Here is a 72,089-nt window from a genome sequence, read left to right as displayed (position 1 = left end):
CAACAGACAAGAGAAAGGGGGGGGGAGAGGGAGAGGAAGAAGGAAAGGGAGAGGAGAGACAGAGAGAGAGGGGAGAGACAGACAAAGAAAAGAGAGAAAGGGAGAATCAAAGAAGCAAAGATACTTTTTAACTCCTACCGAAGAGGAAAAACTATCTAAGTCTTAACAAATTTAAACTAACATGGGCTTCTTTTCTTCCTGGATTAGGAAGAATCATGACTTCTCACATCTTATAAGAAGACAAGAAAACATTTCACTATTATAAGTAAAATGAATTTCTGCTAACAACCCTATTGAGATTTCCCAGTTTGTATAGTTTATAAAATGATTCATCCATCCATCCATTCAAACTGAGTAAGAACTGCATAATGAAAAGCATGCTGGACTTGGTGTCAGGGGATCGGAGTTAGGATTTCAAGTCTGATACCTGTGACCATGGGCAAGACCCTAAAGTTCTCTGAACCTTTATTTCCTGAAATGGGGAGAAAAATTACACAGGTTTGCTGTAGAGAAGATAGACATTTTGTAAGCCCTTAAGTGTCGCATGAATGTGACCTAATTGTTTAGTACCCTCTACTTGCTGTTGTTTGTCCTTGATTTTGAAGTGGACCAAAATAACTAACATCACAGGGTAATATCTTGATTTGTGACTCAATTGCCTTTAAATAAGGCCAGGGTTACACAAAGTTATCAGCTACATTTCTAGTCCAGCAGCAAGACAAAAGTCCAGATCACTGGCTGTGGTGCAGGATGCAGTGGATGACCTTAGTATCTTCAAGGTCTGATCAGACGCTAAACACTCTACATCATCTCCTTCATGACCATTGAAACAAAGCGTTTTCTTCTGTCCATTTTGCCAAGGGAATTCTTCGTGTACTTGGGGCAGACATTCTCCTAATCAGTAATGGGCTTAAAGCCCATTGGAGACCTTCAATCTGATTTGGCAAAAGAGTGACCAACACACATGCTACAGCTTCTTGGACCCTGTTACATGCTATATGCTGAGAGAAATACAAAAATAATTAAGAAAAGGACCTACCCTCAAGAGACTTACATATATACATATATATATATGTAGTTCAACATAAATATAAGAAGATTGGTGATGTTTATTATGCAAGTTATTGCCATATAAATTAGAAATCAAAAAGCCTTTCCATTACAAAGTTGAACATAAGAGACTTTAGTTATGGCAAAATGCTAAAGAATAAAAGGTTATTTTTCCAATTAAAAATATTTCTTATATTTGTATGTATTTCACAGCTTCATAGAATGTTAAAGTTGAAGAGAACCTTAAAGATCATTTAATTCAGACCTTTAATTTGAAGAAATAAAGAGTGAGAGAGGCTAAGTCACTTAACTAGAGTCATAATGCAAATTAGAGACAGTGGTCCCTGGTCTCCCATCCTGTTTCAATGGCCATTGAATCACACTGTCTCTCTTTATGAAACAAAGTTATTAAAGTTAGACTTCAGAGCTGCCAGTTAGAAACATGCAAAATTGCTGGAGGTAGTGAAAAATCACTTCTGATTACAGACTATTTGGTGATAGTGTCAGTCAATTCCTCTTCTATGTACATGCATTTCTATTTCATTTTGAATTTTTTTTCCTTTCTATAATCAAATCTTCCCTTCTATAATTATTCTTATGTTTCTAATAGGACTACCTTCTAAAAGAAAATAGCTTCTTAAAAAATGGCTGTAAAGCTCAGTGCATTCAATGTATATTTTGTGTATTAGTTAAAATGATCATAACCACTGAACTCAAAAGAACTGAACTTCAATAAATATAGAAACCAAGTCCATAGAAAATTTAATTGGATGGGAAATGAATGCCACAAGAAGAAATCACAGGCTTAAAAAGTGTCAGAACTGGAAGGGATGTTACAAATCTTCCTGATCAACTCTCATTTTACAGAAAATGAAAGTAGCACATTTTGCAAATGGAATTTGAATCCAGGCCTTATGATTCCAAGAATTATAGGATACTGGTTTAAATATATAGCTTTAAGAGTAGGTAATAGTGTCATACTAAATCCATGAAGATGGGATTTTAAAAATTGAGATGAATAGGATAAGCCAAGCAGAAAGAGAATTTAGTGCTTCTACTAATTAAGGGCAGCCTGATTAATTATTTGATTATTTCCATGCTCATTTAATCACTTTATGATAAACATCTAGCTCTTAGAGAAAATGCTTATACTCACTCAAATGGCATTTATTATTTGTAGCTCTGATGGGCAGTACAAGTGGCCTATAAGTCACCTCAGGCCTGGGTCTGCATTTTAACGATATTTCCACTATGATTTATTTTCAAGTGGGTTTGTCTGCAATCTTATTGTGGTTTAGCAATGTGCCAGTCTCCATTGAGAGCTGATTGGGGCAGGGGACCTCAGTTACCTGCTGTCAGAAAAGAGTACATAGAATTTCTAGGCATGATTAAGGTACAGATTCAAATTTCTTTCTTTAGAAATAGCTTGTGAGCTATTTCCATAGGGGTTTAAGGTTTATGAGGTGTCCTTTTTCCCTTCTACAACAACACTGAAAGGCATATAATGTCAGTATTATGATCCCCATTTTACAGATGAGGAAAGTGACTTGGTTAAATAACTTGCCCAGAATCATACAGTTAGGAAATGTCCGTGCTAAAAATTGAATAAAAGCATTCTGATACCAACTCCAGTGATTTTTCCATTGTATATCAAAAACCAAGCAACAAACAAAATCAGAACAATCCTTATTCTCCAAGAACTTATATTCTCTAAAAAACAAAACAAAATATAATGTGCATTTATATAAATAGATGTAGGGTAAATTTATAGAGAATAAATTAAAAAGTAAATTCAAAGGATAATTAGGAAAGAATAAAGCAGAAGTTTGAGGAATTAAGAAGGTTTTATGTCCAAGGAGATATTTCAGCTGAATATTAAAGGAAGTGAGATATTCTAGAAGGCATATGAGTGCAGGGGGCAACTAAAACAAAGACACAGCTGTGGAAAATAGAGCTAATTGTGTGAGATACAGATAAAAGGTCACCAAGACTCACAAAATATCTTTTGGATTTACTTTTTCTTTTCTCTAGTCAAGGAGTCTTTGTAATTCAAAAACCAATTATGAGTGCATTCCCAAATTTAGAAAGTTTGAGCTGGGACCAGAGGTGAGTCTTTTAGGTGTACACCCTCATAATTCTCATTCTCAAATAGACTAACCCATGCTTTCCACTAATATGCTCCTTGTTTCTCTCTACTTGGTCTACTTTTTCACCATATTTTCAGTTTTCCCATGATCACCTGTGAGGGTCACACATTCTCCACTGTGTTACCCTACCCCTGGGATGTAGCAGTTGATGCACTGGGTAGAACATTAGGCTTGGAATCAGGAAAACTCATCTCCCTGAGTTTAAGAGTCCCAGACACTTGCCAGCTGTGTTTTTTTCTTCTGTAAAATGAATGGGAGAAGGAAACAGCAAAGCACTCCAGTAACTTTGTTAAATAAAACCCTAAGTAAGGTTATAAAGAGTTGGAAATGACTGAAACAACTCAACAATAAATGTCTAAAGGACTGACTAACTAAAGTAGTGAAGGATTATCAGTGAGAATTGTAGAGAAGGTAAGTAGTCTACAAGAAGCTACCAAGAATTATGCAGAAGTACTGTAAAAGTATTTTCATGGAAACACTTGACTTTTTTTGTTAAAGAGATCTTATCTTATGTGATAAAAAAAGAAGGACAAGGTGACTATACAGAGAGAGCTGAATTTGGAGTCAGGAAGTTCTAAATTCAAATTTGGCTTCATTATTAATTTAGCTATGGAAAACTAGGAACTCATTTAAATTTTCTTTGCCTCTGCTTTCCCTTTGGTTAAATGGAGATGATAATAGTAATAATGATTACTAAGAGGATCAAATGAGATCATATATGTAATGTACCTTGCAAACCTTAAAGCACTAAGATGCTTTACAAATGTAAAATGATAGCTATTGCTCCACTCTAACCTACTAGATCAATGACAAGAGAAAAAAAAAAAAAAAAAAAGAAGGGCACTAGCACAACAAGTAGATCCCCTCTGATGAACTTTTAGGATGGGATAGACCAGAGGGATGTAATATGATTCCTTGTGTAATTAGAGGGACTTCCAGGATTATAAAATCAGGGGTGCATTAGAAGATCTTTACAAACTCTCTCTAAAGGATGCTACATTTAGCTTTGAAATGTAAAAAAAAAAAAAAAAAGTATTTCCCTTTGCTTTAAATGTTGAAGAATAGTAGTAAATCATTACATCAGTTAAGGTAATGCATGTTAAGTAGTTTGCTAACCTTAAAGTGCTGTATAAATGTTAGCTATGTAAATGTCAGCTGTTAAAGCTCCAATGGGTCTCTGACAATAGGCAGGGCAGTACCCTGAAAATAGTGTTTGATTTGGATGCAGACAAATCAGGCTCAAAACTTACACCTAAGATTCCTTGAGCAGGCAAATTCACCACTCTAAACCTCTAAACCTTGGTTTCCTACGCTCTTAAACGTGTGATTTTTGTCTAGATAACCTCTGAGTTTCCTCTCAGTTCCAAATCTGTGATTCTATTATCTCATCCATATTTTTATTCTCTCCAATGATAATTCACAAAATAATTAGTATTATTGTCAGTTTCAGTATCATTCACAAGCATGGATTAAAATCTCCAAATGCTATTATGGAGCCAACTCTGACTCCCTTCTCTAGCAATAACTAACCGAGAGGACTATGCCAGTGGATGATGAGTTATGCTAGCAGAGAGCAGGGTTCAAGGCATAAATAAGACAGATGTCTCACTCCTTGGTATAGTTAGCCTGAGGTGGGGAATTAATTTCTCTCTTTGCAGAATGCCACAGGTCTCCTCTAGTCCAAAAAGATTACCTGGTTCTGAGCCACTCATCTAATGGGTGGGTGTTCAATAAATATACATCAAAGAAGATGACAAGCAAATCCATCACAATCCCTCAGGACAAGTAAAAGAAGTAGTTGCACTTCAACTCAGTGACTCTCTTGGGATCTTCCCTTTAGTTCTAGGGAAGCAGTGACTTTATCCTCAATTACAGTGAACTTTGGCTCGCAGTTTTCCCATGACTTGGCAGTTTACCTCAAGAATTCTTTCAATAAAAGGGAACTCCCTCAGGAAATCTTTAATAACTGAATGGAGAGACCCATCTGTCCAAAATGATTAGGTGCTGCCTTTCCTGCAAATCAGAGAGCCAAACTAGATGTCCTTTTGTAGTCCCTCGAGTCGGGGAAGTCTCTGACTTAAAAGCAAGGGATAAAGATATTATTCTGGAAGCCATTATTCCGGATGGTCCCTGATGTCTGCATCCAGAGTCATTTTGTGCAGCCCATTTAAACACCCAAATTGGGTATTAGAATGTACATGAACTACTAAGTAGACATGTAATGAATCCCTTCCCCCTACTTAACTCTCTCAATGTAACACAAATTAGGTAATTTAAAGCTTTATGATCCTTTAAAAAAGCGATACAAGAGACTTTCCACTCCCCAATTTACACTAAGGTCAGAAGTGATCCTTTTACACTCTTCTCTAGAATTCATACCTGAGAAGTCTCCCTTTCCACCTTTCACATTTCTCACTTTCTCAATATCTGTCCCCAGAGCCCACTATTCTCCTCTCTTTATGAATTCACATATTGTATGTGTGTAATGAAAGTACTCTTAAGAAAAGAACTATGTTTGTCAGTCAATCAATGAATAAAAATTTATTAAGCCCACCTACTATGTTTCAGAAACTGTGCTAGGAGTACAGAAAAAGGAAAATAGTCCCATGAGCTCATAGTCTAATGAAAGCATTTATGTAGAAACAAGATATATGTAGATGGTGTTTAATATATAATACTTATTTTAATAAATAATTGCAATAAAATATTTTTGAAAGACGTTTGGAAATGTGGATTGGAAGATAGCAATTGGAAGTCAGCAAAGAGATTAGAGCAGGATGGATAAATGAAAATCATCAGCATAAGGATGGCAATTAAATCTAGGGCAGCTGGTGTTAGGGATACTTACTCTATGCTCCTTATTTAAGATGTGTGTATATGTATACATCTATATATGTACATAACATATATCTGTGGTTAGCTATAGTTATACACAAACAAGTTAAAGAAAAAGAAAACAAAATACAACATTGTCTAGTTATGTTATATAGCCTTCTTGAGGGAGATGAGAAAGGGAAAAATAAAGTAAAAAAAGTATACAGCAGAATACAAAAAAAAAAAAATCTACAAGGAAGTAAAAAAAAAAGGACACTCATGAATGTAGTTTCTTCTACTATTATACATCCTTTCTTAAACTGGTAATTTATTATCTATTTTGAATCTTCCCTGATCTGTTGGACACTTGATAATGTTATGTTTTGTTTTGGTTTTCTTTTCTGTTTTTTTTTTTCTATTCTGTTTTTCTTAATAAAATAAATTTTTAAAAAATAATCAAAAAAAGAAAAAATTATTTAGGTGCTTCTTGAGAGGTGAGTTTTCCCTTTCTGCTTTTTTTCTAGATTTTTTTTAATGTGTATGCTACAAAAGTCTCTATATGATGCCTACATTTTTCCTTATGCATGAAATCATGGAATCTGCGACCCTCGGAGTTCACCTTGTTATAAAAGATACCTTCCCAACAATGTAATTCTTCAAAAGAGGAACAGGCACCCTCCATACTGAGTAGGTTTCAACATTATTTAGAGGTCTTTAAATGGTGACTTGATTAATAGAAAGAAAAAAATGTCAAGTATGGGAGTCTGATTGGGTAGTAAGAAAGATGAGTTCAGTGAGATACATGTTGAGTTTGAAATGACTATAGACTATCCATCCCAAAGGAAATGTGCAGTAAGCAGTTGAAGATATGGAACTCACTCCCAGGAGAGAGTCCAAGGATGGAGAATTAGATTTGGGAGCTATCTACAAAGAGCTGAAGGCTGAAACCATGAGAATAGATGGGCTCTCTCACCATTAATCACACTCATTCTTGGCTCCAAATGGCATCAGCAGTTGCCTCCAGTTTGTTACTTATAATTCTCTGACAAATCCAGAATGTTTTGTGATAGATAGTATATACTTATAAAATTCTATATCCTTTCCAATTAAATACCCATGTGTTTTTGCTTTTTCATTTTCTTCTTAATGTATCAAGAGACCAAAAGCAAGTTATAGAACATATGAAGTTTGTTCTTGGAATTTCTTTGCAGCACTATAAGCTTTGTGTTCTTTTCTATATCGTAAAGATTCTAAACACTGCCCTGTGCCAGTTGGAACTGCATTTGGTTATATTGTGTTTTGTTTCTGTTTTCCCAAAACATAGCTAATACGATTAATGAAAAAGACAAGAAAATTGGAAGCTTCTTTTTTTTTTTTTTTTTGGTTTTTTTTTCCTCTTTGTAAATGCAAAAAACACTTTAAAAATATTCTCTATTTCCATCCATCTACCCTAGGGAGGAAGTGCACATTTTTGTTTCTAAGTTACACATTCTCCTTGGCATCCAATTTATTCCCAAAGGGTTTACAACTCAATAAACAGAGTGTTGGCTGCGTAAATCACATTCCCAGTCCAAAGTCTAATAGCTCCAATGTAGTATCTTTACAGATTCTTCCACGACAGTAGAATTCAGTGAAGATCTTTAAGAATTCTGAAGTTTCTCTAGAGTTTCTTGTTGCTGATCTAAACTAACTGTAATCTTTAATTACTTTCATTTAAAATAATTTCCTTGCATATCTTTCCATATTTACCCCTTTGTGAGGCACAGCTGATTTCATTGAATATAGAGTGTGTGAAGGATATATATATATATATATATATATATATATATATGATAATATGACTTTTCCAATATCACACCGCTAATGAGCATGTGAGGTTGGCCTGAGATAAAGAAGGATAAACAGAACACAATAAGATAAAGAGAAATAGTGATCACTATAATGAAGTCACCCAGTCTAACAATATATTGTTCTTTTAAAAGAAATAAGCTTGAATCAGCAAAGACAGAGTTTTTGTTGTTGTTGTTGTTTTTGTTTTTAAGATGAGGATGGGGGAGACTAGGGCAAAATTATGCTTCAAATAAAAAAGGCAGGAGTAGTCAACATCATGATGAAGTTAAGACAAAAATAGACTTAATTGAAAAAGAAAAGTAGGGGAAAGATATTTTTTCTGAAAGGTAACATAGACAGTGAAGTGGTATCAAAGTTTTCATGGCAACTTTCTATGATAAAGACCCCATTTCTCAAATATATAGGGAACTGAATTGAATTTATGAAAATAAGAATTATTTCTCAATTGGTAAGTTATTGAAAGATATCAATTTTTGATTCAGAAGAATCAAAATTTTCAGAAAAAGAAAGTATCTATAGTTATATTAAAAATACTTTAACTATTGATTAAAGTAATACAATTTCAAACAACTCTGAGGTACCATTTCTCATATATAATAAATTACCAATGCTAGAAGATCCTCTTGTCCAATTAATCTGGAAAACATTATGGAACTTGCCCAAAAAACTATAAACCTGTGTATACTTTTTGACCCAGCAAGACCATTATTAAGTGTGTACACCAAAGAAATCAAATAAGAAGGAAAAGAACCTTTATGTACAAAAATATTTATAAGAACATTTTTTTGTGGTGACAAAGAATTGAAAATTGAGCTTCTCAGTTAAGGAATGGCTGAACAAGTTGTGACATATGATTGTGATGGAGTATCATTATGCTATAAGAAAAGACAAAGGGAGTGGTTTTAAAAAAAAAACATGGAAAGATGTATATGAAGTAATACAAAGTGAATGAGCAGAAGCAGAATGTTATGTACAGTGACAGCAATATTATAATGATGATCAACCATGAAAACGTTAGCTATTCTTATCAATACAACAATCCAAGATAATTCCAAAGGACTCATAATGAAAAATGCTATCTATCTCCAGAGAGAAATGATGAATTCTGAGAGCAAATTAAAATATAATTTTCTCACTTTCTCTTCTTTATTGCTTTTGGAGAGTATAGTTAATATGGAAATATTCTGTGCATGATTTCACTTGTATAATTGATATCATATTGTTTGCCTCCTTAGTGGATGAAGGAAGGACTAGAAGGAGGGAGAGAATTTGGAACCTGAATTTTTTTTAATGTTAAAAACAAATAAAAAATAAATCTGGAAAGATTAGAATAAGATTGTGAAGAGCTTTGAATGTCAAATAAAGAAGTTTGTATTTGATCCTAGAGGTAAGAGACACAAGGGTTTTTTTGATCAGTGAAGACATGTTAAGATCTGAGCTTTAGAAATAACACTTTGGTACTTCTGTTGAAGATTTATTCAAAAACGGAGGCTTAAGTCATGAAGACAAATTAAGTGACAATTGAAATTGCCACTGATGATGCAGTCTGAGATGATAGCTGTGGGGAGATAAAAAGAGTGTCTTGAACAGTAAGTAAGTACTTAATAAAATTTTAGGGAATTGAATTTTTGGTTGTAGGAAAATCATGACCTCTATGAGATTGAGTTTATTATCTGTACAAAGGGACGAATAATATATTAGTATTCATATTATACTTAACTCACCAGTTTACAGTGAGAATCATTTTATATATGTATGTGTGTGTGTGTATTGTTTTGCAAACCTTAAAATTATAATTTCCTCTGATAAACTATAGAAGAAAAAGATAAAAAAGTACCTTTAAGAACTGCTTATAGATTTGGAGAAGCTTACACTCTTTAAAGGTATACTTTTCTCTTCCTATACTTCTTCTTTTCCTATGATGAATACTCTATAATATATAATATAGTCTATATTTTTGACAATTGGCTTCTTTGTACATCTTGTGGATGAGGCTAGACTTCCCTCAAACTTATTAACCAATAGAAGAACATGGTTTTATTTTAGCCTTTATTTTACCCCACAGAAAATAAATAAAATTTAGAGGACTCACACAAATACAGAAACAAGTACTGGAAAACATAAAACTCTCAAATAGCCTATCACTTCTCTCTTTAAGAGAACAGAATAACAATAATTCATTGGGATTCCAGTGAGTCCTTCTTTCCTACAAAAATCATACATAGTTCATTTATCTCCCTACGACTTGTAGTATCACCCCTTGATTTAGACACTCACAGAAAGATAAACATACTGTAAAGACTGCTAAACAAGCAATTACCTTTTCATCAGACTTGAACTGTCAAAGTAATGTACTGGCTTTGCTCTCCAGCTAGGAAACCAAGTAGGAATTATGCAGACCATCCGCTCTTCTCTTCAAGAAGCATAGTACTTCATGAAATCTTTCTCTAAAAGTCCTTATTCCCAGATTCTTGAACTTTGAAACAACTCAAATTCAGATTATCCAAAAAGGAAACATTTGAACTTCCCAGAAAATATTTTTGGTTAGAAAATTAGATTCCAGAATCAAATTGACTTTGAAATTCAAAATCTCCAAGCCTTTTTCACATAGAATTAATATGTCTTTGTCATTATCCATGAACTATCCTCTTGAGCTGACCAAGTGTACACATATATGTCTGGCATGTGTCTCTGCAAGAAAACTTTAAGATCCTGAACGCCATGATCCATGGAGCTAGAAATGTCCATTATTAGGGTTTTTATTATCCATGTGTGTGCTTGTGCTTCTGCTGTAAGTTTTTATTAACTTCTCCTGGAGGGAAGAAAACTATTCATGGACCCTGGTTTCTGTTACCCTTACAGAAGCCCAGGTCTGCTCTGCATTGTGCAAGTAGCTTCTCAGAAGCTGAGGGACACAGGATGGGGAAAAATGGCTATAAATGTCACAGCTCACATCTATCTCACAAGGAGGAACAGCTTTTAAAAAAATAAGTCTGTCCTCCTGGGTTTTAGACCCAGAACCCAATCTTATCAACTAGGTGTCCACATTTAAAGGAAAGGTGCCTGTTAGATGCCAGCAAACAAAGGGCTCATCTTATAAATTCATCACATTGATGGGAACCTCACAACATAAATTGATTTTTCTAATTATTCCTGTTATTACACACAGAAGAGGCAAAAGTAGCACCCCACAGGTTTACTAAGTTTGCCTCAAGTTGCTGACATTTTGTTAGTAGGATATATTTCTGAAGTGTTCCCAGACCACTGCCACTGACCTGTATCAATGAAGTACAAATGTACCTAGCACATCACTCCAGCACACAATTTTACCCCCATCATACCTACACACACACACACACACACACACACACCACACACACACACACACACACACACACACACACACACACACACAACTGCTCTTTGAAGATAAAGACTAAATTCAAGGAAGTTTGAGATATTCTCTAACAGAATGAATTACTCTAGGAAACATGATTCCTAGTTCAAACTCTGTTTTTAGAAATGACAATTTTACCTGGAAATTCAAAATTTAAAACTTCTAGGTTGGACCCTATTTTGCTTTCTGCCAACTAATCCATCTGTTCATATTTGAAACACTCCAATACTTTCTGAATATAAACACTTCCTTGAGCCATGAACATATCCACGGCTTCAACAGAAACTAGAAACACATAGTAAATGTCCACATTTGAGTAAGAGGTTGAAATTAGTCTCACCCACGGGGTACAAATTTGCATGTGAAGAAAACTTCAAATGTGGTTGATTCCATGAGCCAGAAGTTTACAAGTGTTCTGCAGTTCACTAACGAAGCACTAAATTGGACAATCAGTATTAATGGGAATTGCACAGTAAAAGCACTCCACATCAAGTTGAGACTATGGACTAAATGTATAATAATGCACTTCAGCAATTCAATTTCAAATACTATTTATGTCACTGCAGATAGAGAAATAGATTCTGTAAGACAGATTTCAACTAGATGACCCATAGATATTTCAAAATCAACATGTCCAAAACAGGCCTTTTATCTTGCCTTTCTTTCCCTGGAAAACACACCTCTTCCTAATTTCTGTTTCTTTCAGGAACATTACTACCTTTCTAATTATCAAGTCTATGAGGTTATCTTGCAGTTTTTTCTTCCTTTTTCCCACTTCCCTACTCCCCGAGACAGCAAGTAATCCAATATAGGTTACACTGTGCAAGTCTTCTAAACATATTTCTATATGTATCATGCTGCACAAGAAAAATAAGATAAAAAGGGGAAAAACACAAGAAAGAAAAGAAAAAAAAACTAACAAAAACAGGAACAAAAAAAAAGGGGGGAGGAAAAACACAAGAAAGAAAAAAAAAAACCTAACAAACAACAGGAACCAAAAAAAGGTGAAAATATTATGCTTTGATCCATATTGTGTCCATATTTCTCTTTCTGAATGTGGAAAGCACTTTCTCTCACAAGTCTATTGGAATTGCCTTGAATCACCTCATTGTTGAAAAGAGCCAAATCTATCACAGTTTGTCATTATATAACTTTGATGTTACTGTGTATAAGATTCTCTTGATTCTGCTCATTTCACTTAGCATCAGTTCATGTAAATCTTTCCAGGATTTTCTGAAACCAGCCTGCTCATCATTTCTTATAAAACATAATATTCCATTATATTCATAAACCTATTCCGCCATTCTCCAACTGATGGGCATTCACTCAATTTCCAGTTCTTTGCCACTCCACAAAAAGGCTGCTACAAACATTTTTGCACATGTGGGTTTTTTTTTTCTCTTTTATGATCTCCTTAGGACACAGATCCAATAGAAACACTGTTGAATCTTATACCTGTAATTTTGTGATCCAATATTAAACTTGGATCAGTAAGAAGAAAAGCTTTTGTTTTTTGTTTTTTAATTTTTTATTTTTTTAGACAGTATTATAGAATCCCTATGAAAGTTACCTTCAAGTGCTTACTTGGAGTTAATAAAGATGAATGGACTTATGGAACATCCATCCTTTGAAGCAATCAGAGTCAAGAAGAGAGATCAACACATTTCTTAATTCTTGTTGCCAATTGCAGACTTTATTGTACAATAACACTTCCTTAGATAATAATATTCTTTTGAGAATCTGAGGTACTAGTAGAAGCTATTCTAACTTCAACGGAGAAGATAGGGTACAATAAAAAGCCTGAACTAGTAAGAGGGGTATGTGATGGTAAAGTATATCCTTAGAGAGGATGCCAGCCTACAAAATAGTGGGGAAAGGGTTCACTTAAAATAGTTATAAAAAATTTAAAACAAACCTTACCTAACTCATACCTTTGCCTAATATGAACCCAATATTAAGTTAGTTTTTAAAAATCATGAATTTTAAAGCTAAAACCAACCTTAGAATGTATTTTGTTTAATCCATTGACCCATAATAGGCAATGTATTATTATTTCTATTTTACAAATGAAAAAATTTTAAAATATGTCAGGTAAGTACTCAGTACATATAAGCTGTAGCTTTATGATGTTCCTACAATTTATCCTGAATTCAATCACATAAGACTAAAATCTACTCACTTGTTCTCTTTTGGAAGGAGATAGAAAACATTTATTTTCATCTTCTGCATGTTGTTCTTTTATAAATTTGAGCATCATTAATCATTTTCAAAGATTCTTTTTGTCAGGCTTGAGAATAACTTCACTTATTTGGATGAGTTCTCTTCAATTCAATTCATTGACATTTATTAAGTGCCTACCTAGAAAGCAGGATGTAGTAGAAAGAACATTGAACCTAGAGTCCAAAAATAAGGGCTTGAATTTTTACTCAAGTGCTTTCCAGCTATGTGATCATGGACACAGAATCTCGTAGGTTGTGCTGTGTTTTTTTTAAATCTGTAAAATGAGGTAAAAGTGCTTACAGCATATTAAAGGATTGCATGAGAAATTTTTTTTTGCATACTATGAAGTACTATATATGTATATATTCATATAATATATAATATGATTTATTATAACAATATAATATTAAATAACATATACTTTGGAATATGCAATATGTGTATATATGTGCATGTATAAGTATGAATATATATTTATATACACTTTTTTACACAGTTTGTACACACACATATATATGACATACATATATATTTTGTGAACATACACAAGTATATCTCTATATAGGACATGAACATATATACATATACATATATTTAATATACCTTTGAGAGACACATTTTGGACATGCATGTGTGGTTTTTTAGGTAAAATATACATATATGTGTGAGTATGTATAGATACTGGGTATTCTAAAAGTCTTACTGAAGGTTTAAGTTATTAAAGGTTAAATAACTTTAAAAACTTTAATAGCTTAAAACTCACAAGGGCTTAAAAAGACTTAAAAAGCTTATTTAAGCATTAATAGCTTAAAGCTACACTAAGACTTTTGAGATACCTTGCATTATTATTTCTAGGTGTAAAGGTATTATGCAAGCCCCCCCCCCCCAGGTATTCATGAACAAATGAATAAATGATTCAACCTCTGGTTCTCTAAGTGTTTACATTCTAGAATAAGGGACAAAATGTATATGAATATACTATATAGATTTTATAGAGATACAGATAGAGACAGATGTATATTAATATAGTTTACAAAATAAGTGTCTAGAAAGCAAAAAACATCAAGAGAGGTCCAAAGTGTTAATAAAAAGTTTTTCCACCTTTGTCCACATAATCTTTCTAATTTGTTGCTTATATTAAATGCATGGATGGCCCTTAGATTCACCAAGACTTGACTTTGAATCCTCCCTTATATAGTTATTCTGTGACCTTGAGCTAAGCACTTCTGTTAGCTTCAGTTTCCTCCTCTACAAATTGAGGGTGATTATAACACCTATCTTCCAGGATTATTGTGAGAGCCAAATAAAATAAGGAGCCAGCTATTGTTCATCTTCAATGTTCTCTTTTGTTTCCCCATAGATGGCAAACTATTAAGTTTAGAAATGGATGCAATGTGGTCATACTCCAAATGATTATGGGAGGAGCAAAACATACTTCTGACATGCTGTCAGAGCAAATTTGGAAATTCTGGGATACGCAGTTTTGATATTTTTGCCTATGTGATCAATCATCTCAAAAATATTCTCGTGTAATTTTTATACATCATACTTCCATGACCAGTGATTGACATGACAGTTCACAGTTTAGTGATTCAGGAGCAGTTAAATCCTACTCTATACCTATTGAATTTGGTTCCCTAATCTCAAGTACAATATGCACACTGAGTTAGACCTGACCCACTTTTATTTAATACTTATATCATGGTGTTTTATGTGGAGTCAAGGGGTATTAAATGGTGTGGCTTGAAGCAAATGAGAAGATTAATTTTGCAGTGTGACACCAAAAGGAATAGTTCAGAGCAAGGATTAGGACCAGAGTGTTTTGGGGGAAATACAATACAAAATATAGCACAATTCCCCTATCTTCTGCCATAAGAAAACCTGCCTTTAACAGGCATAAATTATATTTCCTAAGGGAAAAGAATATTTTTGAAGGTATAAAGAGATAGACTTCCTTGATAGAATTGCAAGGGCTTGGCACAGTGACCAAAAATTTATAGAATAAAGAAGTTTGGGAGAGGTCAGCTAGAAAGGCCTGGGGGCCAGACAATCCCCCGTTTGAACATAGTGCTTGCAGTTGCCAAGGTGATTTGGATGCTAGACATGTTTGCTCGTTCAGACAGAAGTTCTAACCAGTGTTTCTTCCATCCAGATCCCCTAACTACCTTCCCTGATCCTATGCCTGATGGAGTCAGCCATAGACTTACTACCACCAAGCCCCTGCAGGGGAGGGTACAAGCCAGAAAAAGGAGACTGTAAATACCAGAAGAGAAAGTAAGATGCAAAACAGGAGTCTGAGAGACTAGAAGAAGCCCCAAAGTGCAACTTTCTTTGAATCAGGAATGGCACTTGAGTAATGAGGTCCCAACAGTGCTGGACTCCTGGAGGCACAAGACATGTCTGAGCAGGTCATATTTTGATGAACTCATCAAGGAGGAAAGATCCAAACCATGTCATTTCTCTTTCTTCCTTCCTTTCCTTCAGCTTTTCCTTTCTCATAAAAGCTTCTTTCATTTTTATTTACCTTTCTGTTTATCTTATCTTTAAAACTCAATTTAAGACAAATGTGGTCTTTGCAATACTCATATGTGTTCCATACTCAAATGATTCAGAAAATAAACAATGCATGGAAGAGAAGCCTAGGAAAAGAAAAACAAATAGATTTTGCAATTGTGATATATAATTGGTAGGGAAATATAGCTGGCTGAGGGCTCATAACTGTAAAAAAATTATTCACTTTTACAACTTCCCAGAGCAAAGGGAGAAAAGTACTCAGACCTTTCTAAGCAATAATTTAGCAGTCTTGATCGGTAGACATGATGAGATGAAGCCCCAATGAATGCAAGGGCTTTGGCCACTTCCATTTCCTATTCACTTTTTTAAATCTCAAATTTGAAAGGAAAAATCAAACCTTCCAGAAAAGTAAGTCAGGAAGTAGCTGGAAGGAAGTAAAATCCAATTAGCACAAGAGCAGAGGCCAGTGAGAGGGAAGAACAGTGCCCATTGCCAGCCCAACAGAGCATTGGGCCATCTCCCTGAAATTACTAATAGATTTGAACTAGGTATACTCAAAGAGACTTTCTGCAGTGGGTTTGAACAAAAGGAAAGGGAGATTGGCAGAAATGGAAAGGGAAGAAGTTCTGGGAAAAAATTACAGGTGAGAATCAGAGGAATTAACTAGTGTCCTCAAGGGACAATATGGCACAGGGGAAAGGGTGCTAGATTTGGAGTCAAAGGATTTAAGTATTAATAGTGACTGATGCAAATATCTAAGTAACTTTGGAGAAATAATTTAGTGTCTCTCTGTACTTCAGTTTCCTCATCTGTGAAATTAGGGGAGTTGAACCATGATCTCTAAAGTATCTTCCAAATCTAACTCCATGATGTTATTATGTATATTATATGTCTATAAATTCAGGATACTTTTTAAAATCTCTAAATGAAGATGTACTGATTGTTTGTAGAGTAAGGGAAATTGCCTGAAGTTAAGCACTTTCTACATTGATTCACTATAAGATTCCTGGAAGGAAGTATTATGTTGAATTCAGGGTATTTGTTTCTTTAGTCTCAGAGGGCAGTTATTTTTTTTAACCAGTTAAGGTGACAAGTCCTTTATAATTTTTGTGGCATTAAGCAGAGCCTGATAAACTCAAAATAAGGTATCTCCTCATTCACTCTGGGTTTAATAGGAGTCACCCTTGTCTAAGCACAGGGAACCTAATGACTCAAGGCGCTCTCAGGCAAGCTAGTCATCCAAGTAAAGCCCCACTAGTGGTAAAGATTAATTTCTACTTGATATTTTATAGGACCATGGCCTGCGCTGTTCTGAGGCATATTCTTCAGCTTGGCAGATTTCAATCTATCATCAGTGTGGGTGGTGAATGATTTTATTAGAACCATTCCTCAGCCTTATACTTTTAAGCTGATATAATTACTAATTTACTATTGTGAGTTCTATCTTCACTAAGAAGCAAAAAGTTCATTAGTTCATTCAAAACAGTCCTTAATGATTGTGCTAATTGGGAGCATATTAGCATATTTAATTTGCTTTTCTGTTTATTTCTAAAGAAGGTTGGCAAATATGCTCTCCTTTTGTGTGTTTAATGTTATCCAAATTTCTGATTTAAAAGAAAGTATTCCCATATAATTCTACTCAGTAATAGAAAGACTTAAGAGTTGTAAAAAGTTCACTAAAGAGAAGATGGAATACAGTGGAAAATTATTTTGACTTATAATGAAAATTCCTAAAGATGTTACTGATGTCCGCCTTCTTGTTCAAGAGTTGTCATTCACAATTGTAGCAGGATGGCTATTTAAATAATATCAGAAGGCTTAAGACAAAATTCAAATAATAAAAAGGACATGGGCTCAGAGGCATCATCTCCTATACCCTAGAATTAGAGGTGATTATAATAACAAGCTGCTATGAGTTTAAAAAATATATACAGGCAAAGAAGAAAGGACTTAACCATATACAGCTACCATAAGAATTGAGAAGACTGGAGTCTGTTTTCAAAACAGGATACTGAAGCCAAAAAAAGCCTCTCTTACACCAAAGATAACATCAAATAATTACTTGCATTAAAAAAAAAAACTCATAAAAGAACTTTAAAAAGACTTTAAAAATCAAATAAAAGAGATTGAGGACATTTTTTAAAAATTAAAAAAAAACACAAGATTATGAAAAGAAAGTCAATTCACTGAAAAAGGAGATTCAGAATCTTAAAATACCTTCTTGAAAATTAGAATTGGTCAAAGGAAAGCAAGTGAAGTTATGAGATCAAGAAATAATAAGACAAAATAGGAAAAATGCAAAAAATAAAAGAGTGTGAAACATCTCATAAGAAAAACAATTATCTAGAGAACAGATCAAGAAGAGAATACATATGAATATAATCAGATTACCTGAAAGGTAGGGTCAAAAAAAGAATCTTGATATAATAATACAAGAAATAATTCAATAAAATTGTACTAGAAAGTATAGTGAAGGAGGAAAAAGAATTTAAAAAACACCAATCACCACCTGAAAAAGAAATGACAAAATAGGAACAATGCAAAAAATAGAAGAGTGTGAAACATCTCATAAGAAAAACAACTCTCTAGAGAACAGATCAAGAAGAGAATACATATGAATATAATCAGATTATCTGAAAGGTAGAGTCAAAAAAAGAATCTTGATATAATAATACAAGAAATAATTCAATAAAATTGTGCTAGAAATTATGGTGAAAGAGGAAAAAGAATTTAAAAAACACTAAGAAAATCTCAAATGGGGTCACAAAGAGTCAGACATAACTGAAAAATAACTGAGCAACAACCATAACTAAAATCTTCTCAAGCTCTTAGTCCAAAGCTTTCCTATTACCAGCGAGGCAACAGTGTTTTTGGTTTTGTTTTTTTCTAGGACAAAATATGAGCATCTGTTTGCTTTTTAAAGCTATTACAATCTGGCCCCAATCTATCATTTCTGTTTTATTATAAATATTCCTCTTCATAATTCATATAAATTGCTCTTATCTCTGCTTCTCACATAGGACTTCTTTCTCCATGCCTTTATACTGGCCAATCTCTATGCCTGAAATGTACTCTCACCTTACAGAATCTTACTTTCTTCTAGATGAAGCTAGAGTACAACCTTCTATATAAACCCTTTCTTGTAGTACACAAATACACACACACAAACATACACAAATGTGTCTTTAGCATACACAGCACAGTATGAGGCACCTAATAGACACTTAATAAATGCTTAATAAGTGATTCACTTATAGTCAACCAAGGATCAGAGATGAAATTGGGAACTCTGGATGCAAATACCAAATGTGATATGTAACACCTTTGTAACCTTGAAAAAGTCATTTAACTTCTTTCCTTGTCCACAAAATGGTGTTCATTGTACCAGTTATTTTTTAAGAACATTGAAAGAAAAATCTTGCCAGAAAGTAAGTGATTAGTCATTATATTATTTTATATAAATATTAAGCACTAATATCACTGTAATTATGCAGATGAACCCCCTTCTATTTTACTGATATGATTCCTCTTCTATTATCCTCTCAGTATGTTCTAAGTCCATATCAGTATCTATACTTTTCTTTCTTGCCTGTAGGATGTATTCCTTCTCTCCAAGGTTTATCTCTTTCACCTCCTCTCCTGTCACCTTTTCAAGATCTTATTTTACAAATTACCATCCTTGTGGATAGCTTCTTTCATCCTTCTCTTCACTTACATTCTATCTTCATGATCCCCTTACTTTGAACAGATCTTTCATTGAAACTGATGTCTTCCTTAGTTACCAAAATTTTCCCTTTTTTTACTATAAGGTCATTCCTTCTAAATTTTCTCTCTGACTACCAATAATCTGGCTTCTACTTCCATCATATTATCAAAATTGTCTCATAATTGACAAATCTGGTGGCTATTTCTCATTCCTTACCCACCTTTTCATTGAAAACTATGTCTTCCCTAGTTACCATTTTTTCCTTTTTTTTCTTTAACTATAAAAGATCATTGCTTCCAAATTTTCTCCCTGACTACCTATAATCTGGTTCTACTTCCATCATATTATTGAAATTGCCCCATAATTTACAAATCTGGCAGCTATTTCTCATTCCTTAGCTACCTTAACATTCTTAAAACATTTTATGAGGTCAATAACTTCTTTTCAATTGTTTTCTACCTTTACATCTCATAACACCATCTACCATACTTCTCTTCCCAACTCTCTGTCTGATCTTTTTTGTGCTTAACTATTGATCTATTTATATAGATAGATATCTGTAGACATATAGATATCTATATCTATATCTATATCTATCTATCCATATAACTCTTTCTGCTCTTCACAATTCATACAAATTGCTCTTATCTCTGGTTCTCACACAGGACTTCCTTCTCCATGCCTTCATAATAGATATAGATATAGATATAGATATATCAGAGAACTCACACACTCTCTTGCTTCACTTGTAACTTCAATCAGAGTAGCCACCAAGACTTCATTTCTTACCCTAACCTCTCATTCCAGCTCTTATCTGATATATTAACTCAAGAAATCCACAACCAAATGTATCGCTTCAATTCCTTGGCTCTGTCCCCAGTCACTTCTCCTTCCTTTTTTTCCTCTTTCATTTCTTCGTACCAGCTATCACTTCTGCATGAATTATTTCTAGATATATGTTTCAGCCCTTGACCTGTTTTCTAAAATATAGTCTCCTGTCTCCAGTTATCTTTTGCATCTTTATATATAGATGCCTTGACATTATAATGCTTCAATATTTCTATTAAAAAGGAATTAATCATTTTTCCTTTAAAATCAACTTCCTTGCTAAATTCCTTATTTCTGTCAGCATGACAAACTTTGTCGTAGGCTTGAAAGGTTGGTATCATCTTTGACTCAACTGCATCTTTAACATATAGCAAATAAATCACCTGTTGCTTGCTCTTATTATCATCGACCTCTTCCATTCTATTCCAATTTTCATTATTTCCCTGGAGTTCTAAAATAGACTTCTGCCTATTCTTCCACCTCCATCCTAATCTTTTTTCCAGCCCATCTTATGTACCACTTCCAGATCAATCTTCCTTACACACGTCAATCCTTTGCTACAAATAATTTTAGTTATTTTCCACTATTTGAAACTCAGATTCTTCAACTTGACATTTATAATCTCTTTTCCCCACTAATGTGACTGAAATCTACATTTCCAGTTTTATATTTCACTATTTCCCATCTTGGACTGTTTGCTCCAGATAATTTGATCTTCTAACTTTCAGCCAAACATTTTTCAACTCATTTCTGCCATCATGTGCTCGATCATCATATTGTTAGTTTCCTCCAATTCCTGTGATAGCATATCATCCTGTCCACTCATCCACACTCTACTTAATCCTTCTAAGCTCACCTCAAGTGCCAGTTCTTTTCTGAAACCCCTCATCACTGATCACTTCACACCAAGGACCTTTGCATTTTTACATCACTTAATTTCTTTTTAAAATTCATCTGTCACTTAATTACATACTGTCATTTGTTGTTATTTATTTTTTATGATTTCATCAGTTATAATGCTACAGCCTTGAAGTCACAATCCTGAGTTATACTTTACATACCCAAAAGTGCCTATCTACATTGTAGATACTCAGTAAAAATATCTTACTAATTGTTTAATAACAATAGTCATATAAAACTGAATTATATTAATGCCATAATTTTGGTGGCTATAAACCATTGATTTTAGATAACATTTAAACTGAATAGTATAAATAAATATCCAGCATCCACTTTATGTTGTCAATGCTGAATAAAACTACTTTATCTGTTAAGTAGAAAGATCAAAGGTTGCTATTGAATCCTATATTATTAAATGAAAAATTAAATACCCTCCCCCCCCAAAAAAAAAAAAAAACAGTAGTCATAATAGTCAAACCTCCAAAACCTGACCTCCAGTTTTCATTTCTGACTGCCAGTTAGACAACTTAAATTGGTTGTTTCACTCATGGTCTAAATTCTGTATATCCAAAACTGGATTCATTGTCTTTTCCCAATAGCCTTTCATAACCTGGCCTCTTGCTGCCTTCCCTGACTTTTCTATCCTTCTTCCCTCCATATTATTCTTGTAATCCAAGATGCTGAACTCTTTGTTCTTTGTACATGATACTCTATCACCAGATTCCAAACCACAAATACCTAGAGTTCTTTCCACCTTTTCGATATACTAGTTTCCTTCAAGCATCAGCTAACAATCCTTTTTTTTTTTTTTTTTTTTTTTTTTTTGCAAGAAGCCTTTCTTAGTCCTCTTTAAACTTCATGGCTTCCCTTTGAGGCTATTCTACATTGGACTCCTTTTTTCTGGTTTGCTAATGATTGTTTTCAAGTCATTATTTCCTTTTTTGTGTAGTTGTTATTTCCTTTTTTGGTATCCTTAGCACTTAGCCCAGTAGGTATTTAATCAATGCTTGTTTACTAACTGAATAACCTATCTTTCACAATGATATTATTTATAATTTGTTTTCATCACACCAGATCCCTAGTTCTCTATGTCTAAAAACACATTCTGGAACTTAAACATTCCCATTTCAAATTTCCTCTACCTCTACTTTTGAGTATCGAGAAAGAAAAGTTCAAAATTTAGAAAGTAGGTATTTGGCTTTATAAGTAACGCTCATGATATTTAAGCTAAAAAAAAAAATCACTGACTTTAGAAACATTGTTATAAATAAGATGCATCTTTTTCATCTTGAAAAATTGAAACCTAAACAATCTCTTGCTATTTCAATCATCATAATTCCACAACGGAAAGAGAAATAAGCTAGGATATGTGGTCAGATTGTATTGGGTCACAATGTAGATCAAGAAATAGATGATTTCTTTTGGTGTCATTCCAGGATAGGCAGAATTATGATATAGCTGTAGGTTTGTTATCCACAATAGAAAATTGTGTGGGCAGCTTTCATTACAGCTGGGAAAATTTAGATAAATGAAGTGTGTCAACTAAGTAATTACTAAATGTTATATGTGCTGCAATTAAAGTGTGAATCCTTTTAGACAGTTGTTTTAGCTGCTGTTTTTGTGAGTTGTGATTCAAAAGAGCAACTGTACAAGGCTTAAAAGCAAATGAAAGGAGGGGAGAAAGGTGTAGTCACTGTAGCAAGAGTTCTATTCTTAGGAAGAGCATATATTTCAATGGTTTTATTCTTTATTAGTCAAGAGTATTGCTTCCAGAATAGCCTTCCTCATCACCCACTCAGATCATGTTACTCTCTTGCTCAAATACTTTCCATGTCTTTCCACTGTCAAATCTCCATTGTCAAAATTTCCTGATCCTGGAAACTAAGGATGTCCACAGTCTAATGCTGATCTCCTTTATAGCCTTCTCTCTCATTTCTTCCCCAAGTATAATCTATGCTAACCAAAGTGGAAGATTCACTATTGATTAATTTAATAATGTCTTCTTTTGCTTCAATGCCTTCAATTGGACTGGAATTGACACTTCCTCCAGAGTCACCTGTTGGAATATAGCCTTTCCTTTAAAATCAAACTTTTTATTTAACTATTTAAAGGGTCAACTCTCCCATGAATTCTTTCCTCTGGATATTATTGATTTCACCTCCCTCAAATTTACCATAGTTCTCCATTTGAATTTTTCTGGCATATAATTATGCTGTTTTTTAAAATTGTATGCATGTTTTAACCCCCTGAGAATTTGTAAGCTTCCTGGAAGTTATAACATAATTTATTTTCTAACATATAGTACAATGCACTACATGTGGTTGGACCTTACTAAATATTGAATTGAATTGAAGGAGGTATATCATTCAAGATCACATTTAGGATTCAGAAGCTAAGATAATCCCAGGTTTCTAAAGTTCATATTAATGGATAGCATATGGGAATAAATTCTTCTACAAGCCCCCAAACCAGGCAATTTCTCAAATTCACTGACTTTCCTTATAGTGAGGGGAGATACAGTTTCTATAGAATTTTTTAGCAATAAGGTTATTTCAAACAACAGTAATTTACAGATGCTCTTATAAAATGAACTAATCAATATTTTCTTTTTTCCCTAGATATGTTGCTGCAAGAGCAAGCTATGAGTTCATTTTATTAAGCTCTGCGAATTCTCATCAGTTCTGGGAACTACCAATTTTACCCATATTGATATTTGACTCCAACTTGAAATGAAAAATCCATTTTTTTTTAAAAAAGGAAGAAAAGTGTTTTGTTCTTTAAATATGCAATTAATAAGAGATGCACAAAGCTCTTCATTCCATTTTGTTTCAGCAGCAAAATTTCAAAGCCCAAGGTAATTTATTTTAAAATGGAAGAGAGATGGAGTCTTGTCCAGAATCCAATGACAGCAAACAGCTGTTTGGGTACTATTTTAAAAACTAACTCCTGGAATCTGTTCAATTCCTAGAAGATCCATCAATTTCATTTAGCAGTACAATTCTTCCTCTGCAATCTTATCATTACTATCATCTCTAGTACTGGACTCAAGATAAGATTAGAATGTCAAAAAGATCACAATACCTTATCTTAAAAACAACCAGCTTGTTGGTATCTTGAAAAATTAACATTCACTCTGCATTTTTGTCTTGTGATCATTTAGTAAATCTTTATTTAGATTCTAAAATTTACAAAGTATTGTATGTAGGGCAAAAAGAAAAAAACTTTGAATAAAAGATAGCGCATACAGTCTAGGAATGGAATGAAAGTTAAGTTCAGATAAATAGAATACACAATATTAAATTATGAATTCATTATTGTTGCAGAACAGCAGAATCCAAGGGGAAATTATATTATTTATCCAAGGCAAAGGAGAGTAGGTGATATTTGAATTTAGTCATGAAGAATGGGTATGAATTCAATAGAATCTGAAAGAGGAAATACTGTCCAGGGACAGAGAAAATCATAAACAATTGCCTACAAGTAGCAGGACACAAGTTACATTTAGAGAACAGAGAGATATCCAGTTTGGTTGGAGTATATAGTGTATGGATGAGTAATTTCAAGTCAAAGCTAAATTCAAACTGCCTTCTCCTTGGAGGCTTTTTTGGCTTTATTTCTTAGATGCCTTCCTCCCACTCTGCCTTCTCCCTCCTAAAAGAAAGAATTATTATATTTATTTTGTACACACACACACATCACAAATATATCTATATATACATATATATATACATACATATATATATATGCATATATATATATATGTTTCTATCAAATACAGTGTAGGCTACTTGTGATCAGGAGCCTTTTCTTTTCTATCTTCATATCTAGCATCAAGCAAATGTTTGTTAATAAGTGATTAATAAATGTTTGTTTGTTGATTGATCAATTGATTGACAAAGTAGGTTAATACCAGATGGTACCTTGAATGTGAGACAAATGACATGAAATTTTATGTAGGAATCAAAGGGGAGTCATTAAATGTTTTTGAGTAGACAGTATGATTTACTGATAATCTTTCCAACCATTCCTTCTAAATCTAACATTTAGATTCCTACTAAATCTAACACATTTCAAAAAGGTAAAATAATAATATTTTTTGAAAAATAAATTTTTATCATCATGTTATTAATATTTTTTATATCTGCCAACTCTTTTAAGTATTATTCCAAATTCATCTTCATTATACTCTGTGCCTTTTACTACTAGCTCATGTTATTATTTTATATCTTTGATGCAGAAAGACATATATTCAATCATAATTCCACTCTAAGGAGAAAGTTCCACACAAAGAAAATACAGAATCCACAACCACCGGATCATAAGTAGTTATTGTAGATGCTATATCATATTTATTTCCAGATTTTATTCATTGGTATCCTTTTCAAACCAATCTTTAGCTCAAATGAAAAATAGTCAAAGACATAAATTGCAATGATGTTTTTGAATAAGGCACCTCTTCAATATTTGTATTTCAAGTCTGACTGTCCTTCTGTATCAGGGTGCTGACAAAATGGAAAAAGAATTAGTTATGTATAAACACCACCTTACAACACCCATGTATAGACAGGCAATGAGCTATTACAAACAACTGTCACCCTTCCAAGTAAAGCTCTAGTCAATAAGCAATAAGAGGGAGTCTGTCTCAGTATATTTGAGAAGTGCTTTCTGTGTTGGTATTGAACTGCTCTCTTAACTTTTTACTAATGGAGTTTCCTTCCTATTTCTCTCATGCCTAAAGATAGATCCTTTTGGGACTGGATGTTTCCAAACCCATTGGGGATTTCACTAAGGGGAAGTAGTTAAATTACAGGATATTAAAGATACTGAGTAAGTCATTTTTTGGAAGTTGAATGAGAGAAAGTGTCAAGAAACAGGAGCTGAGTAAGAGAAAATCGCCTAGCTAGAGGAGCTCTAACTTATATAAAATTTCCTTCTTAGGTAAATTAACCTATTAAACTAAAACTGCATGGCCTTTTTCATGGTTGGGGTAATTAAAAGGTAATAAACCTGTTTTTCTCTTTCATTAGAGTTTTATTGTTCTAAAAATGACTTCATTATATCAGGACAGCTCTTCCAACAATGTTTTTAATCTATAGTAGATGCAAATCACTAGGTTTATTGGTCTATGGTTGAATATGCATATGTCATGAGAATTGGTATCAGAAAGCTATTTCAAATTCAAAGATAGGTATTCGACATTTCCCATATAATATCAGTCAAATAGTATTTGTTGGATGAATAAGGGAAAGGATCAGAAATAATATGTATATGAGCAGTATAGTATTGCAGGCTTGGAGTCTGAATACCTAAGCCTAAGTCCTGGCTCAGGGTAATAGGTAGCATAATAGATAAGAGCACCAGACATGGAGTCAGGAAGATTTCTCTTTCTAAGACCTAATTTGGCCTCAGACACATATGAAATGTGTAACCCTGGGAAAGTCATTTAACCCTCTTTGCCTCAGTTTTCTTAGCTGAAAAATGAGCGGAGAAGGAAATACGAAAGCACTCACTATCTTTGTTAAGAAAACCCAAATGAGTTCACAAAGAGTCAGACACAACTAAAAATTGACTAAATTACAATAAAAATCTTGGTTAATTCCAGTTGTTTGTAAATTTAGTCATGCTATTTAATTAACCTCACAGATTAATTTCCTCCTTTGTAAAATGTAAATGTAGGGAAACCTGCAATTTTGATGCTTCCAAGAATGTAGAAAAAAAGCTATCAGCTTCACTTGACCACCTTGTCTTGCTAAGTAAAACTTTAAGACAATTTCTAAGGACCCAGGGTTAGTAGCTAAGGGCATACTAGAAAAGGAATTTTCTCAAACCCAGCTGAAATAATGGGAAGACCTGAAGAAGTTGTAACTGGGAGAAAAGCAAAACAGTTTAAAAGTGAATTTGATCTAGGATATTTTGTTGACTGATGGAACTTTTCTGTAAGTCTGAACCCCAGCCATACCTATCCAAATCATTAATTCTTCTACTTAAAAATAATGATACATGTATTACATAATGTAAAAAGAGGACAAATGAAATAATGGGAAAAAAAAAGATGTGTATATTTTTAAAAACTAAATGAATAAACTATTATCAAAAATAGTTCTTCATCAAAATATTATTCTAGTATTCCAATAGAGCATGGATATGACTTTGGATTTTCAATGGTCATGATAGCAAAGAGCATTTTTTACTAAGTTCTACAAAATTCAAAGGCTTCAGGCAGGAGAACAGTAGCATTCTGCCACCCAAGAATCATCCTAGCTAAGTTTAGCCAAATAAGGTCATCACCATATAGCTAACCATCTTTAAAATCGAAATTTTTGATCACACATTTAATGAAATCTTTTATTAAGACATTGAGTACTTATGATTTATATTAGTTAAGAGAATATGTAGACTGATTAAATCACAGATTTCAAAGTTCCATTTTGGTCCCTCTTCTCTTTTCTCTCTATACTCTACATGATCTTGTCATGTTTCATGAGTTCAATTACCATTTCTCAACAGATGATACTAAGATTTATTTATCTAGTCCTGGTCTCTTCCTGGTGTTTCGTCTCATGGTATATACAGTTGCCTATAAGATGTTTCAGATTGAATGTCTCAGGTATATCTCAAACTCAACATGTCCAAAACTAAACTTTCTATGTTTTCCTCCAAGTCTCCCTTTTTTGGGGAGAAAGGAACCTCCCTATTTCTATTAGATATGTAACATCACCTTTCTAGTCAACAAGGTTCGTGGCCATAGAATTATCATAGATTGCTTATTCTCCTTCACAATACAATTTGTCAAATATTGTTTCTCCATTAGCAATATTTCTTACATATGTATCCTTCTCTCTACTCATCTGGTCAATTAATAAGTCTTTATTAGGTACCTACTAGATATTACGCAATATACTAAGCCTTGGGCATATTAAAGGGGACAGAGGAGAGTCCCTATAGTTCCTATAGAAAGGAACATTAGTTCCTTTCACCTTTATATGACAATAATCTCCTAATTGGTCTCCTTTATTTAAGCCTCTTCACTCTATTTGATCTACTGCAAAATTGCCAAAGAGATTTTCCAGAAATGGGAGTTCCAACCATGCTACTCCCCCATTCAAGAAACCCCTGTCTCCCTAAAGCTTCTAAAATAAAATATAAACTATTCTGTGTGGCTTTAAAAACTCTTCACAACCTGCTCCATTCCTAGCTTTTTAATTTCTTTAAATGTTACTCCCCTTCATGATTTCTCTGGTACAGCCATCCTGACCTATTTTTGTTCCTCACACATAATAGATGCTCTATTTCACATCTCTGTATCTTTGAACTGGCTCTCCATCATACTTAGAAAACTCACTTCCACTCCCCTGGGTCTTGTCAAGAATCAGTGCAAATGCCACCCCCTCTAAGACTCTTTCTTGGTTTTCCCAGCTGCTAGTGATTATTTCACTAATGTTATCTACCTGCTGCTCTGTATTTGATTTTTATTTTCTAGCTTAGTATCACTGCTAAACAATAGTGCTTTGCACATAATAGGATTAATAAATGTTTATTATATTGTATATATTTTTATGTATGTTCTCTCCTTCTCCCATCTTCCTTAGAATGTAAATTTTTTTATATTAGAGATTATTTTTGTTTTTTATTTGCATTTTCCCCACCCTTAGTACAATACCTGAAATATAAGGAAGAATCTGGACAAGTGCTGATTGTTTATTTGTTTTTAGTATTAAAGACATTGATATAGAAATAGACTGTGAAATTGAAGATCCATTTCCATTAGAGCGAAGATAAGTATTGGGGATAGAGGAAAATGTAGGTTTAAGTGTGCATTAAGATAGTTTAGAGGCTAAAAGGCAACCAGGAGTAAAGGGAAACAATTTCATGTTCTTCTGTAAAAGGAAGTGGAACCCCAATTCTCTAAGAGTGGGTGATAGTGACATTGATGTGGGAATAATAGCCAATGAAATAGTTTACAAATGGAAACTATTCTTGCTTGCTTGAACTACGCTGTTTTCATTCACATTCTCCCATAAGTTTGCCTCAGTAGGTCCATTTAATGAGTTAAAGGTTTTTTTTGTATTTTTTGTTAACACTCTGTGGACATTAAGAAAGCAAGTAGTCCTCTCCTGTGGAGAGGTACATAACATATATGAGTGGACTATAATGCATTGCAGGTGATGGATTACACAGGAAAAGTGGTCTAAAAGGTGAAAAAAATATATAATGGGGGAAAAACAGGGTCAGGGAGATAGTAAAAACAAAAAACCAAGTAAACAGCCTACTTTATGCAAGAACATGAAAGATACATAAAGACATATATGTGTGTGCATGTGTGTATACATATATAGTTCATATATATGCATATAAAAGATAGGTGTATAAATTTTATATATATGTGTGTGTATATAGTTTACAAAAAAGAATATATATATATATATATATATATATATATATATATATATATCCACACACATACACACATATATATTAGTTGTATGGTATATATGCTATATATGTGTGTATAAAGATTAAAAAACTCTACAGTTTGACTTTGACAGAAAGAATGAGAGGAAGGAAGGAAGATGAAAAGATATGCTATAGATTGTATGCACAACTGTATATCAGAGTCTAAATTATAGTCATTCTTTAATTGTTTAATTATTCCATGTGAGGACTCAAACCAGATTCTTTTTTGAATGAAGATAGACTTCATCTAAAAGGATCTACAATGTTTTAGGGCTTAGTGAAAATTGTTCAATATTTTTCAAAAAACAACTCACTATCCAATGATAATTCAGTGGCATAAGAAAAAAAGTCTCAAAACTCCCTGCCCCCTCATACAAAAAACAAAAACTGATGGAATATCAGTAATTCTCAAATATTATACATACATACATATATACATATACACATATATTTAAATCATTGTTGATGAACATAGGAAAAAGAAAAATACAGGTTTTTAAAAGTAATATTTTATAATGATCTCCATTTTTCCATCATACAATTGACTAAGTGATATAGAGCCTGCAACATTCTACTGGCCTTATCATTAATTGATATTTGAGTATTTGAGTATTTGATTCAGGAAAAAAAGAATGATGCTGTAGATACTATCTTCCAAAAGAGGGATTCTAGCACTCATGTCAACATCATAAATGATTTCTTGAAATGTATAGTAACAATAATAGCTCTATTTGTCTGTCTCTGATTATTCATACCATTTTAGATATAAAAAAGGAAGACTCACCAAAAGTATTCACTATTGTCAGGGAGAAGATTTAGCACAGAACTCAAGTTGGGGAGAAAAAAAGATGGGAGAGAATCCTAATAATGTAGTAAAGACCAATTAATGAAAGACTTGGAATCTGATAAGCTGAACTAAAATCCCAAGTCGGTCATTCACTACTTGTGTGTCATTGTGCAATCACGTAACCCTTCTTTATTATTGCATAATGGAGAGGGAAATAATTATGTAATCAAGAAAATCTGGGTTCAAATACTGCTTCTGAAACATATTTATTTGTAACAAATGAGTCATTTGATCTCTCACTTCCAACAAATTCTTAAGATCTTAAGGTACATGGTAACTGTAGATGTACCTTTATAGAGAATTTATTGATGGAACACACCAACAAAAATCAACAAAAATGAGGGTTATATCTATCAATCAACAAGCATATTTGAAACCTATACTGACTCTTCTGTGCAAGGTACACTTTGCACAATAATAAATTGGGGATAGAAGAAAAAACAAAAATAGTCTCTTCCCCAAAAAACTCCATTCTAATATAGAGACAATATATGTGAAAAACAAGTTCATACAATATATAAATACAAGATATTTCAAGAATGAAAGTGACTTTGTAGGGGAAAACATTAAAGGCTGGCAGGGAGAGAGAAAAGAAAAGGAACCCAGAAAGGTCGCCTGCATTAAATGGAATTGAAATTCAAGGATGCCAAGAATTCTAAGAGTAAAATAAGGAAGGAGAGGATTCTAGGAAATGGGGACCATTGAGAAAAATAATATATCATAAGTTAGGAAAGGACTATGTGGTAAAGACTTCCAAAAAGTCAAGGAAAGGCAAGTTTATTTAACCCTTGAATAATAGGGAGCTATATAAATTTAATGAGTAGAATGATAATGATAAATTCGGGTACTTAGTGACTATCACTACAATAATTGGAATGAGGCTTCTCTGAATTAGAGAAATTTGGAGATGAGGAGTTTTGATAAGTTCTTCCTCCCTATTTCAGTTTTTTCATTTGGCAATAAATATCTTTGCAGATGAATGATTTAGTGGTAACACAAGTGTCCTCACTGGGGACACGAGAAGGAACACAAGTTTTATGTGTGTGAAGGAGATTTGTTGAAGGATATTCTATATGGGTGACTAGAGACAGATAGAAGTTGGATGATTCTACAGGTATCTAAATTTGGGCACAGATTGAGGTGATGGTGTGTTTGTGTAGTAGCTCCAGAGACTTCTCTTGGCTTCCCAGATTTCCCTGTTGAATAGTAGAAGTCTTATTTCAAAACTGTATTAGAAATGTTCCCTTCTTTTCAGAGATTCCAGGATGATTACTGGTGGGAAACAAGATGTTATATGGTACCTCTGCTTCCAGGTTTATGTCTCAGAATCTTTGGCAATATTAATTGGTTAAGGCAAGAGAGGAAAAGTAAGGGATGTGAGTAAAATGTTCCTTAATAACCCACAGATATTTAATAAGATTGATAGCAATGTATCATCTAATCATGGATATCACCTATGGGGCAGTCTGGGACCAGATACATGTTACTGATTATGTATTAAATTGTCTATTTTTGAGTAAATTATATCTTTTTGAGTAAAGTTCTTCGTCTCATTTTAGGGATGAAAACAAACAATAAAAATAAGAGAAAATTAAAATTTACCAGATATATGGCAGCTATCCATTGAATACAGGGAGACTGTATTTGGGTTATTCTTTTAAGCAAAAGGATCCAAGATCTAGTAGAATTGCTCATCTTTGTTTAGTTATTTTTTTCTCATTTGGTATTTTAGATGTAAAATGTTATCTCATATTCAAGAAGAGAAAGATAATAAGCTTCCCATTTAAAACACCTTAACAGAGAGATAAGAAGCAGCTAGGTAGTATACACACACACACACACACACACACACACACAAGATATATGCACACATATAAACATATAAATGCATATATGTATATTTATATATATATGTATACATACATATGTATGTATGTTATGATCCCTAATAAATGGAAAATGTTGATGCCCACATAGCAAGAATAAAATTCAGAAGAGGAATGGGTTTTCTACAAAAGATAATTATTTTTGTTTTGAATATATTTAATTGTAGATGTTTACAAGATGTCTAGTATGAACTGTGTAGGCAGTTGGTAATAATTAGGACTAAAGCTCCAGATACTAGGTCTGGATATATAGATTAAAAATAATAAACATAGGGATGATGCTTGAACCTACTTGAGCTAATGAAGTGAGTGAATGAGCAAGAGGAAAGGTTTTGGACAATACCTTAGTGGACACCTCCAGTTAGTGGATGTGATAGGACTGTTATTTGTGCAAAGAATACTAAGAAGTGAGACAAGAGGAGAATCACAAAAGAGGAGGAAATAGCCTTCAGTTTTAAATGATATAAAGAAGACAAGAAGGATGAGAATTGGGGGAAATTAGCATTTTCAATAAAGACTTCATTAGTAACTGTGGAGAGACTGGTTTCATTTGCTTGATGATGTCAGAAGTTATACTGCAAAGGATTTAGAAGAATGAGACTAGAAAATGTGAAAACATGGCTTATGAGTCTTCTAAGAAGTTTGATTCAAAGTGGAAGGAGAAAAATAGGACATTTCCAGATAGCAAATACAGTAAGATATTGTGAGGTTGTTTTTTATTTGTTTGTTTGGTTTGGTTTAATTTGGTTTTTTGGTTTTGGTTTGGTTGTTTTTTCATTTGTTTTAAGAATGAAGGCGGTATAAGTATATTCAGAGGCAACAAGACCCCATTATATAGTATGTTCATAGGTATCAAAGACCTATTTAGAAAGTAAGAGATTGAAGATGATAGAGAAAGAGAAAATGATGGTAAAAAGGTATCTGCTGGAGAAAAGGGAAAAAAAGAGAAGATCAAGGGTACAGGTAGCTGGGTTGGCTTTGGCGAGCAAAAAGGCCATTTTATTAGAAACTAGAATCAAATTGCAGATGAGAGATGTTAGATGTTTTTTCGTCTCCTTGGATTCTCAATTAATTTTTTAAATCAACTTCTCACCTCTGGTTTATTAGTTTAATTTCCCTAACTGATTTTCTCATCATACCCATTCTTTTTGAAGAAAACATATAAACATTTCCTGAAATATCTTAATGGTATAAGTGGGGAGAATTTTTCCTTCCCAGATTAATATCTAAAATGTATCATATTACCCTTTGAACATTCATGTATATACATTCAAACTCCTCATTTTTTTTACTATAATTTCCTGAAAATTACATTAAAAATCAGAATTACCAATTCTTCTTATATTTTATATGCTACTCTCTCTGGCAACTGGCTTGACAAGTAAATGTGGCTAATTTCTCCCCACAACTTCCATTTTCATTTTAAAGTTCTCTTAATCTAATTCATCAATTTCAGGACAAAAAGATTGGTTTTTAGCTCTCATTAACTAAACTCGCTCTCTGATTATAAATCCCCAAGACAGTGGATGGTGCAGAGGAGAGAAGACTGGACCGGGTCAGGAAGAATCTGGCCTCAGACACTTACTGCCTAAGCGACCCCAGGCAAGTTATTTTTTGTTCAATTTCCTCATTTGGATAATTGGTGTAATAAAAAGCACCTACTTCCCAGAATTGTTAGGAGTATCAAATGCAATGATAATTGTTGTTGTTTGTCCTTTGTTCTGGAAATGATTCATTTCCAGAACATCTGGGAAGTGATGTAGCCAGACGTAGATCAGGATGATTGGAGATTGCCCGGGATGCAGTGGGAGACCTTGGTCTTTTTAAGCTAAGAATTTCAACAGATCTCAGTTTGACTGAGGTCACCGCAATAATAATTATAAATCTCTTGGCTTAGTGTCTGGCATATAGTAAGTACTACATAAATGTTAAATTATTATTATTACTGTTCCTCTATCTTAAGCTATGAACTAAATATTTAAATCCAATTCTCAGAAACCATATTCTTTACTTAGTTTTTTACTTTCTAATTTTGTCTTTTTTTTTCTAGAGCCCCCACCACAATTAGCAATGATGAAGAAAACATTAATTGCTCCCATACATTCTTCATTATTATTTTCAGGGCTTCATAATCCCTTACAACTTTTCCTAGGTTTCATCTCCCAGAATGATTTTTCTCTATGTGAAGTACCAAAAGCAAGTAGTGGCCGTCAGTTTTGACAATTCTCAAAGCGGTCTCCATCACATCTTTGAAATATGTCTAAAGCCATAGGATACCTCCCTACTGTTCAGATTAGTTCACTCCTTTGCCTTGATATCCTCCAGCAGGGAGTTGCCAAATACCATGTCTTGTCCCTTCTTTTTTTGAAAAATAATAAAAACTCACAAGTTTTTTAAAGTGCTTCCCTCAAAACAGTTCTGAAGTAGGTAATAATGTAATCCCCATTAACACATGAAGAAAGGCAGAATTATTTGCTCAGGGACTCTAGCCTATGAATGTCAGGATGCCCTAACTCTGTCCACTAAACCACCACACTAATTCTCATGTAGTACACTACTACTTCTGATAGTGTTTTATCATCATTCTTTGAAGCTGTGAGTCTATGGCAAAAAGCTCATTCCTAGGGAAACCAACACAGGGCACATACTTTCTAGATTAGGCTTTGTACCTTTAGGACCGCACACTATAGCAGGGAATGGAAATATCCAGGAACCCTTTTCATTTTCCCTTTCTAAGAGTTTAAATTTCAGAGTAGACATAGATCTGCAATGGCAATAGAAGTTTCCTAAATAGAAATTGCTTATACCCATGAAATTACAATTCTAATTCCCACTCTATCTCAATATCATCCTCTTTCATAAATAATAGTAGCAGTGTTTAGGATGGTTTAGAAGGAAGACAGAAAATATTAAAACTGGAGTCGGCAGAATCAGTTATAAGACTATTATAGTAATTCAAATGTGATATTATAAAGACCTTGGTTAGAAAGGAGATTATCGCAATAGAAATAAAGGATTCAATCCAAAATATTTTTTCCAGAATGATTAAGCAAAACTTTAATGGATAGGATGGATGTAAGACCTGACAAAAACTAAAACTTCCAAAAATGCTTCAAGTTTACTAGCCTTGGAGAATGGAAGAATAATATTCAGAGACATGAAGATTATCAACAGGATAGGAAATGAGGGACTTTTGCATTAATCTGCCTCTCCATTCTAATATATCACATACAGTTACATACCACACACACATACAGAGAGAGAGAGAGAAGAGAGAGAGAGAGAGAGAGAGAGAGAGAGAGAGAGAGAGAGAGAGAGAGAGAGAGAGAGAGAGAGAGAGAGAGAGTGTGTCCTTAATAGCTAAGCTTAAAGAAATAGGAACAAACCTAAAATAAGAGTGCCTGGAAAGAGTAACAACCTTAGTGCTATAGGATCTGAATTAAAATACTGGATTGGCAACTTATTCTATCTTTCTTACTTTGACCAATCATTTTACCTCTCTGGACTCAGTTTTCTCATCATAAAATGATGGAGGAAGAGGGGTTAGGATTGGTACTGCTAGCCCTGGACCTATGAACCAATGAAGTAAAAGTCATACAACAAATTGAAAGGGCTTCAATATCTTCATCCCAGACTTGCAATTTTCTACATCTCTATATTTTAGATTTTTCTCCAGGAGGTACACTTATGCAAGTTGAATTTCAATTTATTTTTCAAGATTCACTAACCCTGTGATGGCTTCCTGGAAAAAATCTCACCAGGTTCTTTCTAGCTGCTCAAATCACTCTAGCAACCCACTTTGTGCTACATAGATCTGTAATTAGTTATGCATATGTTTCAGTTTCTGTGTTTTTATTTCTTTTCATTAGTTTTGGTCCCACATCTCCTATTAAATAGTAAATGGCTTTATTCCATTTAATTCTTCTTGGTGCCTAAGACAATCCTTTTTGCACACCATGGGTGCTCAATAAATGTTCCTTGTCTATCTGTCTGCCTGGCTGCTCAGACACAGAACCACATCCCAAGCATATATAATGACAAGCTTTCTTCTTTAAGATAACATCATTTTTCTGTTACTTCTGTGCTGGATATTTTGTGAGTCTCTGTTGGTCTCTGTCTCATTATTTCTTTTTCTAAAGCCTTTATCAGCCATACACACAAGAATGCCAGGCTTGCCTTTGCCTTAGGGATAAAAAAACATGGGAAGTGAATAACAAAATGAGATTCAAGTAGGAAAAGTGCATACCATCTCCCCTAAGACAGTCAGAAATCGAGACAAAGAGATTCAAGGAGTGCAAAAGAAGTAAATGAAAAGCAAGTCATAAAAAAAAATGAGAAAAGAAAATCATCACTTTAAGCATTCACCCATAAGTCTCTTTATTCAGCATCAACCTCTAAACTTATTTCTGTATGTCTGGTGGAAAACATAAACTTCACAAGCAGTGAATACATATAATCACACCATGTAGCATCTACTAATTTAGTGCATATATAAAATGTAATGGTAGTTTTCATTGTTTAACATACTAATCATTGGGTTAGTATGATGTAGAACACCAAATGTGGTGAAAGTAATCAGTAGACCATAATTTTGATTATAACTCTGACTTTTTTCATGCTGGGTATATATAAATGTTAAATAAATGTTGGCAAGGTACATAGTAAGTACTTAATAAGTGCTAATTAAGTGACTGGCTGATTGGTAATCCTAGACAAATCACTTCTGTGAGTATGAGTTTTCTTCTCTGTTGAAATGAGTATGAAAATCCTTGAATAACCTACCTCACAGGAAAGGGAAGGGGGGAGTCTGTAAGCCTTTATACAATAACTACTGCATACCAAGCCCTATGCTAATCATTTTATAAATATGATCTCATTTGATCACAAAGCTATTGTGAAATTTAAGTGAGATGATTTGTGAGAGATATGTTTCTTGAGGACAGGTATGGTTTCTCTTATATCATTAATGACTCCTGATATGTATTCAATAAATACATAGTGATTGATTATTGATCACAAACCAATAATTGCAGGTATCATTATTTTAAAGCTCTTTGGGGAAGTGAGCTAACAATGTGAAGTAACACCATAAGACAATTGTGTAGGTTCAGTTCATAGAATCATGGGATTGTCAATTTGAAGTTAGAAAGAACCTTATAAAACATCAAATCCAACTCTCATTTTACAGATAACAATAGCTAGCATTTATATGATGCTTCTAATTTTGCAAGCTTCTTTGTAAATATCATCTCATTTTGTTCCCACAATTCCCCTCAAAAGTATATTATCACCTCCATTTTACAAATTGAAGCAAACAGAGATTTAAGTGACTTCCCCAGAATTGCCCATTTGGATGTTTAAAGCAGCATTTCCCTGACTCCATAACTAGTGTTCCTTCCACAAAATCATTTTGCCTCTCAAACATCTTTATACCAGTTCATTCCTATACTCTGGAGAAAGAAAAGGATATTGGGTGGGGTAGTAGCTATCCCAAAGCAAAGCATTTCAATCATCAGAGCCAGATAAAAATGATTAGGGTGAAAATTAGCTCTTTGCTTTTCTGTGACTGTAGTAGAATTCCTGAAGGAAGCCTCGGGCCAAAAACAAAGCTAGGCTATGACTAGCCTAGGACAATGGTACATGGCAGCTAGAGCTGGCTTCAGCCAGAAAGCTACATCAAATCAAAACTCGATTTTTAAAGGGAAAGTAGAAGAGATCATTAGGGTCTCAGTCCTTCCCTACAAAAGCAATGATTCTTGCAGACCCGCTTCCATACTTAGATTAGATTTCAGACACTTTCCCATTGGCTTTGTTTTATTCTATTCAGAATCCTATGAGTGACAGGCTCAGGATTAAAAAAGAAAAAGGTGAGTGATGACATCCCTTTCCCCCCTCCTTAATATAAGCTTCAAATGCTTCTGAAAGGCCAAAAATTGTACTATGGCTCTCTGTACTATCCACTGTTAATGAGGCCACCGGTGACACTTCCCCGCTAGACAATGGAACAGGTAATGATGTTGGTTCTGGGGGGAAAGGCGGAGGGTCACACCTGGGGCATCCCTGATTATTTCCAGCAGCTGATCTCTTCCTTGAGGCCGTCCCCTAACCCTGGCAGGTGTCTTAATCATCGCAGAGTGCCTGGGATAAGAGAAACTGGAGAGGATAGACTTGTCCATCCATGTAGCCCTACATAGCAATCCGTCTTTTGGTTGGCTGACTTCTTTGTTTTCTATGAGATAAATGGCTATTCAATTAAAGCTTCCATATACCTCTGCCATCCTCTGTTCCTCTTCTGACACTTGCTGGGCTGAAGTTACTTCTAAGGCAAATACTGAGTATCTGCAGGAGACAATCAATCAGTCATGCTGTGGGCCGGGGGAAGGAGGGCTGTGTTTGGTATTATGGAAGGATGGAGGATGTATATAACAACAAAACAACCTCAGTGTCAAAGTTTGTTCCCTTTGTGTTCCCCCAGGGCTGCCACAGAATAAAAGTAGCTCAGAAAAAATCAGTCAGGAGATAGTGATATAAGAGGTTATGTTGATGGCTGCTTTTGTTTGTCTGTTTGTTTGACTGAGTCCACTGAGACTTGTTCTCTCACCAGATGTTTTAGCCCTGGCTAACACATTCTGGTGCTCTCCTGGCAGCAGGGTGCTAGTGTGAATCTCCCTGCCTCTGTTATCCCATTTTCTGAACTGGTCCTTCTTGAACTCCATTTATTGCACTAAGTCCAACCCCTTTTTAAGTTCAATATATCATTACATTCAGAGCAATTGCTACTTCCTTGACTGTGATTGATCCCCACTTATTTCATCCTGCATGCAAAGTATTTGATTTCAAGTGTGGTTCATTCTGCTGGGTGAACTCATTATAAAGTCAAACTGAACATCTCACAGATGTGAAGCACCTTGTCTGAGGTTCAGCAATCTAATTTGGAATCTCATTACACCTCTTCTACTAGTGGTGGTCACAGGGGGAAGTAGCAGGCTAGTGTTTTCCTACCTATCTCCTGCCCCATAACAGAACTGTCATTCCAAGCAGAGCAATGCACAATATCCTCCATTTTGGAAAATAGCTTTATTTTATCACTCTACAAATAAATCTCGGCACTGATGAGAGAATAACACTTTGTGGGTTGCTTTATTAAGACACTGAGGAGGTCAGGTGCTGAAAGAGACAGTTCACAGCTGCTTACCACCGTTCTATTTAGTTGACTCCTCCAAAAACCTTATGCTCTGTTTTGTAAAGGTAGAAATGTGGCTGGCATTTTGCTCTGAGTTTAGGGACCAGTTGTACTTTTGTGGGACATACAACAGATTTCAACTCTTGGGTCTTAATTCTGATTTCTATTTTTTTGTGGATGAGTGGAGAAGGAGATTGAAGTGAAAGATTAGCTCTATTTTTTGAAGAGATGCATTGATAGCGAAAGATTGATGCATTCATTTTCCTCTCTATTTGGTGCTTTCAAAAACAATGAGCACCCATGACTTGATTCTGACTGCCAGTGAAGTTCTGAAGCTTCTTCATTTCTATATTGAAAATGAAATTTGCTAAGGAAGAATAGATCTCCCCCCACCTGCCTTGTCCTATAATGGTCTCCCATCTTCCTTTCCTACTTTGAAATACATCACTAAATTTGAAAAGTCAGTGAGGTGGAATTCCCACTAAAGATATAGGTTGTAATGAATCTTTGCCTCCTTCATTTTATTCCATAAGTTTACTACATGTTATCTGGCCAATGTGTTGGAGCTTTGCTCATGTGATGTTAATATCATATACACACCAATGAAGTATGTAGTATCTTCTTTAATTACCTTTTATAGTTGATATATGACTACTTTTATTTTTCCTTTTATGACACCCCTCATGCCATTTCTGCCATTTAGTTTCTTGTTTGTAATGTATTGCAGCCTGTTCATGTTCTCCAAGGGGCTCTCCATTCTCTCTTTAGGTGATCTCAACTTAATTTTTTCGGAATCCATAGTATTCAATGATTTGCAGTCATGCAAAATCACTAAAACACTATCAACAATGAAAAGAGAGGGCTTTGTTTTAAGGAGAAAGTTTCTTCTTTGGCTTTCCATTCAGTTCAATAAACAGATTAAAAAATACATATGCAAAAGGGTTTCACTAATGGATAGTTGCAAACCTTGATAAATGGGGGCAAAAATGTGTCCAAAAAGATCTATTTCTGAATAGTTCAATTTTTACAAGGCCCCAGGACTTTTCTGGTCTCAATTTTAATTTTTAATCAAATTCAGGGAAATTTAGTCTAAAGATGTTTCCTAGGATTAATGAAAAAAAAATCATTCTGAAAATGATGACTGCTGTGATTTAAAGAATAACAACTAGGTAAACATTTAGGAGGATTTAATAGAAAGAATTGTTCTGGTCAGTACCTCTGTCTAAGATGTTTGTATATTTAATAATTATGCAATATATAATAAGTATAATCTAACCTGTGTCTACAATGAGACAATAGATTGTTTTTCCATTGAGAATAGAATAAGACTCTTACCCTATTCAATTTTCCAGAAATCATCTAAATTTTAATATTCTGTTTTTCCCATCCAGAGATTAATCTTTGAAAGTCAAAACTGAGCTTGTATTGACCCTTAGAAAATGAGAATTGTTAGTAAGTTTTTCTATTAGAAAAATCCACTGTTCACTATCCTTATCATTTTTATTTATGGTCTGGATAGTTATAAATTTTTATTGTGATTCATTTCAAATTGGTTGCATTGCTCTGTAAGGCTGGAATCACTTATGAACAGCTGTGATGTCTTATAAAATATATGTATTACAAAATATTTGTATGGTATTCATTTGTCTCCTTTTCACCTCCTCTCTTCTCATTTACTTTTGGTTTTTCCCTTTAGAAAATGCTGAGTTCTCAAAGTGCATTGAAACTATGTGATAGATACATATTATTTCCCCTATCCCTCCTCTACATCAATTGTAAGGTGCAAACAATTGAACCTCCACCTATGATGTTTCCCTAAGAACACTGACTGAAATGGAGAATCACTCCTGGCTACAGATAGCCATTGTTATATGCCACATCCATCAATGGTGCACAAAGTCCTTGTCAAAGTTGGTATAACAGAGCTGTCAAATGTGGAAAACCTGAAATGGAATACTCTCTGTTTCTTGCCTCTATTTATCTTGAACAAATATAGTCAATGTAAGGTGAAAGGAACTAAAATTAAATATTTTCTTTTTTCTTCTTTCAAATCACATGATGTAATTTAGTGTATTGCAAAGTTTCTTTCAACTTCTTATTTGCTGTGTCAAATAGCTATTACAACAATAATTGTTCTTTGTTGGTCAGAGCCCAAATTATACCATGGCTTGCTTTTAAGCTAACTGAAGAGTGCTAAATAACCTGTCTAATAAAAAAAATTCTCTGGCAATTGCTAAGTGAATCTTCCATTCCATTCTATATAACTTGACATTTCTGTCAACAGTGAATAGCAATAATAAATAAAAGCAAATACAAATACATAAATAGCAAAAATATATAAAAAGAGAAGGTGTCATTTCTAGGAGATTACAAAAGACATAGTACCTGTTAGTTTCCTTTACTAATTCATATTTACAGTGGCCTAGAAGGCAAATTAGCAAAAGGCTAACCCAGGAGGAAAAGGCCTAAACAAGAACTAATTAAAATCCAAGGATGAAAAATATGGCAATGTGCTTGTTATCTCTTAAGGGAAGTTGTGAGAACTGTCATTTCATTGTGTCTTTAATTTTTGCTTAGTAGATAGCAGCATTCTAAGAATTATTTACTGATTATGTGAGAAATAAGATGAACTAGGAAGGGAGGAAGAAGTAAAAAGAAAAAGGCAAAGAATTATAGCTACTGTTGAGAGATAAGAGAAGTTGGAATACGGGGGAGGGGGGAGAAGAACAAATGATAACATTTACTATAATAATATATATTAAGACACTACACCTGTGGTCATTGATGTCACACCTACCTTATAGTAAAGATTTGTCAGCATTAGTAAGTGAGATGAATAATTCTGAAAAAAAATTAGGATGGTGTTTCTGTGCACAGTCAAATAATCAGTAAGTCCTTCTTAAGCACCCAGTATATGACAATAATTTCAATCCTTCAACAAAAACATCAAGCATGTATAGATACCAGGCACTGTGCTAATTACTGAGGACTCTAAGAAATATAAAAACGTTCCTTGCTTTCAAGGAATTCTAGATGTGAAAATAACTTGGTGCACATAAGATATAAATAAAGTAAATATGAGGAGCTACTGTTGAGAGCAGTAAAAGCCTCCGGTGAAAATCTCTGATTTGAACTTAATTTTTAAAAAGCAAGAGAAATTAAGAGATGGAGGTGAAGAGAAGAAGCCTTCAAAGCATGTGAAAAAGTTGGTTCAATGGCACAGTAGTTAGAGATGCTGTGTATAGGGAATTACTAGTCATATGGTAGAAAGAAAAGTAAAAATTTAGAAAACTCAAAAAGAGGTTCATGTTATGGAGAATTTTAAACTCAAAATCAGGACTTAATATTTTATTAGGGAGTGAAAAGGGAATAAGTGGAGCTTCTTGATGGGGGAGGAAAGTTGTAACATGATCGTATCTACATTTTAGGGAAAAATATCACTTTGGTAGCTGAGGATGAATTGGAGTAGGGACTGACATGAGGAAGAAAGACTAAGTAAAATGTTATTGCAAAAATTGAGAAGAGAAATTAATAAGAGTTAGGGAATGGTGGGGGGAGTGAGTGATAGAGGTACATACAGCATATAAGGAATGTTGTGAAAGGAGATACAGAATTTGACAACAGATTGTATATCTTGAGTGAATACAAGTTAAGAGTCAAGGATAATAATAAGATTGTAATCATGAGTAGCTAGGAAGATTGTTTTTCTTTTGATAAAAACAAAAAAACGTGAAGAGGAGAGGGTTAGAGGCAAATATGTGTTTTATTTTTTCACATGGCATGTTTGAGATGACCAAAAAAGCAACTAGTAGATAATAAAAAAAATTGACTCGGATGAGATCTAAATGTTAGCTAGATAGATAGGTATGGAAATCATCTGTATTAAAATAATAATTGAGGCCATGGGAACTAATGAGACCACCAAGTGAGATAGTTTACCAGTAAAAAAGAAGGCTAAGTCTGAACCTTGGGAGGGACCCACAGTAAATAAGGATGACATGGAGAAACATCCAGACTGAAAGAAAGTCTAAGAGCTAGAAGGAGAAGTAAGAGAGAAAAGTTTTGTAAAAATATAAGGGGAAGAAAGTACCCAAGAGAAAAGAGTCATTAACAGTGCCAAGTGTAATGATAAATATTAAAGATAAAGGGCAAAAATGAAACAGTCCTTAAACTCAAAGAACCTATATTCTACTGGGAAAGAGAATAATACAGTAAGATGCATATTCAAGGTAGATTTTAAAAGTAGGTTCAAGGTAATTTCAGCAACAAATGGGCTCAGAAAAAAAACAGAAGCAAATTAGAGAAACTGAGAAATAGAGGGTCAGAGTCCATTGTAGGCAGAGCAGGAATCATGTTATAGAAATAGGTGAATAAGGGCTGTAAGTTAGCAGGTGCAAAGTGAGCCTAGCACAGGGTAAATAATACATGCTGATTGGTTGATTGATTGATATAGGTCAGTTTGCATTATAGAGTATGTGAAGAAGAAAAATATTTGATATCTTGAAAGACTGTTTCTCCTTTATTTTAAAAGAGGAACATGATATCAGGAAGATGATGTCATAACTTGTAAGTGAATTGAATTTAAGTAAGGCAGCAGTTCAAAGTCACCAGCCTCACTCTCTCCTGCCAGCCGAGTCCAGTGGCAAGATATAGATCAGAATAACTGGAAATAGCCCCTGATGCTACAGGAGACCTTGTCCTTTTTATGCTAAAGTCTTTAACAGATCTTAGTTTGACTGAAGCAATAAACAATCAGTAATTAAGACTAGGCAAGAAATGAGGCAAAGAATGGTTTCCTTTATCTAGTATAAAAAAAAAAAATCAATCTGGGAGGGGAAAGCCCTCAGAGTTTCTGGACAGAACATAAGCAATTGTTATTTATACTCACTTTGAACCACCAGAGCTCAAAAAATGACCAAATGAAAATTGGACTGGGACCTATTGTTGGCAAATCAATGAAAGTCACAGTGATTATGGTTTGAGGCATAATCCTCAAAAAAAAGCAATATATATATATATATATATATATAATATATATATATATATATATATATATATATATATACATATATATATATATGTATATATATATATATATTATATATATATAGAGAGAGAGAGAGAGAGAGAGAGAGAGAGAGGTTTCATGATCAAAATGCATATTCCTTTGGGCAGAACACCCAAAGGTAAGGGATATGATTCCCTTGAGTGAGGACAAAAAGAGAGGAGGAAGAGAGAGAAAAGAAGGGCAGGAAAGAGAGAAAGAGGAAAGGAAGGAAAACAGGAAAGAAAGAAGGAATAAATGAACAAATGAACAAACAAATGAAGGAAGGAAGGAAGAAATGAAGGAATAAAGGGACTGTGTTGCCCAATTGGAACTGGCCATTTTATTCCACAATGGGGCAGTTATTATTACTCACAGATTGTTGTTTGTCCTTCCTTCTCTAAAAGAACCATAATAACAGGAAGATGATGTCGTGAATTGCAAGTGAATTGGATTTAAATGAGGGAAGGTGGTACAAAATCACCAGCTTCACTGTCTCCTCTGCAGCCATCTGAGTCCAGTGGCAAGAAATAGATCAGAATGACTGGAGATGGTTCTGGATGCAGTGGGAGACTGTAATTTTTTTTCAGCTCTTGAAAGATGGTTGACAGCTATATCATAAAGGAGTTTGAATGCTAGACATAAAAGGACAGAAGAGTCCTGTAATCACTTTTGGAATTTTACTTGTATTGTCAATACCCAACACTTCATACTCCCATGACTAAATTGAAGGACATGAGATAAATATCATTTGTTTGTTCACAGATGAGGCTTTTCTGAAACTTACAGAACAGTATCTCATATGGCAACTCCATTGGCCAAGCAGAAGGATTAATTTCCCAATCTCTTTGCTCCTGAGCAAAACTGAAAAATTTTGTGTTCTTGCAAAGCAAGTCTACCCATTCAACATTTTTAAAGAGCAAATGCTGTCAAATGAAAATCACTCTTCAGTGAATCACAAATATGATGGTCACTGTGCCATAAAAACTTTTTCTTAAGCTTATTCAAATCTCTAGCATTATCTGAAATGATTTCCTGAATCTGATGTTTACATTTGAATGAACATAAACAGGTATCTATATGAAGGCAAGGGTGATATAAACAACAACTAATTTGACAAATCAAGCATCCCAAAATGGGGAGGACTATCCAGATATTTCATGCTAGTCATGACTCACAATATGGTTTATCCAGAATTGAGACAAACATGAAAAAATAATAGCAAGAGGGGGAAAAAGAGTTAAAAATCTCTAGCAATTAACATGTAAACTTGTCCATACTACAATATTTTTAAATGATCATTTTAAAAGGAATGAATAGGGTAATTCTGGAATATAAATACATTATCATATTGGACTGCTAGGAGAGCAGATGTTTTAAGTTATGTAAAGTCTTGTCCCATCTGGTAAACAGTAAAAATGTCTCAACAACAACCCACAGATAAAATGTTGCTGAAGAAATGAGCATAGCGTGGATTAGGTACAAGTCAATTTTACCAAATTACTTCGTGAAATGCCTGAAGTAATAATTCTACCTCTTACCATGAATTTTATCATATATATTTGAATAAAATATATGTATGTATTTATATTTTGAGATATTCCTGTAGACTTGTGTAATAAATTTAACCATCCATCATAGCATCTGTTAAACTAAACAATCCACTGTTTATTTTCCCCCAGAGGTCCTTGGCCCTTGTAATCTATCCTGTAGTGTTTAATGTTAATGTTAAATGAGCCTTTTCTGCCATCTCCAATCAAATCAGGATGAACGTCAATAAAGCAGATTAAAATTAGCGATGGGCAAGTATCCTACTGTTCCTAGTCTGGTTCCATTTGTGAAGAGTAGGTGGACCTATCATGAACATTTGGTTTATGTCAGTTTGCCTTATAGTTAGGATTCATTCTGTGCACTATTTCCAGCTTTCTCAGCTACAAATAGGGGGATACCAATATAAATTTTTGGCATTATTTCAAGTTGAATTATCACCACAAAAACTTTTCTAAGAGCTATAGATCTAGTCTCTCTAAGTAAAGCTATAGATTATCCTTCAATCTCATTTGATTTAATAGTTGGAACTATGGTATTTTTTTTATATGTAAACTCCTTGAGGACAGGGGCCATTACATTGTTTTCTTGTATCTCCAGTGTCTAGAACTGATCTTGGCATCTAGGAGGCCCTTGATAAGTGCTTGCTGAATGACATTGATCTTGTTTTTATTCACTTTTAATCACATTGGGGCAATCACTAGGACCTCACTTATTCTCATTAATCAGAAGGGAAGTCAGTCTGAATTATGGAATATCTTAAGAGAAGTACAGTTTTATTACTTAAGATAATAGGATCTTAGTGTGACAACTGCCTAAAAATGGCTTTCTGAGGTGAAATCCAGCAGCTCTTATAATTGGGAGCAAATTAATGTGTCAAAGCCCTTAAAAAACACTTGTTCCATTAGCTTGGTTAAATACTTCCCTCTGCTATTCAGTTTACACTATTAGACTGTTAATTTTTTTTTCAAAGATAGTAAGAAAAGGTCAATTTTTGTCCAAGCCAGTATTAATGAGAATATACTGTATTTATCTAGTTCCTTTCCAACCTGGTGAGTGAGTTGTTAAAAGGGGGTTAGCCTCTTGTTCCAATTCACTATCTTGCTCTCCCCACTGGCTGAGAAAGCTGGAAAGATGAGTACAAAAAAACCCAACCATATTATTTGTGGTATAGTCTATGAAAAGCAGGAAAAGGTTACTTTGAATACTTCTGATGCATTTTCTCTCATATTTTCTTCCATATATTTGCATATGTGTATGTATCTATATATATACACACATATACATATATATTTATATATACGTATTTTTGTTTTATACAGTTTTTTATATTGTCTTCCCATTAGAATGTAAACTCCTAGCAAGCAAGAACAATATTTTCGCTTTTCTTCATATCACCAGTATTTAAAACAACTTCTGGTACATAATGAATTGCTTATGTGAATATCAGAATTTAAGAATACCTCAAAAGACAAAATTGTACAAATTGAGGCAATGCATTTTTATTCACAAATAAAGAAAAGAAAATTAGGAGAATAAAATTCTTATTCCAAAATAAAATTACATTATCTGCTACCAATTATATATATACTTATATATGTGTATATATATATATGTGTATGTGTGTGTGTGTGTGTGTGTGTATATATATACACACACACACACACACACACACACACACACATACATACACATATATATTCTCCAAATCTGTACAGAAAGAATTTACATTAAATTATATAAATTTATAAAAATATATTGCATCAATCGACATGTCTAATTCTTCTTAGATGCTTGTTTTATTATAGATATAAACATGAAGAAAGAGCTATATTTTCATAAATATTATCAAATTCATATAAAAAATGTGGCATTCATTTTTAAAACTTTAAGTTCTAAATTCTCCCTTCCCTTACCTTTTTCCCATCTCTTAAGAGGACAAATGATAAGATATCAATTATAAATGAGAAGTTATGCAAAATATATTTACCTATTAGCCATGTTGCAAAAGAAAACAAAAATACACATACACAAACAAGAAAAATAAAGGAATTTCAAAAAGCCTATTTCAATCTTCACATCGAATTCATCAGTTCACTGTAGAGATGAATAGCATTTTTCATCATGATTTCTTCGAAATTGTTTTGGATCATTGACTTGACCACAATATATAAAATTTTCACAGTTGATTATCATTATTACAATGTTGCTGTTACTGTGTAAAACATTCCCCTGGTTCTGCTCAGTTCACTTTGCATCAGTTCATAAAGCCATCCCAAGTTTTCTGAAACTATCCTGTTCATCATATTTTATAAAACAATGGTATTCCATCACAGTTATATGACCCAAATTATTCAATCATTCCTCAACTGATAGCTAGCTCCTTAATTTTCCTTTGATCTCTTTGAAACCCAGCCTTCTTGACTCCAAAGCCAGGCCAAAGTCTACTTTGTCATAGTAAGTGTTCTATAAACATTTGTTAATTCATTGATTCATGTGAGTGAATTAACTAAATCATTAGTCATATGAAAGGGAGAAATAGGTGACATCTAGAATGGGAGAGAGGAACCTATCTCAACCATACCATATGGGTCTCAGACTCATTTTTACCCTATAGGTGAACTAGCATTTGTATATTGTAATAATTTTGAGATCCTTTGGGGTTTTTCATAGAGTAATCATTGAAGCTGTCATGCTGAAACTTACTTTAATAGTAGAAGCTGACCATAACTGAAGTTCTTTATTGGCTATTATAACAATATATTACATCCTACACATAATATTTCATTTAATCCTTACTACAGCCTTACAAAAGCTATAAAGGATAGGAACTGAATCTATGATTTCATTGGTATAGGGAACTTCCAGATGAGAAAATGTCTTTTATTAACACAGATCTTCATTTTTTTTGCAACTTATATTATTAGATAATTGAATAAGTCACTGGGCGGTTAAATGATTTATTCAGGGTCACACAGCTGGTATATATCAGAATCAAATTTGAACACAACTCTCTTTTCTTGTAACACACTACCTTCTGAGGAAAATACAGATAGAAATTCTTGATGAGGGCCTAACTAAGGATTATGGCTGTATGTATAAAAAGAAGGGATTAGACTTAAGAGATATTATAGAGGTAGAAACAAGATGGTTCAACTATGTATGGGGAAAAGAGAAAGGAAATAAATATCTACACACATATCTATATTATATATATATTTACACACTTATGTACATATATACATACATATATATTCATATACATACATATATTTATACATATAGCACATATATTACACACATATATGTATACTTATATACTTGTACACATATATACTTATACACATATATATATACACACATGTGTGCTTATATACATATATACATATACATATATGCCAGGAATTGTATTCAGTGCTTTATAAATATTTCATTTGATAAAATAATATATAGAGTAAGGAACAGAGAATGATATTGAGAATGAAATCTTTCACACCTGGAAATATTGAATATCATTGATAGTAATAGAAAAGCTTGAAAGAGGGATGAGTTTGGAGAAGAATATAATCTAATAAGGTTTACAAAAGGCAAATCTGGGACTCTTATTAATCAATCATGTCTTGGAGTATCCTTTCTTTTGTTGCAGTTATCACGAAGTTATTTGAGAAACAAAATTCAAATATTCCTGGGGTGGAGGGTGGAGAAGGTAGGGGGACACACATGCAGATTTTCCTAATCAGTTATTCAGCAACTGCTATGATGCTCATATACTCTAGGAGCACTGGAGCACTTAGTATATATCCATAATTGCCTTGTAGGGCTGGTATCCGTAGAGAGACCCAGAGCTTGCATGTTGGAGGAGGAGACTGGCACAGTTTTTAGGATAAAAATTTCAGGATTGGCTGATTGGGGGGGGGGGGGGAGAGACGCAATGGCCCGTCTTTCTCTCCTGTGATTGGGTGGCTTTATATTCCTTAGAGTGAGATCAGGGCACAACTTTATTACTTGAGGTTACATAGCCAATTCATGTCAGACGTGAGATCAAACCCAAATTGTTCTAACTTTGAGACTATTAACTCTGGCCAACATACTATGCTACTTCTCAGACAAACCAAATTCACAGAATGATAGATTGAGATGGAGAAAGAATCTCAGAGTTGCCTTTATTTTTAAAGTGAGAAAAATGAGATCTAGAAAGAATAGGTGATTTTTTTCTAAGGACAAAGATTTAGCAGATGATAAGAGTGGGAATTTGGAGCCCATTCTCCTGATTACAAACTCAAGGTTCTATCTACTGCAACTATCTTAACAAAGACACTCTATCACCAAAGCTATGGTTACCACTCTTCTCCCTTCTTCCAAAAATAATCTTTAAGACAGTTTCCAAGAACATCAACCTTCCCCCCTCTGCATAAGAGGTTCTTAAACTTTTTGGCAATCTAGACTTCCTTCGCAGTTTGGCAAAGCCTATAAAATCCTTAGAATTGTGTATTTTATAGGCATAAAATGAAAATATATAGAATTACAACTACACTGAAATACAGTTTTCAAAAAAAAATTTAGAACAAAAACCAAGTCCATGGATTCAAGGTTAAAAATCTCTGGCATAAATATTTTTTTGGATCTGAATCAAATGCAATGGACATAACTTAAGAAATAGAGTTACTGTTGTTCCTATAGAAACGGACATTAACTACAACCAAAAGAAATCGAGTCTAGTAGTTCACCCAGAAGATTGTGCTTTGATGAAAATCTTCTCCCCATCTCCTACTCACTGCTTATTTCAGCATTTCAGGTTTTTGATTGAATAGGCTCTCCAGAGACAATGCTTCCTATCAGTTGAGTGTCAAAAAATGGAATTTTACATTTTCCTCCTCTCTTTAAATGCCTTTCATTACCAAAAGGTTTGGGATTTTTTGGGTTTTTTTAAATTCTCAAATGCTCCATCACTTGATGGGGGGAAGGAATGAGGAAAAGAAAAGGATTTATGGATCCAAAGTTTGTTTTGAAGTCATTTTTTAAAACCTATGTTTAGTTTTATCCCCCCAAAAGTTAGTTATTCACAGAGTGAAGTTAACAGGATGCCCCTGATGGGGAGAACATTTTCAATACCCACACCTCTCTTTTCTTGTTTTAGCACATGCTAGAGAACTTAGGAGTCTATCCCAGACAAAGAGGGCCGCTATAAGTAGACTGTTTTTCCAAGATAAGAATGAAGGTGAAAGTAAATCTGTGCTTTGTGCAAAGACATTTACCTTATGATAGAAAGAATCACATCTATTACTCATAAAAAGCTATGTTTGAGTTGTCAAGACTCAAAGATACTTTAAGTCCTCAAAAAAATAAATTCCCCAAGGCCTTATGAAATCAGTGGGTTCCTCTTTAAAATTAGTTCATTCTTTAACTTTTACTTTTTCCTACTGTAAAATTTCTATAACTACAAAATCTTCACCGTTGTTTTGCCAGTTTTGAGTCCTTTGTTTACTGGGCCACAATAATTTCTCTTCCCTGATCACAAAAAAAAAAAAAATTCAATTAGGCACTTTCAATGACTTTGTTAAAGTCTGTATTTCTCTTGCATGCCAATATTTCATTTGGGAGGAGAGAAGGATTGTAGATGGTGTGTCATTATGGGGGCAGGTAGGTAGTGCAGTGGATGAAACACTAGGCTGGAGTCACCCGAGTTCAAATCCAGCCTCAGACACAAACTGTTTCACCCTAGGCAAATCACTTAATGCCTGTTTTCCTAAAATAAGGATATTTATAACACCTATCTTCCAGAATTGTTATGATAATCAAGATAAAAATTATAAAAAGTCTAGCACAGTGCCTGGAATATAGTTAAATGCTATATAATTTTCTTATCCCATATATGGTTTTGGTTACCTTCTCTCATGAAAAATGCAAATCGGATCATTAAGTGTGATAATACCCTGGATCTGTATTTCCACCCACACATTTAAAGCACCATACAAATTATAACATCCCTGAAAGATAAACAATGACAAGAGCTGCCATCTTACTGGACTTTAGTTCTGACTCTACTTTTGCCATCTTGAAACTTAATTGAACGACAGGAAGAGCCTACTGAACAAAAAGAGAATCTGTTTGCAAACATTTTTAAGCTAGAAGAAAAAGTGACACATGCTTGAGGGCATTGATGGTGATACCTTAACAATAAGAGAGAAGTTGGGAAAAAGGGAGAATTTCAGGAGTAAAACAATGAGTTCAATTTTGAACATGATGAGTTTAAGATATCTATATAATGTTCAGTTCAAAATGTCTAAAAAGCATTTGGAAATGTGAGACTGGACATTAGGAGAGAGGTTAGGGCTAGAACAAGTAGATTAGACAGTTCCTGTGTAGAGATGAAACGTAAACCAAGTGAAATAATAGGGATGAAGAAGAAAGGAAGGTCCAGAACAGAGCCTTGGGGAACTGCCACTGTTAGGAGGCATGAAGCAGTTGAGGATCCTGAAAAAAAAAAAAGACATTGGGGAAATAAGAGAAGAAGAGAGAGCAGTAACATGAAAATTTAGAGAAAAAAAGGGTATCAAAAAGAAAAGGATGAATTACAGGGTCAAAGGCTGCAGAGAAGTTTAAAAAGTAGAAGGCTGAGAAAAGGTCATTAAACTTGGTGATTAAGAGATCATCAGTAACTTGAAAGAGAGCAGTTTCAGTTGAATAATAAATTTGAAAGCCAGACTGGAAAGAATTAAGAAGAAAATGAGAAGAAAGAAAGTGAAGAGGCATATTTTTGGAAAATGGTTCCAATAAGGAGGTTAGCAACAAGAGCTAATGGAGAGGGTTGGAACAAGTGAGAGTTTTTTGAAGAGGGGGAAGTTTGTAGAGAATAGGAAGCAGCCTATAAATAGGGAGCCATTGAAGATTAATGGAAGTAGAGATGTTAAAAGAAGAATAATTCTGGAGAAGACAGGATGAAATGAAAATACTCTAAGAAAATAGCATTTCATCTATTATTCTCTCCACCTAACAAGAGCCCTGGACTAAATTCAGGAGACCTGGATTCTAAACTTATCTGTCACAAACTAACTTTGTCACTTTGAGAACATCTCTGATGCAGAGGCAATATGTATTAGAGTGGATGGACTTGGATAGAGCAGTAAACTTGGAATCATGAAGACTTGGCTTCAATGCCAGGTCACACATGTCCTTGAAGAAATTGATAGTGGTAGCTCTGGAAATTACTATTTGACATTGTGCAAGTCACCTAACTTCTGCAAGCCTTGAGTTCCTCAACTATAAAATTAAGAGGAGGGACTATATCACTTCTAAGGTCTTTTTCATGAGCTTGTGAATCTCAGTTTCCCCTGGTGTAAAGTAAAAGCTTAAGATACAATGATCTCTACTGGTCATTTGTTGTGATATGGGAACCACCTGACAGTGGCTGCTGGAAGGCTAACTGAGACCTGTAGAATGGATCTCTTCATATGAGCGGATGATGATGGTGATACAAGAAGACTGAAAGGCAATTGGGTTGTCGGACCTCTCTCCTCTTCCCTCTGCCTCCAATTTATTCCATTCCCATTCCACAAGCAACATCTGAGAAGGCTGCCTTGCAACTCTTTCAGATGTTATGATTCACAGCTGTGGAGGCTCTCGGAGAATTAATCTGCCGCTTCACTTAGTCATGGTCCTTAACAGTCATTCAAATTCTTAATTTCTATGATTTTTCTCATGAAATGATCACATTCCACAAGCATTTTCAGCAAATGAGAAAAGAAGAATGCTGTTCTCCTTCTACACATTTATGTGATAGAAAACTTGAGTGTGTATATACATATATTTTTTATCAATGTAATTTTCTTTAACATCAGAATAGTAAAATCATTGTGAAGAGTCAGCCAAGTACAGAAAAATCCTTGTATTATTGATAGAGTGTTTGTAGCTCTCTAGTCTCTTGTTTATACCAAGCATTATACTGTGAAGCAAGAAGCATCTTAGAAAATAAATCAAAAAGGTGCTTTAGTGGCAATCCAGTCCAACTTCTCTCACTTTGCAGATGAGGAGACTGAGAGATTAAATGACTTTGCCAAAGTCATGGTGCTCTTTTCCTAAACTAAAAAGTATGATGCCATAGCATCCCTACTCTCTCCTCACTAAAACCCCATTTGAATCATATGTGTAGGCACTGAATCAATGTTGGCTACTCTGCTGGCCCTATTTCTTTGTTAACCTATTTAGTCGAGGCTTATTATTTGTGTCTTTCAATATCTAAATAAATAGTACAATTGAACATGTGATTTGGGTAAATTTGGTGAGCATAGACATGGACCTCCAATTTGGAAATTTAGCTTTAAGATGAATGGCCATTTAATATGTCACTGCCTTTTCTCATTTACAATTCCAACTGTTAATACCATATCCCTTTTCTGGTCCTGAGTTGCTCTCCCTAAAGCCAGTATACCTGACTCTTCAAGCCATTGAATTTCCAGGCACTTCTTTCAGTTCCAACATTTTGCTGTTGCTTATGTAGATAATAAAGAATAATCTAAGTATCAATCATAGAATATGTTCAGTGCTAGACAGATGTTCTCAGTTGTCTTTTAAAAAATCCCTTTGTTATTAACAGATCTTCACTCCCCCTTCCATTTTACATGCATGCCTGAGTTTTGTAGAAGTTGATAAATTGTGTTAAGGCTCATTTTCACATTCTGACAGTTATCTTGGGTAAAGAGTTCTCACCTGACTAAGCCTTCAGGATGGAGATGAAGTACAGGGTTCTCCTGTAAATGTAAATGGGAAGTCAAGAGTTCTGGCTTCCCAATTTTTATCAGAAACTCCATTTTCCATTTCTAGTTCTACAATCTGGAAAACTTTGTTCAAAAGATGAGACAGTATCGCACTGAGTAATCCCTTGTCATAAGAAAGAATATTAGGCTTGGAGAAAATCACAAGTATATTGTCACCTTTCAAGAGTCTTCATAAGGCAGACCATGTTTGGTGAATGTGGAATGACTTCAGAAAGACACTTAGTGTCTAGTTGAAACTTCCCTGCATGATTGTTTTTCTGAGGCTAGTTTACCTGGCTTGGCTGAAAATTGGGCTTTCCATTTGCATTATTTATAAGACACACAGATCCAATAATTCTTTAGATTTTGTATCACCATGATAATGAGTAGCCAACATTTTTTGAGTTTCTACATAGTCTCTCCTCCCCAGTCTCTTCCTCCCAAAGATGATAAAATCTTTGGAATGGAGGGATTGGAATTGAAATCTACATGAAAAGATAAGTGTATATAAGTGTATACTAAGCATAATGTGATAGAGATAACAAGAACCCAGGAGTTCAAAGATATAAGCAAAGAAGCTAGAGAAGCTAGGCAAGACCTCAAATGGTAGGACTTTAAATGAGTTTGTTCTTCAAGGATAGAGAAGGGAAGGAGTTAAGACATGTGTTAGAGCCATAACTCTTACACCTATTCCCTCTTAGTTTAAATTAGTTATTTAAAGAAAATAAGGCTCTGGAAAATCATTTAATATTTAATACAAGTGATTTGCTTTGACAACACAACAAGAATATGCAATAAGGATATATTATCATTTAGCTTTTCTTGATGTGGCTCCCCTCATCTCCATCTAGAATGTGTTTGGTGAGCAAATTTCAGAGTGTAATGACTCAAATAGTCATAGGCACCCATCAAATCTGAAAGGACTAGATGCCATGTGATCGGGGCTTTTGTGCCTCTAGAAGATCATTAAGTTGAGCAAGAGAATCTGAGAATAGTCAAGAACCAGGGTCATCTTTGTCTCCTTTAAGGTAAAGTCCCCATCTGTTGTGGGTAGGAAAAACTACATTAGGGAGATAATGGTTTTATCACCTTATTCTAAGTAAGGGGAAGATCATGAGCAATGATAGAAATACATATATGTTTAGGAAACAATAGTTATGTGTTCTTCATTGAAAAGGAGGTTTCACTTTAAAAAAGCAGGTGGAAAAAGAATTGGGTAGTGTCACATTAGAGTTTCTAACAAGGTAGGACCTTGAATGCCCAGTTAGGGATTTTGAAACTTTATCCTAGATGCCATAATAGTGGATAGAGGGCCAGTCAATTATTTCAAAAGTTCTGGATTTAAGTTTCACATGAGTTATGCTGTTGGAATGATTCTTAGAATTTTCAGGTTTCTATCTTTAGTGACTCAGGTAATAATACTCTCAGGCTATAAATTCTAGATTGGGTATCACTATGCATAAGTTAAAAAAAAGAGCTTCCTCTTCAGCAATTCTCCATAACAATGAAATCATAAATCCATTTATTTTAAATCTATAGGCAATGGGGTGCTATTAAAGTTTTTGTTGGTGGTGATGGTTGGTTGGTTTTTTGGTTTTTGTAAAAAAAAATTAAATTTTAATTTTTTAATTTTTCTAAAAAAATTAGGAAAATACATGCAAGTACATTTCAAAAATATTACTCTAACCATTCTGCAAAGAACAGAGAAAGTGGAGGCGAGTAATGCCAATTTGGAAATTGTTACAGTAGTTTAGCTACCAAAAAAACGAAGGCTTGAGCTATCATGGTGAAAGAGATATATGTGAGGGGCATTAGAAAGAAAGAATCCAAAAAATTGATTTCTGATTGAATGTCAGGGCAAGCAGGAGGAGAGTCAGGGATGGCTTCAAAGATTTAAGTCTGAACAGTTTGGAGAATGATACTGTCATTGACAGAAATAAGCAAGACTTAAAGGGAAACTGGTTTTCAAGAAATGATGATGAATTTGGGCTTAGACATGAGTTTGAGGTGACAGCAGGGCATTTAGGGAAAGCAAGCCAAGAAGTTATTGATGACACTAGACTGAATCACAAGAAAGAGGTCATGAGTGGAAATATGTTACATTTATCTGTAGTCAGAGCTAAGAAATTAATATAAATTAGAGGTGGGACCCAAACCTTCAGTTCTGGACCTTCTTTACCATGCACACAAAACAAAAAGTATTTCCATTGTGTAGTAAAGGAATTTAGATATAGAAGAGTTGTAGAAAATTATCAGTCCATGCTTTTCTTCTTTCATGTTATATTTGACATTTCTTTGTCACCTTAAGATTTGTAAAGTACTTTATACATATTCTATCTTTCAATCCTTACAATAACCTTGTGAAATAAATGATGCAGTTATTGAAATCCTAAAATCTCCATTTTACAGTTGAAAAAACTGAGAATTAGAGCAGTATAATTTAACTAAATCATAAAGTCATTAAATTGCTGAAGCACAATTTGAAATCAGGTCTTCTGATACCAAGTACGGTATTTTATTCACTAAGTAAGCATCTTAAACAAACACAACCAATTCTTTCAGTCTTTAGTCTCTTTGATAATTATCTATTATGCAGAAACTGCAAGAAATGCTCATGAAATAATAGAGATTTCTAGAATATTTTCAAAAGCTTACAGAGTTCACAGGAATGGATTATAGAATTCTAAACCACTGAAAGCTCAAGAGATCAACTGTTCCAGCCTAACACCTTTAACCTCTCAGGATGGGGATCAACTACCAGAGTTGCATTAAAAGAGAGGGGAAAGACTTAAAGTAATATTAACTTTAAGCTAATTCAAAACTGGTTACATTAAAGACAGAAATAAAAACTATATAATAACTGACTAGGACTTTATTGGAGAGGGAGATATAGGTGATATAAAAATAAAAGATATCAATAAAATAATTTTAAAGCTCTTTAAGCAACAATTTGAGTTCTGCAACCCTCAAATGAGTCTTTAAAGTAGTATAATTGGAAGGAATATTAGAAGGAATCTGATTTAACCCTCACATTTGACAAGTAAGAAAAGTGAGGTACAGAGAAATCATGATTTGGTCAGGATCACACAAATCATTGGACAGAACTAGTACAAAACCTGGGATGTCTTGACTCCATGGCTACTATATTAAGCTACTTCCTTCTTCTAAATGGAAATAGTTACTGGAATTAACACCATTTGCTCACTAACTGTAACTGTACCAATGTCACCACAAACTAGCTTTTAAAAAACTAGTCTATTATAAAGTCCACTCAATGTTTGACTTTCAAGTCATTGAAATCAAAATATTTCAAATCATTCAAGTTTGGTTGTTCTTGTTTGACAAGGCATTTGGGGTTAAGTGCCTTCCCCAGGCTACTAAGTGTTTAAGTGTCTGAGGCTGCCCTTGAATTCAGGTCCTTCTGATACCAAGGTCAGCGTTCTATTCACTGAGCTATTTACTAGTTGCCCTTTCCCAACTCAGTATGAAGCATTGCACAAAACTCTGGAAATATAATACAAAATTAAAAATAGACTCTCCTTTAAGGAGCTTTCATTTTGCTGAAGGAAAACAATAAACAAATCCAAATAGTTAGAAAATCATTTCAATGGAGAAGGCCCAAACAATTTAGGAGAGAGGATAAGGTTAGAAAAGTTCTTGTACAGGAAACTGAAGTTGAAATGAGCCTTCAATAAATGTCAAATAAAATTTGAAATTCCAAGAAATAACGATAAGGAATTAGGGCATTCCAAGTATGAAGAGCAAAATATTCATGGACAGACACGAAATCAAGGAATCCCATGACATGAGAAATAGCCAAGAAGGCCAGTTTATTATCAGCTGAGAGTTTATTGTCAAGGAGGAGTAATAGGAAATGAGATTAGAAAGGTAACTTGGAACAAAATTAGGAAGGGCTTCAAATAAATACCTATGAAAGGAGTATATATTTGAAACAGTGTGGAAAGCATTAGAATCAGAATAGAAACAAAAGCATTTTTTAAAAATCCTATTCTTGTTTTCATATCATCACCAACAAACAACTACAGTGGAAGGATAGAATATTTTTATCAGACATCTAAGAACTCACAAACAGTTAGTTAAGATTATCTACAGGGGAAGTGAAAGGTCCAGCCTAGATCCCTGCAACCACTTAGGATAAAATAAGATCCATATTTGCAGCAACAAGTCTCTACCATTTGATTTATTGTTTAGTTCTGCAGACACATTTTTCCCCATACCCTGTCTTGATTGCCTGACATATTGCTTGTGAAGGTAAAATATTTTTTAAGCAGAATCGACCCACTTTCCTGTCACAGTAAATGCACTCTGGGCAACTGGATATATTAACTTCATGTTAGTCAAATAACATGTTTTATCCTCCACCTGCCACCTTGTCCCACTCTACTAACAAAGTAAATACTGCAAGCAGGAAGATGCCAGGCTGCATTTCGTTTTGTAGTCTTTGAAAATGAAACCCCATCCTGAGTCATCTATATCCCGTGTGCAAACTGGTAATCCATCTGGATAAGTGCCTACAAGTTTTCCACAATCTTTACTAGCAAATCAAGATACAGAATCCCATTTTCAACTGACATCTCATGCTAACTAAGCAGGCTTGGACTAAGTCCCTTTCACAAATAAAAAGTTTCTGGAACTGAGAGCCTATATTATATTACCTTATGGAAAGCCATATTTTCCTAGGCACTCTATAAATGTATATAATGCTTTAAACACATTTCCCCAGTATGGAAAGATGGGATATAAACACAGGCACCTATTTGCTCCCCTATGCAGAAAGTGTCTAATGTAAAAGTAAACTTCAGTTTCCATGGAAAATATTGGCTTCTCCCTCAGCCATCTGCTCCATGGTGGGAATGTTCTGTGTGGCTTTCTCAGCTGGAACATTTGGAAAATGAATCCATTGTTGCAAAAACTCATATTCTTGGCCATAATATTTGTGATAATGTTGTTGACTTACCAGATGTCCTGGAAATTCCTGGGGTAGTAGTGTTTCCAGTCCTTCCAAACCGCTCCATTATGTGACAGAAATGTGACTGATACATTGGGACTGTCATTTCTCATGGTGTGCCATAGGACTGAGAAGGATATTCAACTTCCTTGTGGAATTTGTCAACCAATCCTACCACTCATTCTGTAGAATGAGAGAAAATGAGACCATTTTTTTTTGAACTGGTCCATGGGCTTTCAAACTACATGCAGACATCCAAACGGTAACAGTGTCATCCTTCACCATTTTTTTCCCTAAATAATTCAGTATCCAACCCTGACATTGTACATCTATCCTTATGTGTGGTTAAGTAGCATGACCCCCATTGTACTTGTCTTCAGTTGGTGGAAACAAAGCTGAGCAGTGAACGCTTTGCTCACTCATTATGCCTAAGAAGTACATCTGAGATTTGAATAACCTCTCTTTTCAATCTAGTCTTTCTCTCTTTGAAATCAGATTAATGAAGTGATGAATAAGGTGATGTGGGTCCTGTGCTTTGGTTTGAGAAATGGATTAGAACCTTTCTCTTGTTAATGGAATCAGTTTGCATAGTTCACTTCTCCTGTTAGTGTGACATTCCAAAATGAAGGCTCTGAAAAACAATCCTCTTAATATAGTCTGGTAGCAGTAATGGCATGATATTGTACTTTAATATTCCAGTCAATTCTCACCAATAATCTAATCCATTGGAACAGAACCAAGACTGAATGAGGCACACTGGGTTTTTTAAAAATATATCTCAGGGGACTTTGGGGAAATTATTTAGTTTCTCTTAGCCTCCATGTTCTCATCTGCAAAATGAGATCTTTTAACTTTATAACTCTGTGAAAAGCTAAAGGCTGACAACTGGAAGTGTGCAAAGAAGCTTGATTTTAAGGACACCTAAGGAGGAACTGAAGGCAGATAAGGTGGATCGATGGCTCCACCTTAGTGGTTCTTAGTAAAGTAGTTTGAACTTTATTAAGTCAGTTCAAACTAACTGGTGTTTGAATTGGTGTTCAAACCTGGTGTTTGATGTTTTGTTGATCCGAATTCAAATCCAACCTCAGATGTCCCTAGTTGGATGACCTTGGAAAATCCATTTAACCTCTATTTATTTGCCTTAATCCAGTGGAGAAGGAAGTGCCAAACCAATTCAGTGTCTGCCAAGAAAACCGCATAGGGGATCATGAAGAGTTAGTCACAACTAAATGATTGAACAATAATTACAAGGAGGATTTAGAGTATATCAACTATAAAAGTGGTTTGACTGATTGGCTACTGACTAGACCTTCGGAAAAGAAGCTGACTCAAAGCCACTCTAAAGAAAATTTTGTAAAAGTAGTCAACTACAGGAAAAAAAAAACTGTGACCAGGATGGGGTAGGGGAAGAAGAAATTTTGATTCTGCTATATTTGCCACTCTTTCTGCAGGAGCATCTCAATTGATAGGTCCCCGAATCCATCATCAACAAAGCTGAATTTGTCTTAGGGTAGGTCTTGGTTTCTTGTCCAATGAGCCCAGACTAAGTGGTCTCTTCCTAGAGTTCATCAAATGTTCATATCATCAAGTATTTTCTGTACTTTTGGTGCTATGTTTACAGACGTGAGCAAAAGCCAACAAAATCATGCAAGACCACACAGCCATGTCAAATTATAGTATAAGTAATTTTTGTCATTTTTTAAAAATTATTTTTACTAAGAATTACATGAAGAAGTGGAAATGAGAAATTGCCTAGTAACAATTCCCAATGGCAAAAGAGCAAAAAGTCTGACCTTAGAAAAAGAATAAAAACCAACATGCTTAATGCCCAGTAAGCAAGATGAGAAAGACAAAAATATTTGTGGATTCAAATGTCTACACATGACTATATAGTATAGGGATATTGGCTATATATTTAAAATGAAGGCAGTAACTATAATATCACTGAAACATCAAGAGAAATATGTAATGAGATGACTAAGTAGAAGTAGAAATGGGTAACAATGTACATCAAGAAAATATTCACCTGTGGGGAAACCTGTGAGCTCCATGATAGATAACAATTCAACTCATGATCAAAAGAGGGAGAGACAGAGGTGAAACTAAGACTAAGTAAAAGGAAAAAATTACAAGGAGTTTCAGGAAGATGTCACAAAACTAGCATAGAAATAAGATACAGTTTTGATAGGGGACTTCAACTATTCAGACATTCACTTTTATTTCTCCCTGCTTAAAGAAGAGTAGCTGATAAAACTATTGCTTCTACTTGCTGATAATTTCATCTCTCAGAAGATTAAGAAAAAGAGTCAAAGTTCTCTTATTTTGAACAGTAAAGAAGAACTGCTTGAAAGAGAAAGGCTATCTTCATGACATCTTCCAAGTTCTTTACAGATAGAGGGAAATGCTATACATAGTCAGATGTGCACTCTAGACATTTTTATTAAAGCTTTTTGTTTTCATTTTCTTTTTAAAAATTCTATAATTTTTTTTGCTGATGTAATTGAAGGTAAGTGACTTGCCCAGGGTCATACAACTAGAAAGTATTCAGTATCTGAGGTCAAATTTGAACTCAGGTCTTCCTGACTTCAGGTTTGATGCTCTATCCACTGTGCCACCTAGCTGCCTCTAAACTTTTTATTTTAAAAACACATACATAGATAATTTTCTAACTTCACCTTTGCAAAACTTTGTGTTCCAAAAATTTTCTCCCTCCCTTTCCCCAAACCTCTCCCCTTGATGACAAGTAATTCAATATATTTTAAACATGTATAATTCTTCTATATATAGTTCCACAGTTGTCATGATGCACATGAAAAATCAAATCAAAAAGAAAAAAAAGAAAAAAAAAACAAGTAAACAACAACAAAAAAGTGAAAATATGTTGTGATCCACACTCAGTTCCCACACACAGAACATTCTTTCTTCATCACAAGAACATTAGAACTGGCCTGAATCACCTCGCTGTTGAAAAGAGTCATGTCCATCAGAATTGATCATCATATAATCTTATTATTGCTATCTACAACATTCTCTTGGTTCTACTCTCTTCACTTAGCATCAGTTTAGGTAAGTTTCTACAAGTGTTTCTGAAATCATCCTGATGATTATTGTTTATAGAACAATAATAACCCATAACATTAATATACCATAACTTATTTAGCCATTTTTCAACTGATGGGCATCCACTCAGTTCCTGATTTCTTGCCACTACCAAAAGGGCTGCTACAAACATTTTTGCATGTGTGTTCTTTTTTCCTTTTTTATCATCTCCTTAGGATATAGGCTCAGTAGAGATACTGCTGGAGCAAAGGGTATGCATAATTTGATAGCCCCCTGAGCATGAAGTTCCAAATTGCTCTCCAAAATGATTGAACTAGTTCACAACTTCACCAACAATGTATTAGTGTCCCAGATTTCCCACAGCCCCTCCTACATTCATCATTATCTTTTCCTGTCATCTTAGCCAATCTGAGAGGTATGTAGTGGTATCTCTGATTTGTCTTAATTTGCATTTTTCTGATCAATAGTGATTTAGAGCATTTTTATATGACTATAAATAGTTCTAATTTCTATACCTGAAAATTGTCTGTTCATATACTTTGACCACTTGTAAATTGGAGAATGACTTGAAGTCCCATAAATTTGAGTCAATTCTCTATATATTTTAGAAATGAGGCCTTTATCAGAAACCTTGAATGTAAAATTTTTCCCCTAGTTTATTGCTTCCCTTCTAATATTGTCTGCTTTGGTTTTGTTGGTACAAAAAATCTTACTAATATAATCAAAATTATTCCTTTTACATTCCATAATGTACTCTAATTCTTCTTTGGCCCCAAATTCCTTCCTTCTCAATAGATCTGAAAGGTAACCATCCTTTGTTTTTCTAATTTGTTTATAGTATCACTCTTTATGTCTAAATCATGACTGCATTTCAACCTTATCTTGGTATAGGGTAGATGTAGGTCAATGCCTAGTTTCTGCCATACTAATTTCCAATTTTCCCAACAATTTTTGTGAAATAGTGAATTTTTATCATAGAAAGTGGGGTATTTGGATTTATGAAACACTAGATTACTACAGTCATTGACTATGCACCCTAGACTTTAGAAGACTAAATTTAAATGTGTTCAGAAATTGGGCAGAAAGGATCCTATAATCTGATACTCCCCCAAAAAAGAAGTTAAGTGGTATGGGAAGCTTTCAAAAATAATACTTTAGTCACACATACTCAATTGGTTATAATGGGGAGAAAACCAAGCCATATCTGAAGAGACAGATGAGGTTGTATAAGAATATCATTGAAAATTCAGATTTTACTAGAATTTTTTAAAAAAGAAAATGAAAACAAAAAGCTTTATTAAAAACATCTAGGTGCACATCTGACTATGTATAGCATTTCCTTCTATCTGTAAAGAACTTGGAAGATATCATAAATATATCCTTTTTCTTTCAAGCATGTGATTAAACTTATATAATTTGACAAGGATACATATGATAGATTTAACAAGAACATTTATTGAAAAAGAGGGCAGATATTTAGCAGCATTTAGAGATGGAATAGATATGATTTTAGCTCAACATACTTATTTTGTAAATCAGTAAACTGAAGCCTCGAGGAATCTACCTGACCAAGGTAACAATCAGAAGTACCTCTTTTATTTTTGGCCAATTATGTTTTTAAAACTGTTATTTTCTTCAATATTTTTATACTTTTTAAAGACCAAACTGTTGACCCCTTTCCATAATTTTCTTGCATCACTCATTTCTTTTTCCAATTTTCCCTCTATCTCTCTTATTTGATTTTTAAAATCTTTTTTGAATATTTTCAGGAATTCTTATTGGGGTTGTGTCCAATTCACATTTTTCTTTGAGGCTTTACCTTTTAATTGTGTTTTCTGAGTTTCTATCCTGATCTTCCCTGTTACCATGGTAACTTTCTATGGTCAAGCACATGTTTCCTTGTTTCTTCATTTTCCCAATCTATTTCTTTACTTTTGCCTTTATGTCAAAGTTAGGCTCTGCCCAAAAAGAGTATTGTCTCAGGCTTCAGGGTATCATGTTTTTTTTGTTTTTTTTTTTTTTTTTTCTGAATCCATGACACTCATCATTTTTTATAAAGCAAGAGTATTTATTCCATCAAAATCACATATCAGAACTTATTTGGCCTTTCCCCAACTGAAGGGCATTTCCTTAAGTCTCAATTCTTTATCAACACAAAAAGAACTGCTAAACATACTATTTTGTACAGATAGGTGCTTTTCCCTTTTCTTTGATCCTTTTGGGATATAGATGGTAGGGTTGAATCAAAGAATATACATAGTTTTATAGCTCTTTGGGCATAGTACTAATTTCTTCTTTAGAATCTCATTTCCCTTTTTTGAAATCTTACCAAAATCCTACCAAATTATACCTTACAGAAGATTTTTTTTCTATTTTCCTCTTAACTAGAAATGGCTTCTCCATAATCTAAAATTGCCTTTTATTTATAACTTACTATAATAGCTCATATTTATATAATATCTTAAAGTCTTTTAAATGGCTTACAATATCTTATTTCATTTGATCCTCCTAACAAGCCTATGAAATGGAAAAGTCATAGAATCATATAGATGAATAGATCATTTTACAGATGATGAAACTGAAACTCAGAGAGAGACTTGCTCTGGATCATAAAGATAGTAAAAATTTAAAGTGGAATTCAAATACATTTCTCTAAGCCCAGTATTCTATTTGCTATACATTCTTGAAAAATTATGATAAATGGGTGTTGAGGAATTCAAAATAGGTTGCTATTGCATTTTTTCAGAAAGGCGAAGGTAAGTACTTGCAACTATAGGCCAATGATCTTGAAGTCAACTCCAGGCAAATTAAAAATTGTATCATTATAATGCTGGTTTATGAAGACTAATAAAAGGGAAAAAAAAGAAATATAGCAGTCTCCCTTACCCTGCTGAATAACAAAGCTCAAAAATTCTAAATCACCTTTGCAGAGTGAGATCTTCTATAATGATGGAAACTTTGTTTTCCTGCGGATGGTGAGTTTGAATAATTAGTCCCAAATGGTGCTCCTTACCCTCCCTTATCCCTTCAATGTGGGTCCTAAAGGTTGGTGTACCCCTCTCCCCAATCCAATCTCACAACTTTCTATCCCCAATAACTGGACATATTTGATTCATTAGATTGTGATCTCCTTTGAGGAGGGGATCTTTGCCTTTTTCTATAACCCTAGTGCTTATCACAGTACTTGGCATATAGTAGGCACTTAATACATGTTTATTGATCAACTTGACAGATAAAAATCCACTCTACTTCATCTGTGTGGGGTGCTTACCTCTATCCAGAACTCCAGCAAACTATTCTTTGCTGATCCTCCCCCACTGTTCTTTTGTATCTCTCTTCAATCAAACTTGTTTCACTTTCTCCTATGTTCTGCTACATTTTATTTAGTGGTGTTCTACTCTCCCTCCCTCCCCAGCCATCCCAGTTCTGTCTTTAGAATCATTAGCCTTTGTACAGGACTGTGATTAATAATCTCAGCAGCCAGTTTTGGGTTCTGGGCTGCCTGGTTGGCTAACTAAAATCAGAGTTATGACTAATGTATCAGTGTCAAATCGGAAAAAAAGTTGATTAAAGTAATACCACATGGCTCAGCCTTTAATTCTTTTCTATTCAATATGTTTTACTAATAACTTGGATGAAGGCATGCCTGGTATATTTACAAAATATGAAGATGATGTAAACCTTGAAGGTATAACTTGTGATAGTGGTAGGATATGGGCTTTACTATGATGGTAAAACTGTTGTTAGAAGCTGACACCTTTTACCTCTCCTCTTCCAGGACTTTGGATACCTTCTTGAATTTTATTGAAGATTTAAAGTAATTGTAATCATATGGTTTAAGATATCAGAGATGAAAGCAGAAGATAGATGGGACTATATAAAGGTAAATGGAAAGGGACACATAATTTTGTATATTTATTTAGCATTTTCAAAGCACTTAAAAACAAATTGTTCCTCATAACAGCTCTGTCAGGTAGATGCTGTTGTCCCATTTTATAAATAGGATAAGTGATTTGCCCTACATCATACAGTAGATAAGGTCTAAGACAGGTTCAAATAAAAGTTCAAATACTAATACAAACTCTAGTGCTCCATCCCATTGTATGTCCCTTCCACTTCTATTTTAGGCAGAGAAGATATAACTCAACTAAAAATAAAGGCTGGGGTTTTTCTATTTGGAAGGATGAATCTAGAAGTCTTACAGCTACTTTATTTTGTGTGCTTTTTAATGTATTTATTTATTTTGTATCAGTAAAGTAGAAATTTATTTACAAAGTGCTGAAAATATGTTGACTAGTTCTGAAGCATGTTGGTCTTCAATGGTGATGGTCTAGAAGAGCAATAATACTTTCCCAAGTAAGCAACATATAGGAAGAACTTCATTGTATGACATTTATAGAAACAAAGACAGCATCATGTGGAGATTGAGCAAATGATAGCTATAAAGGCAGAATGCCATAACACAGGAGAGAGTTTTTATACAAAATTAGTAGATGCAGAGTAGAGCAATAGAGATGTGGGAGTTCATGGTGTGACCTGGGAACTACACCATATAACTGTAGGAGAGTGAACCCAGAAACAATGAGTCACAACTGGCTTTCAAGGTATGGAGTTAGGTAGACAAAGACAGAGAAAAGTCTTCTAGTCCCAGATAGTAATGAAATCTAAATTATTCCTCACCCTAAATCATCAGTGTTTTAGAGAAAACTATCTTCATTGATGAATCATCAATGTTTTAGAGAAAACTATCTTCATTGATGAATACGTGAAAGATTGTTTTCATTTCTGTATGGACAGCTGGAAATGATTATATTGCACTTCTGTCCCAATTAAATATTTTGCCATTCGATTTGTGATTTTTACATTATCTAACAATAGATTAGACATTGAGTTGATTTGGCTCAAAGCACTATAATTTATTTGCGTAAAACTGAGAAAAACTTGGGAATTTCAGAGTGAACGTAGTGTAAGTGGTTTAGACCTGGACAGGGAGATTAGGATTGAAAGATAATCTACAGACTGGAACAATAAGCTGAAATTGATAAGGTGAAACCTACTAGTGATAATATGAAGTCAATTTTTTAAAAAATCAATTTAATAAGTTAGACTGATCTAATGACATACAGTACATTGTAGAATCTACACACAAAGCTTTTCCATCTTGATAGGAGGACTTGTCTACCAAAATCATAACCTTCAAGAAACTAGCACCATCTAAATGTTATAAGAAGACATTAAAGTAGGGTTTTAATGGTGTTTGAAAAGTATTATCATCATTTGTAAACTCTTTCATAATTTATAAACATTTTCCTCCTCTGCTAGAATCTAATAACAATTCTGTAGTATTAATAGTAAAGAATTATTATTTTCTTTTTACAAATGAGGAAACTAAGGTTGAGGGAGATTAAATGACTTGTCCAATGCCAAAGAACTAAGAGGAGTATTATTCTCAAGTATCTATGATTGAATTACTGGTCTTGCCAGATTTATAGCAGTGATGATATCTCACTAAGACTATTACTGGGAAATATTCAACATTTTTCCACCTGCCTTTGGGTGTCCCTAAGCAAGCCATCCTGTCTCTCCCAGATTTCATCTCCCTAAGTGAAAAATGAAGATATTCTTTGCCACTGGGGTACATTTGAAAAACATTATAGACAACTCTGATAGAAAGCTCTCATTAGTGGGAAAATGGTGTCTGTAACTTTGGAACCATTGGTAAGAAAAAAAGAAAATGACGTTTTTAAAAAAATTAAGACTTTTTTATTGCCTTTAAAAGATCCAGCTGAAGTTTATTTGAATGCTGAAGGAAAGATAGCGGTGATATCACCTATTGCCCCTAGTATATTAATTAAAAGGTATGAATTTCACACCTATTTTCCTAAATAAACTCCTTTTCCTTCCCCTCCCTAAAAGTTCTCTGCAAAGGATAAATGCTTAGTGACATGTTTTATTACTGTTTTGTTTTGTTTTATTTTGAATATGTGTTGTTAGCATTCTGTTCCAGAAAGCATTGGCAATCTCTGAGGATTAATTCTTTTGGATAACCACCCCACCACTGGTATACTGTCCCCTGGGACTATATGGACCTGGAGATATGCCATCAGTCTTTGAGGGATATTGCAAAAGGTTGTTTTTCCTTCTTCATCACTAGGTTATGGAAGCTGATTGAGATCAGCTGCTGTGCTTTGTAAATGCCTTCCATTCTCTCACCTGCTCTGCATGACTACTGAACTGAGCTATGTTGTGACAGTTTGCCTGCTCTTCCCTGTTCAGATTAATGAATACAGCTTTAACTGTTAATTCAAAGCTAGTCAAGCTTATATCCAACAATTAGAGACCAATTTTCATATTCAGTTGGTGTGTATGTGTGTGGAAGGGGGTGGGGAGGAATATAATTTGGTGGGATTCTTTCTATCTAGGTTGAAGGTGAATGAGGGAACATGAGAAAGTGAGCCTAAAAACAGTAACCCAAACCTCTCCCCAGGTCTAGCTATAATGAAACTTTTTTCAGGTCTAAATGTCTCTCAAAGCTGTACCAATGTGACCCAAAGGGTTTGAGATCCCTGCCCTTAGCTACACTATAATCCATCAAAAATAACTAGCACAGAGCCACACTGCACACATAGATGCCTTCGAGGGGGAGGAGGGGGTCAAGAACCAACAGTGTGCTATAATGGGCACCAGGACCAGAACTCTGACACTCCCCCTACCTCCTCCCAACCATAAATAAATACAATAAAATAGGTCTCCTTGACCAATTTTCTGGAGGCATGAATTGGCTGGTTTTTTAGCTATGGAGGACAACGGAGATCATCTACCTAAGTCCAGCCTTTGCTACACCTTGTCCATCATCATACAAGAAATCACAACCTGCCGCTTCTCTTGGAAACATATAGTAAAATATCAGGGATTAGATTTTTGGCAAAGAGGGTCTCCAACCAAAACTTTTGCTTATGATGAAAAAATGAGTATACCAAATTGAGATGCACCTGTACCCAGTTAAAGCAAGGCACTCAGAACATGGATAAGTTTGTCACTTGAATTTTTTTGGCCCAACTCTGCATTCAGTGCAATGCATATGGCATGTATACAGCTTAGTTTTAGACCAAATAGAATCATGTGTTAGGTTCAGATATGGCTCTGTTCCTTTTTATTAAAGCTTTTTATTTACAAAACATACACACGGGTAATTTTTCAATTGACCCTTGCAAAGCCTGCTGTTCCAAATTATCCCTTCCTTCCTCCCACCCCCTCTCTTAGATGGCAGGTAGTCCAATACATGTTAAATTTTTAAAATATATGTTAAATCCACTGCATGTATATATATTTATACAGTTATCTTGCTACACAAAAAAATCTGGTCAAGAAGGAAAAAATACTGGAAAAGAAAACAAAATACAAGCAAACAATAGTAGAGTAAGAATGCTATGTTGTGATCCACACTCTGTTCCCACAGGCTTCTCTCTGGTATAAATGGCTCTCTTCATCACTGAGCAAGTGGAACTGGTTTGAATCCTCTCATTGTTGAAGAGAGCCATATCCATCAGAATTGATCATCATATAATCTTCTTGTTGCTATGTATAATGATCTCCTGGTTCTGCTCATTTCATTTAGCATTAGTTTATGTAGGTCTCTTCATACCTCTCTGAAATCATCCTGTTGGTTGTTACTTACAGGACAGTAATATATCATAACATTCATATACCATAACTTATTCAGTTATTCTCCAGTTGATGGGCATTCATTCTGTTTCCAGTTTCTTGCCATATAAAAAGGGGTGTATGGCTCTGTTTCTTACTACTTGAATGACCTTGGAGCAATCATTTAATCTCTCTGGGTCTCAGTTTTCTCATCTGTAAAGAGAGTCAGAATAGATGGTAGCTGACATCCTTTCCAGATCTAAATCCTAGGATCCAAAAATTTCAGAAGTACAGATGAAACTGTCCCTAATGACATGTGTGCATTATATTAGTTTAATGGGTATGATCCCATACAGGCAGAAGGAGAGGCATAAGAAATAACCATTAGAAGCATATCTTTGTAGTGAAATTAGAAAAAGAAATTTATGTTTAAGGTTATTGCTTTTCTTCCCCCAAAAAATTCATCAAGGCACTGAAAGTGGGAAAAATAATCCTACCACAGTCCCAATAAGATTTGCTGTCATTCCAATTGCTGAAGGAAGGAAGGCTTAGAAAAGATCATTCTTTCTGTTGAGGGTGCCTTCCTCCAAGAGGATATTTTAAATTGCCAGGTTATTATCAGCAATTTAGAACATCAGGAGGGGAAATAGGTTGCCTCCAGGAGAGGCCAGGATTCATTAGTTTTAAGTGCTAGCCTTGCAGAATTACCTATGATAGAGTTGCTGGTGGTAGAAGTGAATCACAGAGTTTCTACTTCTCAAGAAAAAAAAAAGCTGCTATAAATCTGCTCCTAGGATAAGATATTGCTCACCATAATCCAGGGATCAGGTGAGACATGAGAATCCCTAGATATTGCAATAAGATCCAAGGATGAAAAAAGGAGCTCAGATATGAATGCCAAACACTTTCACATTAAAAAATAAATAAAACTTTTCAAGGGGAAAGTGGAAAGAAAATGGAGGCTGAAAGAGGTTGTTAATGAAGCAAATATTTTTCAATTTAATATTTTAAAAATTAGTTGCAGTATAATTGGATTCAACAAAATAGGGGTCTCTATGGTTTTTTGTCAGGAAAATAAAGTCATACAAAATTTTTTTGTTCACTATATAAGATATTTTCAGAATTTCTCCGCTTATCTCTAAATCTCAGAGACAAAACCACTAGCAATACCCTTTTGAATTTATAGGACTATCACTGGGAAACAAGGACTAAAATTCAGTAATATCTTTTCTAGAAGACAAAATAGTTCTGGAATCAATGGTAGCCAAAAAATG

The sequence above is a fragment of the Antechinus flavipes genome, chromosome 3 (genome assembly GCF_016432865.1).
Source record: "Antechinus flavipes isolate AdamAnt ecotype Samford, QLD, Australia chromosome 3, AdamAnt_v2, whole genome shotgun sequence".
Classification (NCBI taxonomy): domain Eukaryota; kingdom Metazoa; phylum Chordata; class Mammalia; order Dasyuromorphia; family Dasyuridae; genus Antechinus; species Antechinus flavipes.
The sequence above is the reverse complement of the archived record's forward strand: the minus strand, read 5'-3'. Positions refer to the sequence as shown.